Source organism: Taudactylus pleione, unplaced genomic scaffold (genome assembly GCF_031769625.1).
Source record: "Taudactylus pleione unplaced genomic scaffold, aTauple2 ptg000007l, whole genome shotgun sequence".
NCBI classification, from domain to species: domain Eukaryota; kingdom Metazoa; phylum Chordata; class Amphibia; order Anura; family Myobatrachidae; genus Taudactylus; species Taudactylus pleione.
Window position 1 is genome coordinate 19,669,191 of NW_028284410.1, and position 72,089 is coordinate 19,741,279.

Genomic DNA, 72,089 nt, shown 5'->3' on the forward strand with positions numbered 1-72,089 from the left:
ACAAAGCTACAGCATCGGTCACAGATCCCTTGATAGACTGACTTCTGTTCTGAGTAGCCCTTTGATTGCGCAGAATGGCAGCATGTATTGAGACACTGGAGCCATGTTATCTGCTTACTGGATCGCAGATACCGGCTATGAGAACAGTCAGACATGCTTGCGTTTTTATCACCACTCCCTCGTTACCTTCTCAAACTGTGCCCATTATCAATCACCCTGCATGAAAATAGTCACTGCAAGCAACTACGGTAATTGAATTTGACGCATGTGCTGTGGGGATGCAATCGGGAAGCCGGCTGACATTATACAGACAGCCGTCTTCCCGACTGTCATATCCCAGCGAGAGTGAAATGACCAGCGTCTAGATGTAGACACCGCTCATTTCACCGACGCCGGGAGACCGGCGCCTGGCATCCCGATCGAGGGGATGCTGGGCGCCGCGAGCGGACAGCCGCGGGGGGGAGGGTTAGGTTTAGGGCTCCCGGGGGGGACTTAGGGTTAGGCACCCCCCCCGGGAGGTTAGGGTTAGGCTAGGGGTAGGGAGGGTTAGGTACCCCCTGGGGCAGGTTAGGGTTAGGCTTAGGCAGCGGGGAAGGGGGGGGGTTAGGTTTAGGCACTTAGAGGGAGGATTTAGGGTTAGGCACTTGTGGGGGAGGTTAGGGTTAGGTACCTCTAAGGGAGGGTTAGGGGGGTAGGTTAGGTTAGTTTATACGTACCTGGGGAAGATCGGGATTTCTAGCGCTATCAGGCTGCTGCTGCCGGGATCTGTTCCACTGTCGGCCTGACGCTGCCGGGAATCGAACTGCCGGCCATGCGGCCGGCGGTATTTCATACCGATTCCGTGCTGTGTGACTCAAACACAGGCGCAGATTGCAGACTATCGGTCAACTGCGTAAACATCGTAATAGAACACATCTCTGAATCAGGCCCAAAGTACCTGTGTGGACAGTAACAGTAAAAGTGTGTGTGTAAGGGAGGTAACTGGTTGGTTATATCTTCTACTGTATATACTGGATAGTCAAATGGAAGGACAGCTAAAGCTAAAGAATGCATATTCTTATCTGTAATAGTGTAATCTTTTTCAGTTCTGTATACATTATTGGCCCAGTAAGTACATAACACAGAGAACTAGTAAAGCATACACTCATACTGCATAGAAAATGAAATGTTTGGGCCTCCGGTGGAACAACCATTTGTGAATCAGACAAAAGCTTACTTTGCATCCCCTTTCCCATGTCTCCTGCTCCAGGGTATCTTGTGCTTTGTGAGACATCAATTAATGAACAGATAGCATTTTGCAAAACATGACATTTCTTTTATTCTCTTTGAAACCCTACAATACTTCTTGAATGCATAGGCATTGCAGCAGTCATATTATGCTTCATACAGAAAAGTAAAGTCACAAGAGCTTTCCAGAGTCACTTTGTATGTAAACAAATAGGTTTTGATGTTTACGGTTGTATAATAGTCTTGTATACCAAAGATACAATACGTTTCTCCAAATTTGCTCTTAAAAATAATGTCCTTTTGTATATTGTCTGGTGTTGCCGGGTTTGAAATTAATTCAACAATTCCTGAGGTCTTGCTGTAGTCTTATTAATGTTTCTTCATAAGTGAGGACAATTGCAGGACAATCTGTGGAGCAAAAGTATACAGATAAATTTAGGCTTTAAATATATTGATTGCAAGTTCCTTCACTAATATATACAGTTTAAAACAAAACAACTTAATTTGTTTATTTTAGAAAGTCCCAAATGTTTCATCCAGTTTAGTAGGCTAATAACAGCAAATAAGAATGTACCATATCATTATATTTGTAGAGATATTTGAAGATGCAGTACAAACACATTGGGCCAAATATAGGTAATGATTTGTCAAGTGACAATTTTTGAGCGATTTTGCAGTAGGTTTAAAGCAGCAATTTTTTAAAAGGCAAGCCAACCTGTTTCCAACATAGGAAGCATAATTGCCGACCTTCCCCAAAGAAGCAGCCAGGTTGGCTGGGTCTGGGGCAGTGGTAGGCGGGTCTGGGGAAGTGGGCGGCCGCAGCTGGGTGGCCACAGCCCCCGGGAGTTTTGTCCACCTTTCTGGCCAGGAGCACCACCAGATTTTCAGGAGTCTCCCCCTAATTCCGGGAGGGTAGGCAAGCATGGTAGGCGGTGAAGAGGAAAGGTGTGTTAGCACAATGGCAAACATATGCAGTCCAGGGCACAGAAACATACATGCCTCAGAAAGCCATATTATTTGTGTGTGGTCATTAGTAGCTGCAGATAGCCTATAATGATAACGGTCCTCAGTATTGGAAAAACACTCATGATTGATTAATTGCAAATGTACTGCTGAAACTGATTGGTACTTTATTTCTGCTGAGTTATATAAAATATAATTGTTTAAAAACATTGGCACAAGTGGAATATAAGTATACAGCCATGGCCAAAAGTTTTGAGAATGACACGAGTATTGGTTTTCACAAATTTTTCTGCTACTGGCCGGGATGTACTAAATGGAAAATCCGGTAAAAACCCTGTTTTCAGGGTTTTACCGCATTTTCCATATGTATCATCGGCTGGCCACATGACTCCGATGCGGAGGGTAATGCCAGCTTTTGCTGGCATTACCCTATAGAAGCCGATGGGCTTCTACCGCAGCGTGCTGGTATGAGGGATCCGATCAGATCCCTCCCAGCATGCCCCGCAGCCACCACGTCACTCTGCTCATGCTCAGATGGACTCCCGGGTCATAAACCCGGAAGTCCACGGCGCAGCGCATATCGCAAAGGACAGTTCTTATGGGAAGAGCTGTCCTTTGTGTTACTTATCACATATGTTAGTACATATGCGATCAGTAGGGATGCAATGCATGGCGGGATGTACTCCGCAAGGTTAGTGTTTTTAGACCTTTTTGTCAGATGTTACTATGGTATACTGAAGTAAAATTGCAAGCATTTCATAAGTGTCAAAGGATTTTATTGACAATTACATTAGGTTTATGCAAAGAGTCAACATTTGCAGTGTTGACCCTTCTTTTTCAAGACCTCTGCAATTCTCCCTGGCATGCTGTCAATCAGCTTCTGGGCCACATACTGACTGATGGCCGCCCATCCTTGCCTAATCAATGCTTGGAGTTTGTCAGAATATGTGGGTTTTTTTGTTTGTCCACCCGCCTCTTGAGGATTGACCATAAGTTCTCAATGGGATTAAGGTCTGGGGAGTTTCCTGGTCATGGACAAAAAAAATTTCGATGGTTTGTTCCCCGAGCCACTTTTGCCTTATGGCAAGGTGCTCCATCATGCTGGAAAAGGCATTGTTCGTAACCAAACTGTTCTTGGATGGTTGGGAGAAGTTGCTCTTGGAGGATGTTTTGGTACCATTCATTATTCATGGATGTGTTATTAGGCAAAATTGTGAGTGAACCCAATCCCTTGGTTGAGAAGCAACCCCACACATGAATGGTCTCAGGATGTTTTACTGTTGGCATGACACAGGAATGATGGTAGCGCTCACCTTTCCTTCTCCAGACAAGCATTTTTCCAGATGCACCAAACAATCTGAAAGTGGATTCATCAGAGGAAATAACTTTACCCCAGTCCTCAGCAGTCCAATACCTGTACCTTTAGAAGAAAATCAGTCTGTACCTGATGTTTTTCCTGGAGAGAAATGGCTTCTTTGCTGCCCTTCTTGACACCAGGCCATGCTCCTAAAGTCTTCGTCCTAAAAACACTGAAGCAGCAAACTTTGTGAAAACCAATACTTGTGTCATTTTCAAAACTTTTGTCCATGGCTGTATGTAACGCACTCATGGAGTTAACCAGATGCATATGATAGAGTTGCTAACTGGGACGCATCTTCTGATAGTTGCCGCTTTACATACACTTGTGGCTTTTTTAATGAACACAAGTTGTGCCTGCAATTGGGGAACAATTAGGATCAACTCCATATTTTTCATACTTTCATGTTTCCCTTTCAAAACATGTCAATGTATTTATTTACTATACAAAATATTTTATGGAAACATTAACTATAAATATACACTTAGATGATTATTTATTGCTGTGGTATACAGATAATTCAATATGCATACCCCTATCTTAAATGTAGACAATATAAGAAACAAAAACAACAAACTCATCTGTCTGACCCAACCGTCAGATAGTGATAGCATAGTAGAGTCAGAGAAGGTTACTGACTACATCCTACTGCTCTGACTGTAAAGAGCTCTTACTCAGGAATATGGTATTAAAGCTGATTTCTACCTTGTACCTTGGGCTGGGTAGGGAGGAGGGAAGCAGGGCTGTACACGGAGGAAGTAAGCAGGGCAGGAAGGATAGAGGCGAACTGGGCAGTATCATGAAGCTAAGGTATACTCGCCTACTTTTGAAAAAGCATTTCAGGGAGATTGTGAAAACTGGGGGGGTGGAAAGAAAACTGGCAAATGGTGAAGGCACAAAATTGTAAAAGCAGAGTCACCAAGTAAATGTTAGAACAGGTTAATTTTTCTTAATATAATAAATTTATGTTAAAAAAAAACCCACTGTTAATGTACTTCCTGACCGACAACAGCTTGTCTTAGATAATGACTGACTGACTTCTGGCCCTGGAAGCACCCAGGCACCCACAGTTAGTGACTTCTCCACTTGTTACCATTCAATACAATGTCTTCTTGTGGGCTGGCTGATTGACTCTCACCTTAAAATGCAAGTGGGTCATAACATTGTTGAATAATACAGGATGGTCACCTACACGCAGGGACGTCTTTAGAGAGGAGGGAGCCCGTGTGCATCCCCTGTCACGGGCCCCCTCCTCTCACCCCAGCAACCGACTGACGCGGTTGGCCGGCCACCGGAGAATCAGTAGACTCTAAGCACTAGAGTGTGCCCAGAGTCTACTGCGCAGATCGCCAGGGAAAAGGCACGGCCGCCATTTTCTCAGGGATTTCCTCAGCGCATGCGCAAAATGCCAGAAGAATCTCCACGGCAGCCATTTTCCGGCATTTTGAGCAGCGCTGAGGGACCCGACGTGGGACCGCGGAGAGGTTAGTTTTAGGTGCAGGGTGTGCAGGCTGCACACCCTGCACCCATTATATATACAGCAAACCCCCCCCTACCCACGATACTGATTATACGCTAAGACACTAGGCTACGTGTCACAGCACAATCAGCATTTCAGTGACTGTAACATTGACCATTTGCTTACACTGTATAAGAATTAAGCTCATCACATAGGATCCACTGGTGTTCTATAAATACTACATTTATGTTGATGATGCAAATCGATATTACATTAAAGTCTTTCCAGCTAATAATAAGTCTCATATCAATGTCTGATTAACGCAGGTATAAAGACATCCAGCATCTCACACATTCGTTTCCTGTATAATGACAAAAACCAATCCACCAAGGGAAGAGCGCAGTCAGTAAACCTTATGGTTACTTTGTACCTACATTATAGATACGCCCCTGCCTACACGCTAAATCAAACATGTCTTGTTATAACAATAATTTAGTAGCTTGTTTTCCATGCACATATACCATTTTTAAACCCTAAATTCAGGCTTGGGCTATGTATTATGGCGGTCACTGATGGTCTTTTGTACTATATAGTGGACACAGATGCTCTCTGTATTATATGTTGATTACTGATGCTCCTTGTATTATGGGAAGTTCATTGATGTGCTCTGTATTATATGGCAGTCACTGATGCTATGTTTTATTGTATGGCTGCCACTGATGGTCTCTATATTATGTGGCAGTATGGTATGGCTCACTCGTGGTCTCTATATAATATGGCAGTCACTGATGCTCTCTTTATTGTATGGTGTTCACTGATGGTCTCTTTGGGGCAGATTCAATTCAGCACGCTGTTGATAGCGCCGGGAAGGAGTTCCACGAGCTATTCAATTCAGTGTGCTGTTAGGGCAACTAAAATATTTCTTTTTGCACCCTCCTGAGGGTGCGAGCAGAAATCTTGACTAAAGTGTAGGGCTCCGAGCAAAATTATGCGAATCTAGGCTCCGGTTGGGTATCAAAGGGTGCGAGATGCGTTGCCGGCGTTTAAACGCTGTTGCAACGACACATCACACCCTTCACACCTAATTGGATTGATCCCTTAGCACGGCGCTAACAGCCTCATGGCCAGCACTTTAGTCAGAGAATGCGACTAAACACCCAGGTTAAGTCTCCAGAACAGGCATTCTCTGACTTAACCTGTAATAGTCGGATTAAACCGTGAGGTAAATTGAATAGTTTCGGGACCAACTTCCCATCGTTATTCACCTTGCCTTGAATTGAATCGCCCCCTATTTTATACTGTATGACGGTCACTGATTCTATCTGCATTTGTTAAGTAGCGGGTTTGGTTTTTCACTGTTTTGACAATGCATGCGCAAGTCAAAACCTCCGCAATCCTACTGAGAATCTACAATTTAGAAAACAATTGAATATCAAAGCACCATCAATATTTTGCATGTGGGATAAATAGTGTTCACTCTAGGTTCGGTGGCAGGCAGGGCGCCTGACCTAGAGCAAGGGCACTTCTTTGCGCGTCCGAAAAGGGGTGGTCAATGAAAATCGGCATGTCTTTATGACGTATCCCCTTTTGGACACCATTGGGGGAGTGCCCGGCACTTATGGACATGCCGAGCAGCCCCCAAGCGCCGCAGTCACTGTGAATGGATGCCGGGCGGTGACCACTGCTATTTCAGCGGGGCGCCGCGCTGGATGGCAGGGTGCTTTCTGCCCTTCAGAAATAGGGCAGGGTGCGGCGCCCCACTGAACCAGCCTAGCGGGAACGCTAGGTAAATACTGGCTGCTGTTACATGTAGCCCGCAAATGCTGGACAGCTCTATTTTTACACTGCACTTTACATTTCAGTTATGACACTTCTCTATCAAATCTAAATCTCTCTGCACATTTTATATCTGCCCCACCTGCAGTCCAGCATGGTATTACCAAGATACATAGTAACTTGCTCTTTCTTACTCTATTCCCAAATCTGAATCAGACCCATAGAGTGGAGCCCCACAGTGTGGGTGTTCTCCCACTATCATTCCACTGACCCTAGGCCAGTTGGCACTGGGGCTGGGTACCGCATTTTTTCAGTAATTTTAAATAAAACTGCAGTTTTTTGGCTCCCCCAAAGCACCAACAATGGTCTGTCGGTTTTAAAAAGATGGCAAACTCGCCATTTAGCAAATTTACTTCTTAGGCCCATATTCAATTAGAGGCGAAAAGCCGCGATTGGCGAAAAGTTTTTGCCGATGCGCGATTTTCGCCTGTTTCTGAAGTGTCGCCCTATTCAATTCCAGGACGTTTTCGCATTTGACGAAAACTCCATAGGCAAAAGCAGGCGAAAAAGTTTCTCCACCCAAAGGCAGGAGAAAAGATGTGCAGAATCCCTATTTTTGAGTAAAAACATGGGTATTTGGTTCAGAACCCTTTGGGCACCCCCCTAATGACTAATTAAGTAAAAAAAAAAAATTATCTTACTACCCCATAAAAAGCGGTTTTCGCCTGTTTGGCAATTGAATAGTCGAAAAGCGGGAGGGCGCATTGTGAAAGTACGCGATAACGTCGCCTTAAAATGTACTGGTAATGGGTATAAGTTTGGTATGGGGAAGTAGTTGAAATGCCGGCTGTCAGGATTCCAGCGCTCAGAATGCTCTTGCCGGAATCCCTACACCAGTCACAAAACCGGCGCTGGCTTCCCGACTGCCAAAATCCTGACGGTAAGTAGTGGGGCTAGGGAGAGGGTAGAGTTAGGCATTGGGGGGGAGGGTTAGGCGCTAGGGGAGGAAGTTAAATTTAGGGTGCGGGGAGGGTTAGGTTTAGGGGTAGGGGATTGGTAAGGTACTTACTGGCCCTTGTAGGTATGCTGACCCTGTCAGGATGCCGGCTTCGGGATTCTGACCACCAGGATCCCGAGCGCCAGCATCCCGTACCCAACCCTGGATATGAAGTATCAACAGTCAAAATGTCAACCACACAATGGACCTCATTCAGAGGCGGTTGCACGGAGTGATTGGACATAGCGAGCAATGTTTTTTTCAACTGCGCATGCGTGTACCTCGCAGTGCGCGTGCGCAAGCCTGTCTTCCCGACCGCAATCCTCTTGCTCGCTAGTCACTACGAGGTCGTAGCTGTGATTGACATTTTGTGCTGTTTTGGGTGGTTACAGGGGAAGGTGCTTGTGAACGGGGGTGCGGTGGTGCGCACGCAGGTGTGGTTGACCTTAAAAAGGGCGTGCATATATTACTGAGCGAGTCATCACACACGTCATCTTGTTGCAATAACGACGCTACTGCTTGCAGAGCTAAGGGTAGCCCAGGGTCTACCTTAAGCATTGCGAGTGCTGGTGATGGTTACTGCCTCAACCAATGTTTGTAGGCAATTAACAATGTAACAGGTGTTAATCGTGCTGACGTAGGTTGCCGCCTGCGACCGACTCTGAATTAGGCCGTAGAGATAGGAGGTGTGCTTTCATTATTGTGGGTGTTTCCGCGCTTACGATGTGCTTTGCGACTAAGCGCTCGTTTTGCATATTCTCGGTCACTTTGGGTGCGACCGATCGCTCCCGAGCGACCGCCTCTGAATGAGGTCCAATATCTCCTTTAAAAGATAGTGCTGAGATAAAACTCTTGTTTTGTTGTAGATTATCATTTTCTGGTGACATTTATCTACTTGTTTCTGTTAATATTTAAGCTTCTGCAGATGTTTAAAATATCCGTCCTTGATGAGTGTAGAAGTTAGGCTGCTTCAACTTCAACAAACACTTAAAGATAAAAATATATATTCATTAGCCACAAACTAGGACTTTGCAACTTTTTTCTGCATAAAAAACCCACTATCATGACTTTTTGCTATTCAATTAGAAAATAGTGTTTAGATAATGTCGGTTTCAATGGGAGGAATTGCGGATTTTATTTAGCACCTCCACAGTTGGTAACTTTTTAAAAGTCCTTATTTTAAGGTAAAAATGTCAGGATAAAGTGCAGTACTCTGGTACACTCTTCCCAATGAATAGTAATGTATTTAGGTGTGCTTAAATAGTATAATATATCCAATAAAGACAATTCATTTTTCATGCAGTTTTCTCTGAAAAGTAGAGAAATGAGTTTAATGATGTGGGACATTAATTAGTATGTTGAGGTGTTGTTTTAATAGAAAAGGGTTATTTTTTAACTTGCAAATGGTAATTGCAAGTGTTTTTTTCAATATTTTACTACTTGTATATATACACTTATACATTTGCTGAAATACACATACTGGTTATGATTTTTTATTAATTAATAAAGTTGTGAAGTGCATCCCATACATCTTATAACAGCCTCCTATACTTTGCTTCAGGCCATTAACCGTCTCCTACACTGTCCTTATTTTACACCTAGTAGGGGTACAGAATTATTTTCCCATTCGTTCTTGCAGTTCACAAAGACTACTGTACATGCTGAAGAACTACAATGCCCGCAACTAGACATTTCTGATTGAATTGTGCAAACTGTTTCTATTTAATTGGCAGAAATATCACAATTATCGTGCAGATTCACAGTATATGTTGCAGCTAATTGAAGCTAACCCATGGAGAAGCAGTGTTGTCAGTTTCTATTGACACAATACAATACTTTGTGTCAATACAAATTTGGAAATGCTGCACATCCATTTAACGATGCGGAGAACGACGGCACGATTATGACGCCGTCATCTCCCGCGTGGTGAACTGCATACAGACGTTCAGTGTATGCAGATCAATCATCCCCGAACATGGCAACCTGATGGCGGTCGTCAGGTTGACCGTCATGTTCGGGTGATGATTGATGTTAAAAATGACCAGCGGGCGCGCACATCGCTGGTTGTTTTTAACCTTTTACTGCCCGATTTGCGGGCGATTACCAAGCAATGGAGCGATAATGACCGTCGTTATCGGTCCATCGCAAAGTATAATCACCTAGTGGATGGGCAGCATAATGCTGGCCATCCAGTAGCAGACTTGTCCCTGAAAGATGAAAGATCAAAAGTGCATGATCGATTTGTGAATGACGACCACAGACCATAGACCAACGATTTTCAAAGCAGTTGTTAATAAAAGTGGACTGAAATATTTATTTAAATCTATATATGTTTATATGTTGGTCGTTGCAGCGTTTAAAACGTGGACTGATGCATGAACGATTGCACGATAACGATGTCCAATAACGACTACCTGACGGGCAAAACAGGACGACGCAAATGACCGGCGGGATCGCGCATCGCTGGTCGTTTAGGACATTTTACTGCCCGATTTGCGGATGATTTCCAAGCAATTGAGCAATAACGGCCGTCGTTATTGCTCAATCGCTGGGTTTAATCGCCTCGTGGATGGGCAGCATAAGAGAACAGAAAGTATCCAAATTTAGTGAGTGCACGGATAGGTTGCCTGGAGATGGAATATGTAGAGTCTTTTAAATTGACAGTAAATTAACATCTTTCTTGTAATTCTTGCTAGGGTTCTAGTATGAAGGAAAACAGAAGTGGTTTTAAGTGTTGTATTATTAATATCTTTTATAGCTCTACAAGAACATAATTAAATGCGACTGCAGCTAGTCAAAATCAATATTTAGAGTTTGGACAAACATGTCCCCATCTCCTACCCTAAAAACACCCCTTCAATGTCACAGCAACTGCCACTGGTACAGTACTGAATGGGCATTCATTAGTGGGGCATACCACAAAACTGTTTTAAAATCAAAAGTTCCGATCAGTGGAGCAGTCTCTAAAATCAGGACTGTCACACCTAAATAGAGGTATGCGTATTGTCAAATAATTCTGCTATTGTGGCCTTAAAAAAATTAGCTACATCATTTGTTTTCAAAGTTAAAAGTTGCTGTACTATTATCTATTATATATTTATGTAAATATATTTTTGTTTAATGAAATTTCTTTTTTAGCGCTTTTGAAAAGGATGAGATGACAGAGAATTACTAGGTTACTATAGTGACATCACCAGGTAACATTGGGTTTTTTTTTATCAATGGGGACTTCAGTCTGACCGCTATGTACCAAACTCCGAAAGCAAAGCTTTTCAGAGTTTGGCCTCATAGGTTTATACCGTCAGATGGTGTAACCCACTTTAAGCCTATGGAGGCACCCAAATCTGAGACTGTGTGCATGCTCAGTATCAGATCCCATGGAGGAGTATTTCACAAATGTGAAATACTCCTCCAATATGCCAAGGATGTACCTCGCAGGTACAGAAGTTAGCGCTACCACTGTATCTGTGGGTTACAGTTAGTACATACATAGTTGGGGTACTTTCATTTAAAATTAAATTAACCATTGCGATACACTGTTAATAATCGTGGGAGTGCGGTGATTACTAATACATAGGCCCCTATGTTTGTTGTATTTTACAGCATCTGATGCAGAAATATAGAAACGGTTGAAACTGAGCTTCTACAGCATATGTTCGAGGTCCCCTCTAGTTTCTATGAGAATAGAAATACAGAAAAACATTCATTACGGTAAAACATACTTGTAATAGCTGCATTTAAAGAGATTAGATTACAGTATGTCATATCTTTGCCTATGACTTTCTCAGTGTAATGTGTAGGTAAAGTGACTAACTGTTAGATCTGTAGATCGGTGGGTACACGCCTGCTGCTGGCATTACTTGCCAGTGACATCCGTCGAGATGGAGAGAAGGTCACGGGTCCATCACACTCCTTATTTTGCTTGTCTTCTGGATTCTGTTCTCCTATAGTTTCTGGTGTGCCTGGTCGGCTGATTCCCTTTAGGTCCGACTTAGAGAGTGCCCATGATCTATTAGCACCAAAACTGTAGCGTGCTCTATTGCTGCATGTAGATTCCTGTATATATCCACCTCTCTCACCCACCCTAGAAGAGTGCCATGGAGCATTGACCCTCCTGGTTTTTCGTACTGCATTACTAGTTGCGGCACAAATAATATTTTGTACAGGGCAATCCTCCATGTCCTCCGAAGGTATTTCAGTCATTCTTTCCATATGTATACCATGCGCACTGTCAATACTGGAGTAAGTGTTGCGGATAAAACCACTTTTGCGCTGTGGGGGGTTTTGTCCAGTCTTACTCCCAGAAGCAAGTGTTTTATTTATCCTTTCATTATTGTTAGAGCTGGTGTTGTGAAAGTGACTTTCTATTGTGTTTGCAGAGTTGACCTCATTAGCGGATTTGGTTTCTTGCTCATCAAGAATGCATGTATTACTGTTATCTGTGGCCATATCTACAATAGGGTGGAATTCACAAGGAGGATTTAAAATTGGATATACAGCTGGGTCATTTTCCTTTTCCATCAGCAATGTGTAGTTACTGGGTGCTGAAGGAAGGGTCTTTTGGGGACTAGAAGATGTGCCAATGCATGTGTGAGTTACTGTGGAATGTGTCTTAGGTTTAATTACATAAAGATCATCAAATTCGTCTTTAAATTTATATCGCACTAAACATCCTTTTCTGACTTTTTTCACCCCAAGATGTCCAATTTCCAGAATGTTAAGAAATAGAGAGACAGCTGCTATACTCTGCATAAATAGCATGAATACTGTCTTCTCAGTAGGTCTGGAAACAAAGCAGTCAACCACGTTGGGACAAGGGTCTCTTTGACATTTGTAGAGCGGATTCAGCTGAACTCCATAAAGTAAATGCTGACCAACCATAAAGCCGACCTCGACGGCAGATCTGGTGAATATATGGATAACATAGGTACAGAGGAGAGAGCCTCGAAGGGGAGCCTTATTGAGTTTTCTTTGCTCCAGTTGTCTCAATTCACGTTCTAATCTCTTACGGTCCTCAGTGAACTCATACTCGACTCCTTCAAGCTCTCCTTTCAACTGAGCTTTCTTTCTGTGCCTTTCTTTCTCAAGAGCCCTCAGTCTGTAAATTGCATGTCCCATATAAACCAATGATGGTGAAGACACAAAGATGACCTGCAGCACCCAGTATCTAATCAGTGATATAGGAAATGCTTGGTCATAACAGACATTTTTGCATCCAGGCTGTTCTGTATTGCATACAAACTGTGACTGTTCATCATTCCATACTTCTTCAGCTGCCACACCCAACACCAGCATACGAAATATAAAGAGAATGGTAAGCCAGATCTTTCCAACTATGGTGGAGTGTATGTGGACTTCCTCCAGAATGACCCCAAGGAAATTCCAGTCTCCCATCTTTAGTCCACCATCTCAACACTACAGTGAAAAAATAAAAAAAGTTCCATGGTACGTTTTATTCAGGCAAGCAGATAGTAAAAGCATAGTACAGTACAACATATGAATCATAATCCTATTTCATTTTATTTTAGGAAGCAATCTATACAGACAAAGTTTATAAGGAACATTTCAAATTCCGTTTATACAGGTAACTATATAGAAAAGGTTGTATTGCATTCTGAGATCATGTGATTATAAGGGTAGGTAAGTTATCCATACAGGTAAGTTAATCATTCAGATAACTGTATTAGTTTACACTATTCTAACATTTTTAGACTGATCTAAGGTAATATCTGATTGGTTGCTATAGGTTACTGCACATGTATGCTATTTGAACTCCTTCAGAAATAATTACATTTCCATACATTTTAAATCATGCTACATAAGAAAACTATATTTTGTTGATGAAGTCCTGCAATATACTACATTGTTTTATACAAATGTTTTATTTGCCTTTTATCCATAACAGTGTTGGCCTTCCAATGGCTGGTGAACCTTAATTAACCATTTTTTAACTTATTAAGACTACATGGTGAATCATAAGACCAGAGTATTATGTGCTCTATGTCAGGAGTTTGTGTGTGTAAGCAAGCTTATTGGATCAAAAGAATCTGAAATATGCATAGTTTACCTTATGTCACCAGCCACTGCTATCATGCATGCTGTCAGCACATCTACAACAGAATTATCTATATTACTCTTAAATTACTTTATACAGAAAAATACTATTGTGTAATATATTTTCATATATAATTAAGTGTGAGACAGTAACAGCAATATATTTCTATCCATAAGATATATGTATAGAGAGAGAGAGAGTGAGCACTGGAAAATAATGAATAAAATGAGATGTCTCTGTACTTCTTTCATCAAAGGCACAGCTAAACTAAACTAAAATATAATGACAGGAGCTGATTATTTGGTACTTTATCTCCGTCCACTTTATCACTTTCCAAGGCTTAGTACATCTGCCCCTATATAATGTGAAATCCATTTTGAGAGATAAAATGTCTAGTCCATTATCACCTCTGTTCATCCAGCTAACATATAATATAGTCACAATGGCTGAGACACAGCATCCTGTAAGATCAAAGATTCTCTTACTGACCTTATAGTGCCTATGCTATAAGAAATTGCCAGGATATCTCCATCTTTTATAGCATACTTATTATTTCATCACTTCTGATCACAGTTCTTTGTCTGACTGTTCATTGTGTTCTATAATATTTACTTTCTTTACATTTGCAATTCTTTTTTACTACACAGCCAGATGACGGCAAGCATTTCATCTCTGCCACATTCAAAATGAAGTGAAAGATACATAAGTACAGACTAATATCTACAGTGCATATATATATATATATATATATATATATATGTGCCATGGTTTATATGCAAATAATGTGTTGCATAGTTTATGTGTGCAAGTTTACAAATATTTCAGGAGGATAGGCAGGTTGTTAATGTCATCTATAGCAAGGTGCATGCAGTTTACAGCATACCTTTTTGATTTACTCTGGCTCAGGAAGGACTCCATGGAGCATCTCTTGCTTGTCCTGTGAAGCTATCATTGTGATGAGGACAGGAAAAAAAGCTAGCGCTGTGTGTTCATCTTATATTCAGCATATAAAAATCAATGTATGTACAGTCTGACATCGCTCCCAGCTACATGTAAATGGTTTAGATAACCCACTCTATTCCAGAAGCTTGCTAAAATAGTGTTCCTGGGTAGTGGAGTGGCATGGAAACAAAGTCATTTGGTAATATTATTATTATTGGTACATAGCTATTTAATCGCTAGGTTCAAAAGGACAATGAAATCTGCCCCTTGTTATGGAAGAACAGGAATACATTGTGTTTACTTGTGCCTGACAATTCATATGTTGTTCTGTAAGTAAAGTTTGATTTTCACTCCATCGTTGGCTTTTCTGATCAGCTTTTTTTTATCATTAAATAAGGGAAACTACAGTAGTCAAGTATCTTCCTAAATCATGGTCCTAATATTGTAATATTTCATGAGCACATGTACGGGAAATGATAACCTGTGGATTAAATGTAATATTATATTTCTATAATGTACTAATGAAAACCTATTTTATTTTTTTTAAAGAAATCATTAGTGGAAATGTGTGTTAACAAGCCATAAAGGAAGTCTTTAGCATACTATTCACAATCTGGTGTGGTGACTTCAGAAGTGTTTACAATGATAGAATTAATGCTGTCGATCTTTGCTGGGGTCAATCGGATGGGAGAGCTGTCCGTATTCCTGCTGCCCCACAGGACAGCACATAACCAAAATATGCATGAGTGTTAGTTTTCTGTTTCTTTTTTTTTTTTTTATAAAGTCTTTTTATTTCACAGCAACAATACATTATGAATGTCAAACTAAAACAATATTACTATTCAACAGCTGTGTACATTGTTCATTTGTAATTCCTAATAACATTTCTAGAAAATGTAACACATTAAAAGGTGCAATTAAATGGGGAAAGGAATAAAGAAAATAACAATGAAATAAAAAAGAAAGCAAATAAATAAAAATAAAGTAAATAAAAAAGCCAAAAGGTTACAAAAAGTAAAGTATTTCCACATGAGTCACAATATTGACTGTGAGTGACAGAGTTAGGTCAACTCATAAGTGCAATACAACAGGACAGGGGAGGTTGTGAAGGTGCAAGGGGGGAAAATAGAGTGAGGTTGCAGCCTATGTAACCTATCTTAACATAAAACATTCCGTATTCTCAAATACTTTTCCATTCCCCTATAGTCTCATAAGATCAGGATAGCCAATGTTGTAAAATAATGTGTTTAACTATAGTAACCATAACTGTCAGTAGGGGTATATGTGAACCTAATGATATATCCATTTCCCAAGAGGAAAAGTCGGCAAAAAGAAGAGGTTGCACAGTTTTAGGAAGTTAAAAGCTGGCCACACAATAGACCAACTTTCATCCAACCATCCAACTAGTTGATTGGTTGGAATGAAAATCTGGTAAAGTATGGGAGTCAATGATGATCAGCAATTTGCTCCTAAATGCCAGAAAACAGATTAAAATGGTCGTTCAGACAAGTTTGTTAAATGTTTGATCTAAACAATTTGTTCATACAACAGTTTTGTCCATTTTCCAGCGTTTGGAAGCAAATTGCTGATTGTCATTTGCTTTCATACCTTACCAGAATTTCATTCCAACCAATCAACTAGTTGGATGGTTGGATGTAAGTTGGTCTAGTGTGTGGCCAGCTTAAGTCTGAGAGTGGTCCTCAGCTAAGCAGGAAGTGTATCCCAGAACATGTTCATCTTTCGACTGCGAAAAGTTGTGAGATATTGTATATTGGGGACGCTGGCATTTGAAGCAATCCCCGGACTCACAAAGTGTGATCTATGCGCAGGAGAGATATAAGTTCTATTCAAAACTCTCAAGTGAGTCTCCTGGAGGGAGGCCGATTTAAGAGCTGGCAAAATATTGGCAGTATAATTTAAAGATTCAAATCCACTAATTCCGATATTTCAGTATGCCATGCCTTGGAAATGTTGGACCATAACAGAATTAGAATGAATTAAATCTAGGTAGAGATATTGGATTTTAAATTGATTAAGACCCCTTCAGATGAGATATTTGGTGTTTGAGCAGTAGAGAAAGGGTCATCTAAGGAATTTATGTAATAACTGGATTGTAAAAACATGAAAAAGTGTGAGTGAGTGAGGTGAAATTTATCTCGGACTTGAGAAAAGGAAAGAAAATGGCCTCCTTGGTCAAGTACATCTTTTATACCCCTGGTGAGACCACATTTTATATGCCACATTATCTAAAAGGGGGGGAAATGTCAGATTTCCCCATAAGGGGAGGAATAAGGGTTATGTTTGATACTTAGCCAGGCCTTATACATATCCTGTAACAGGATATTGGTACGATAAGGTACAGGGATCTGTATCTTAGGGGTATGCAGGAGTGCTGCTGGGACATACGGATAGAAAATAACTTCCTTCAAAGCTTTATTAGTGAAATGTTACCTATGTAGAAACCAATCAGATACGTACTGAAATAATGCTGATTTGCAAAGGGTAAGATATGTGGCATGCTCAGACCTCCTTTCTTTTTTGGGAGATAAGTACACTATCAATTCATTTTGGATTTTGCCAAATAAATCTAGAGAATATTGGGCACATCGAAGTGCATCCGCTGTAGAAATTGTGATTAATATGTGAGTTTAGGGAAAATAATATTTTTAATGACTGTGACTCTGCCTAGCAGAGAGAGATTCAAATCCTGCCAAATGGTCAACTGAGAACGCATTCTATCTATGAGCAGGGAATAATTATATTTGGAAAGTTCAGAGAGACGTGTAAGGATAAAGATTCCTCGATATTTTAATTTGTGAGGGGTAATAATAACCGTAGTAGTTAAGTGAGAATCATGTTGCAAAGTGTGTGAAATTGTCAGGTTTATGGATATTAATGCAATAACCAGCAAAAGAGCCAAATCTATAGGTTTTAAGGGGTCAGAGATAAAGAGCAGCATATCATCGGCAAATACTGTAATGCCAGCTTACATTCCCAATCTCTGACTGCAATACCTTTTGAATGATGGATTTTGCCATAATGCAATTGCCAATGGTTCCAGAGCGGCAGCAAACAGTGAAAGAAACATTGAAAGAAATTTATTGGTTAAAATTTGCATGGTGAGAGAGGAATATAAAACACTAAGCAAACGAATGAACTGGATATGGAAGCCGAAACGTTGAAGTGTCTCCAACTGGTGATCCCAGGTGACCAATACAAACGCTTTTTCAGCATCTAAGGATAATAGGTACATAGGACCTACCGTGGCAGAAACCTCTAAAGACTGCAACACTGTAAGGACTTTACTAATATTAGTTACTGATTTACAGACCCAAACAAAACACATTTAGTTGAGGTTGTTTCTTTTTATTTCAAAAAAAGTTTTGCAATATATTCCTGTGTTCCACTTTAATATTTTTTTTCACTGTACCTTAAGCATTGTAAGATTTTTCACCATATTATGCATTTTAAAACTTTTCTGTAGTCTTAAAGCAGTCACATATTAGATAAGCTTAGTTATTCTACAAATCTTAATTTTTTTAAAATTTGTTTTTATTTTGATTTTCAAATACAGTCAGGTGCATAAATTTTGGGACATTGACAGAATTTTAATATTTTGGCCTCTATTCACCACCACAATGGCTTTGAATGAAACAAACAAGATGTGCTTTAACTGCAGACTTTCAGATTTAATTTGAGGGTAATTACATTCAAATCAGGTGAATGGTGTAGGAATTACAATGGTTTCTATATGTGCCTTCCACTTTTTAAGGGGCCAAAAGTAATGGGACAAACTAAACAATCCTAAATCAAACTTTCACTTTTTAATACTTTGTTGCAAATCCTTTGCAGGCAATTACAGCCTGAAGTCTGGAACGCATAGACATCACCAGACGCTGGGTTTCATCCCTGGTGATGCTCTGCCAGACCTCTACTGCAAATGTCTTCGGTTCCTGCTTGTTCTTGGGGCATTTTCCCTTCAGTTTTGTCTTCATCAAGTGAAATGCATGCTCAATCGGATTCAGGTCAGGGGATTGACTTGGCCATTGCATAACATCCCACTTTTTAGCCTTAAAAAACTCTTTGGTTGCTTTTGCAGTATGCTTCGGGTCATTGTCCATCTGCACTGTGAAGCGCCGTCCAATGAGTTCTGAAGCATTTGACTGAATATGAGCATATAATATTGCCCGAAACACTTCAGAATTCATTCTGCTGCTTTTGTCAGCAGTCACATCATCAATAAATACAAGGGAACCAGTTCCATTGGCAGCCATACATGCCCACGCCATGACACTACCACCACCATGCTTCTCTGATGAGGTGGTATGTTTTGGATCATGAGCAGTTCCTTTCCTTCTCCATGCTCTTCTCTTCCCATCACTCTGGTACAAGTTGATCTTTGTCTCATCTGTCCATGGGATGTTGTTCCAGAACTGTAATGGCTTTTTTAGATGTTGTTTGGCAAACTCTAATCTGGTCTTCCTGTTTTTGTGGCTCACCAATGGTTTACATCTTATGGTGAACCCTCTATATTCACTCTTGTGAAGTATTCTCTTGATTGTTGACTTTGACACATATACACCTACCTCCTGGAGAGTGTTCTTGATTTGGGAAACTGTTGTGAAGGGATTTTTCTTCACCAGGGAAATAATTCTTCTGTCATCCACCACAGTTGTTTTCTGTGGTCTTCCGGGTCTTTTGGTGTTGCTGAGCTCTCCGTGGCGTTCTTTCTTTTTAAGAATGTTCCAAACAGTTGATTTGGCCACACCTAATGTTTTTGCTATCTCTCTGATGGGTTTGATTTGATTTTTCAGCCTAATGATGGCTTGCTTCACTGATAGTGACAGCTCTTTGGATCTCATATTGAGAGTCGACAGCAACTGATTCCAAATGCAAATGTCACACCTAGAATCAACTCCAGACCTTTTACCTGCTTAATTGATAATGAAATAACGAGGGAATAGCCCACACCTGCCCATGAAATAGCTTTTGAGTTGATAGTCCCATTACTTTTGGCCCCTTAAAAAGTGGGAGGCACATATAGAAACCGTAGTAATTCCTACACCGTTCACCCGATTTGGATGTAATTACCCTCAAATTAAATCTGAAAGTCTGCAGTTAAAGCACATCTTGTTTGTTTCATTTCAAAACCATTGTGGTGGTGAATAGAGGCCAAAATATCAAAATTATGTCAATGTCCCAATATTTATGCACCTGACTGTATATTAATTACAAAATATGTAATAATAGCAATGATATCTACAATATTTGATATACAAACAAAGAGAAATTAGTGATATAAAACATGTTTTCTTTTTTTTCATAACAGATTACCATTGAATAATATCCTCTCAAAAGGAAGAATGAGAGGAAAGGGAAAGAAAAATGTGGGGGGGGAGATCACCTGTGGCCCAATACACTCCATCATCCAATACATTAACTAAGGTGAATAGGAGGGTCAGATTGAAATATTCTGGTTTCATACCATAATGTTGTACAAAAACAACTATGAATTTGTTGCCTAGTCGAAATATTTAAGATGTCAATAAAATATTCCCGAACTGCAAAAAAACTGCTCAATGCGTTGCTCTTTATGCAATGATGTCTGCATCCAATCCATTTTGAATACGTGAAAGAATGAATCTTTAAACTGATATAAAAGGAGGAGAAGGATGTATCCATTGCTGGAGTATACATTTCCTCACTACGGTAATTTATGAGAACCTGGTGACATTTTGGAGGTAGTTGTCACTATAAGAAAAATTGCCCATTCCGGGGTCAACGATATAAAATTACCCAACTCTGAGATTGCAAGTTGCTTAACTTGAATCCAGTTTTTTTTATGAGAGTACAATCCCACAATCAGTGGTAAAGAAAAGCATCGGGTCTAGCACATATCGGACAAGTTGAGGGAGCAAGCCCAGTTAAGTGACAGCGTAAGGGTGACAAGTATCCCCTATAAAATATTTTAAAAAACATATCCTGGTATGTGATAGCCGAGAGAACTCGAGTGAAATATAACAATGCTTTTAAAATCAAAGATTCACTAAGATCAGGGAAGTGTTTTTGCCAATGAGTGATACCAGTGTCATATTGTAATTCTACATTTAAGACAGATAATTCTTTGTTTACCAGCAATTCTGATAAAATACCAGCAATTTTGATAAAATGTTATATATCTTGACATACAGTAAGTCAGGTAGTAATTGAGAGTGTCATCTCTTGAAATAAATCTTGGTGGTGGCAGAAGGTAGTTAATAGTAAATATGCAATAGCATTTTCTAGAATTTTAGTCACCATTAGACATACCTGTGGTTTGCTTCTGATTAACCTCAAATACGTGTTCTGACAATATATAAATAGCAGCTAAGACTTTAATGAAGACTGAGTTCTAGGTTATACTTATAAACTGTAAGGAGAAATGGTGTCAGTTGAAGACAGCTCTCCTACTAGTGCTCAGACCAGGTTATTAGATTCTAAGGGGTATTCCAAGCCATCATTTTGCAAATGTCCAGAGTTGGTGCTCTTTGCTTCTCATACCATACTTTTTCTATTTTTATTCTCCATCTTGCACTTTGACTGAGTAACACATTTCCAGGTGCACTCCAAACAGTGTAATAACACCACTGCATAACAACGGAATCGGTATGTAATGCCGGCGGCTGTTTAGCCGCCAGTTCAAATCCCGCCACTGTGAGCCTGACAGATGGAAATCCTGACAGTGTGAGGTAAGTACCCTAACCCTCCCTCCCCCCCAACCCTCAGCGATGCCAGCCCTAACCTCCCCCTCTAGTGCCTAACTCTAATCTCCCCCCGTTAGCGCCTAAACCTGCTTCCTCTGTTATGGCTACCGACACTTGAGACTCCTGGAGGGAGGCAGGCCTACTAGGCACAATAAACTGGGGTGCTCTTAGGAATGACCTTTCCATAAACTCAGTAGCAAAGGATAAAAGTAAAGTAGATTTTATTCACAAAAAAATGATAGTCAGCAAGGTCTCAAATAAAGTCTCAAACAGCACAGAGGTTCACATATGCAATAATAAGTATAGGAGAGAATCCCCAAATATATATATGCAGTCTTTAAGATACAAGAACTAATGTGGTAGGGAACCCCGAGTCCAGATGACACTGAGGACCTTTGCCAGGGTAGAACCCTGTAGTAATGGAAATCCGGAGCAGAGTGGACCCTGCAGAATAATATAGTTCGGGACAGGGCCGAGCAATGTGGTGCAGTGAGAGATGAAGCAAACTTGAGCCTTGCGGCGTAGTGAAGTCAGAGCAGGGTTAAGCCCTGTAAGGCGATGAGATTCCAGGACAGGGTTGAGCCCAGCAGCGTGGCTAGAGTTCGGAGCGAGGTTGAGTCCCGTGATGCAGAGAGGATTGTAGCGGGGTTGAGCCCCGTGATGCGGAGAAGATTGTAGCGGGGTTGAGCCCTGTGATGCGGAGAAGATTGTAGCGGGGTTGAGCCCCGTGATGCGGAGAAGATTGTAGCGGGGTTGAGCCCCATGATGCGGAGAAGATTGTAGAGGGTTGAGCCTTTTGATGCGGAGAAGATTGTAGCGAGGTTGAGCCCCGTGATGTGGAGAAGATTGTAGCGTGGTTGAGCCCCGTGATGCGGAGAAGCTTGTAGCAGGGTTGGGCCCTGTGGTGTGGCTAGGATTCGGAGTGGGGTTGAGCCCCGTGATGGAAAGATGACAGTGTAACGGTGCAGTTGACAACTGTGACAAAGATGAGTTCAATATCCACAGGAACGGAAAAACAACAGGCAAAGGTAAATAGTGCAGCAAAATGGTGAAACTGCAGTGATGGAGCAATAAGCAATACTTAGGCAATAGGAATGCTGGGCCCTGTAGTGCAGCGGGTAACTGACATCAGAAGTTCATCTGGAATATAACAAAGTCCACAGCAATCCACAGGCACAGTGGGGATTTGGCAGGAGTCCCAAGAAAAGACCTGAAAGCAACTTTGCACAGACACTGAGACACAGTAACAGGCTTTATACTAGAGGTCTGTGATCCATAGGAAGTTTCAGAACATGTGACCCAAATGGAATCAGGTTTGAAATAATGAGCAATCTAGGAATCCCACAACCTGATGACACCTGAGAAACAGATGATCACTTTAACACTCTCCCCTGAATGAGAAGCATGCCAGCAAGCAGGATAGCTCCTCCAATGACCACAATGGAACTTTGGCAAAAGTAGTCTATCTTTATGTACTGAAATAGTTGCAGTCCTGACACCCTCCCAGGGGGGGTGCCTAACCCTACCGCCCCTAGTGGTGCCTAAGCCTAACCCCCCTTCACCTACCCTAACCCTCCCAGGGGGTGCCTACCTCTAAGTCCCCCCGGGGGTCGCTATATCTAAACCCCTCCCTGCAGCTGGACGCTAAGATACCTGGCATATCTTCGGTGTGTCAGGATTCTGTATGTGGGGCTAATGATAAGCGTCAGGATTTCAGCGCCTATCTTTAGTCCTAGGTCGGGATATAAGTGACGGGATATTGGCGGGTGAGATAGCGTCCGCCAGTATCTTGACTGCATCCCCAACAAACATTTTGGAAAAGAACATGTAATTAAAACAGTCCATAGAATGCATCACTCTCATACTTAACTAGATGTTGTCCACAGCTTTGCCCACAATTAAATCGCTTCTGTCAATAGTTTGTTTTATTTGAGTTGTTCTAGTTGTATTCTGTTTCACGTTACTAGCAGCACTATACAGACTGGTCTCAGCAGCGCCTTCACCCACCACTCACACCAATGTCACTGTGTGCCCTGTGCACAGACTGCTGTGTAGCCTATTAAAGTGAACACAGGCCCAAAGCACCTCTCCCCCCACCCGTTACCGGCCGCAAACATGTTGCCACATCTATCTCTTGCATTGATGATGTCAATCAATATTGTTTTTGTTATTGTTCAGCTTTAACTTAATGGATTGAGATGAAACAAAGTGCAGGTTATTTCTAGGAGTTTCCACTACAAAATGATGCCATTTTCATGATAATCAGTTCAGTAGTTTTTGTGCCAACTTGGAACAAACAGACACAACATTCTTATTATATTAGTATATATTAACAGAGCAGTATTTTAGAAGAAAAATATAAAAAAGTTAATTTTGTTTTGCCATAAGATGTGGAGCTTGTACTTTCTAGTTTGATATGTTACTTCTACTTCTGGGAAATTGGGAGTTATTTCCCCCTTCACCATGGTGAGCTGACATTGGGCCTGATTCAGTGATGGATGGAATTACAGAGCGATACACAAGAAACTGTGCAATTCCATCCATCGCAAATGCAGCAGGAGGTGTCTGTAGGAAACAGTCACCTGCTTGCTATATCTGCAATCCCAGCGCTACACCTGAAGTCGTATCCTGGGATCACGGTTGCAACCATCGAGACCGTAGCTGAAACTTACCAAAGCCTGTGTCCTGGCAGCTGCAAGGCCAGGAAATCTGCGTCCACCAACGCAGACCCTGGCGTCATCCCTCTCTGTGAATGGTGGCCAGCTCCACCCCCCCCAACTGCTGCATCATGTCAGTCATGCACAGACCCTAAGCATCAGGTTAGCGTACATCTCTGAATCTGGCCCATTGAGTTCCTCTGCCACTGGTGAATGCATCAATGCAAAGTTTTTATTTTTTATTCAGGGAAGGAAATGCACATCCCTAGCATTGTGTGACCTCTCCATAACTACAAAGTATTCAAGATGTTCTGATTACCTCAGGGACAATGTTAGGAACCAAGCAGGTTATTGCTAATAGATATTAAAAATCCACAATTTTAAAATATTATGCTTTCATAAAATCAGTTACTGTTGATTTGTAAAATTAATGTACAATGCGCAATGCCGTCGCACAGCCAGCATAGAGACACCCACTGCTGTAATACCTTGCAGTCCTGCATATACTGTACATCGAGTACCATCAGCCCCTCATGCACAAATACAACAGGATATACCTTACCCAAAAATTGCTAACCTCGTAGCATGCAATGAGTACTCAAGCTGCGTATGACTTTGCAGTGGCTAATTTTTGCACGTCTATGCAACAGCGTTCAAATGGACAGGCACGTCTGCGTTTCTCCAACAACTTCCCCATCGCCACTCCCAAACGCTGACTACTTGTCAACCACTCTGCGATGGCTTACCGTGATTGCAGTGTAGCCGTCGCGCACTGCGAATCGACTGCATGCGCCGTTGCAGTTGCGATCCGTAATGAATCAGGACCCATAATATCTAAAAAAAAAGGATTTATTTGTTTTACTCTTGTTTGAATACAATTATTTTGATTAAAACCTTATTACAACTATTTTGTCCTCAGTGAATATGTGGCACCACAGAACATATAATGGGTATCATTCAGTAACTGCAGTAAAATGACTTATTGAATCCTGCGCACTATCAGCAAAATCATGCACTAACCTATTGTAGCTACTTTATACTGTTAAAATGTTGGTTACACAATGCGTGCATTCTAATCTATATGTATTGATCTACATATATGAACATCCTGCCTACCCAAGTCATTGTGTCTGCTGTGTATCTCTATACCATATGTCTGGGTCTATAAATAGAACTAAATCATTCCTCCATCATTACAATAAATGAAGAATCCAAGCCATTGGCAGCTACTGCGACATATATATATATACAGTCAGGTGCATAAATATTGGGACATTGACAGAATTTTCATATTTTGGCCTCTATACCACCACAATGGCTTTGAAATGAAACAAACAAGATATGCTTTAACTGCAGACTTTCAGATTTAATTTGAGCTTAATTTCATCCAAATCAGGTGAACGGTGTAGGAATTACAACGGTTTCTATATGTGCCTCCCACTTTTTAATGGGCCAAACGTAATGGGACTATCAACTCAAAAGCTATTTCATGGACAGGTGTGGGCTATTCCCTCGTTATTTCATTATCAATTAAGCAGGTAAAAGGTCTGGAATTGATTCTAGGTGTGACATTTGCATTAGGAATCAGTTGCTGTCGACTCAATATGAGTTTCAAAGAGCTGTCACTATCAGTGAAGCAAGCCATCATTAGGCTGAAAAATCAAAACAAACCCATCAGAGAGATAGCAGAAACATTAGTTGTGGCCAAATCAACTGTTTGGAACATTCTTAAAACGAAAGAACGCACCGGAGAGCTCAGCAGCACCGGAAGACCACGGAAAACAACTGTGGTGGATGACAGAAGAATTATTTCCCTGGTGAGGAAAAACCCCTTCACAACATTTGGCCAAATCAAGAACACTCTCCAGGAGGTAGGTGTATATGTGTCAAAGTCAACAATCAAGAGAAGACTTCACAAGAGTGAATATAGAGGGTTCACCACAAGATGTAAACCATTGGTGAGCCTCAAAAACAGGAAGACCAGATTAGAGTTTGCCAAACAACATCTAAAAAAGCCATTACAGTTCTGGAACAACATCCTATGGACAGATGAGACAGATCAGCTTGTACCAGAGTGATGGGAAGAGAAGAGTATGGAGAAGGAAAGGAACTGCTCATGATCCAAAACATACCACCTCATCAGTGAAGCATGGTGGTGGTAGTGTCATGGCGTGGGCATGTATGGCTACCAATGGAACTGGTTCCCTTGTATTTATTGATGATGTGACTGCTGACAAAAGCAGCAGAATGAATTCTGAAATGTTTTGGGCAATATTATATGCTCATATTCAGTCAAATGCTTCAGAACTCATTGGATGGCGCTTCACAGTGCAGATGGACAATGACCTGAAGCATACTGCAAAAGCAACCAAAGAGTTTTTAAGGCTAAAAAGTGGGATGTTATGCAATGGCCAAGTCAATCCCCTGACCTGAATCCGATTGAGCATGCATTTCACTTGATGAAGACAAAACTGAAGGGAAAATGCCCCAAGAACAAGCAGGAACTGAAGACATTTGCAGTAGAGGCCTGGCAGAGCATCACCAGGGATGAAACCCAGCGTCTGGTGATGTCTATGCGTTTCAGACTTCAGGCTGTAATTGCTTGCAAAGGATTTGCAACAAAGTATTAAAAAGTGAAAGTTAGATTTAGGATTGTTTAGTTTGTCCCATTACTTTTGGCCCCTTAAAAAGTGGGAGGCACATATAGAAACCGTTGTAATTCCTACACCGTTAACCTGATTTGGATGTAATTACCCTCAAATTAAATCTGAAAGTCTGCAGTTAAAGCACATCTTGTTTGTTTCATTTCAAAGCCATTGTGGTGGTGAATAGAGGCCAAAATATGAAAATTCTGTCAATGTCCCAATATTTATACTCCTGACTGTATATATATATATATATATATAGTGACAGGAGAGTGGGTTGACCCAGATTTTTTTTCAGGTGCAGAGTGAGTTGGCACATAATGACCACCTGGTTACCTAGGTGTAGGATGTTTGGCAGGTCTGGTTCAGGTCTTGCAGCTTGCTGAGATCAACAGCCAGGTAATAGCACCTAAGAGCTTGGCTTAATGTTCTCCTGATTACAAGGTTCAGGGCTCCTGATGCTGAACAAGTCATCCAGGTGATAGGCTGGGTGGGAGTGTGGTTAGGATGTCGGAACCAGGAGGGTCCACTGATCTTGTGTACATCAGCTGTGACTAAAGGTCTAAACCCACTACTGTGACTGCTTTATTAAAAATATTGGTAACCTGTTGTTGTGGAAGACCTGACATTTGATGCTGGACGCGGCTCTTTCAAGTTGTCAGTATATATATATATATATATATATATACTGTATATATATATTCCATAGACAAAAAACCTTACGGTTTCACATGTCTCACTAAGGTTGCTTAGACTTGATCTGAAAATTCACAATAGCTATTGAATTTCTGCCACTCAAAACTCCAAAAAGCAATGAAATTATGATCATTAAGGCTGACGACTTAAAGGCGTCAGGAGATTGCCCTGCACCTTCCACCAGACCCACAAATGGATTCGGCCACTGGACAGGAGTCCAGAACAGGTTTAATTCATGGCATGGCTTCTCGCCTGGAAGGATTGGAAACCATGCAACAGCAATTAGCACAGTATGTACAGAAAATGGCACTCCGTCAGGATACCTTACAAGCTACACTAACTACTCCAAGTATCCTCAACCAGTGTGATGTACATTTTAATTTACTACCCTCCAATTTCCCTACTCCTAAAACCAAAATGGCCTCTATTGTGTCTTTATTGCCCGGCACAGCCTTAGATTGGGTTTCTCTGCTCTGGGAGCGATCAGATCCGCTACTGGATAATTACTCAGAATTTTCAACATCATTCAGGAGGATTTTTGATGAACCTGGAAGAACCACTTCTGCTTCTTCCAGTATTATGAATCTGAATTAGGTATCCGTCCTGTCAGTCAGTACATCATTCAGCTCCAGACATTGGCATCAGAGCTCAGATGGAATGAAGAACCCCTAACATCGGCCTTCTGGCAAGGACTATCGGATCATATAAAGGATGGCCAAGCCACTGGAGATTTACCCTCTAGTCTTAATGATTTAATTTCTCTCTGCAACAAACTTGATATACGCTTTAGAGAGCCCCAAGCTGAGAAGCACAGAGTTGATTGTTTTAGGCCTCATCCTCTACCTGCTCCTACCCATTCTCCTCCCTCCTTTACAGATGAAGTACCCATGTAGGTTAATCATACCGTCTTTCTAAAGAAGAATGACAGAGATGCATTCAAAAGAACCTTTGTTTATACTGTGGAGACACGGGACACCTGGAGGCTTCCTGAACCTGCAAGCCAGGAAACGCCCGTTCCTGACTAGTCCCGGGGACACTTAGGAGTATTTCTTCTGTCCCTAAAGTAGAATGATTCTGTCTTGTCCATAGTCTGGACATTAAGTCTAGTCCTGTATTCATATCTGCCCTCCTGGATTCTGGGGCAGCAGAAAATTTCATGTCCCTTTGGCAGATAAATTACAAATTCCTTGCGTCACCTTGGATCATGCTATCTCTTTGACCTCTATCCATGGTAGACCTATTTCAAGTGGGACTGTGTCTAAAAGAACTCAACCTGTCCTAGTTCGTATTGGAGCCCTTCATGTTGAACATATCAGCTTCTTAATCAAACCCAAGGCTTCCTATGAGATTATACTCGGACACCCCTGGCTGCGTAAGCACAATCCACGAATTGATTGGAGTAATATACAGGTTCGGTCATGGAGTGAGAAATGCCAGAGGTCTTGCCTCTCGAAGATCCGACCTGTGAGAGAAATTCAGGTGTTAGAGGTTTCATTTATACCTAAGGAATATCAATCTTTCAATGATGTTTTCTCTGAGAAACAAGCTAACATCTTACCGCCCTTTAGGGAATGGGATTGTCCCATCCACTTGTTACCTGGGAAGATGCCTCCCCATGGTCGGACCTATCCATTGTCCTTACCAGAGACCGACGCCATGTCGGTATACATCCAAGAGATTTTAAAAAAGGGATTTATCCGACCATCTACATCACTTGCTGGAGTGGGATTCTTCTTTGTTTCTAAAAAGGATGGAGGCTTGAGACCATGTATAGATTATAGAGGTCTGAATGATATCACGGTGAAGAACAGATATCCACTACAATTAGTCACCAAATTATTTGACAGGGTTAAGGGATCCACTATATTCTCTAAGTTAGATCTCCGAGGTGCATACAATCTCATCCATATCCGAGCCGGTGACAAGTGGAAAACAGCATTCAACAGAGGGACAGTCATTTTGAATACTTGGTCATGCCCTTCAGGCTCTTTAATGCACCTGCTGTTTTTCAAAGTTTTGTTAATGAGATCTTTAGGGATCTCTTTTATGTTTCCGTTGTCGTCTATTTAGATGGCATTTTGATTTTTTTCTTCCTCTCCTGAGGAACACCACAATCATGTCAATGAAGTCTTGTCTCGTCTGAGGAAGAACCAACTGTTTTGTAAGTTGGAGAAATGTGTGTTTGGTGTACGAAGTATTCCATTTCTTGGATTTATCATTTCCAGATCAGGGTTGGAAATGGACCACAAGAAAGTCTAAGCAATCTTGGATTGGTCCCGTCCCACGTCTTTGAACGCCATCCAGAGACTTCTCGGTTTCTTCAATTGTTATCAATGTTTTATTAAGGGATTCTTCTCCTTGGTGGCTCCCATCACGACCTTAACTTGTAAAAGTGCCAATCCTGCTCTATGGTCCCCTGAGGCAGAGACAGCCTTTCAACTTCTCAAGCAAGCCTTTATCACAGCTCCCGTTTTGAGACAACCGGATGTCAATAGGCCATTTTTATTGGAGGTGGATGCTTCGTCTGAAGCAGTCTGAGCTGTCCTGTCTCAGTGCATCGAGGATAACTGGATTAATCTGTGTGGTTTCTTTTCGAAGAAGTTCTCCCCTGCTGAAAGAAACTATGCCATAGGTGGGCAGGAGCTTTTAGCTGTAAAGTTGGCTTTAGAGGAATGGTGATACCTCCTAGAGTTCCCTTTCACCATTTTTACAGACCACAGGAATCTTCTTTTTCTAAAAAATATCCAATGTGCAAGTCCTCGTCTGGCTCGATGGGCAATATTTTTTGCTCGCTTTCATTTTACCCTGACATATCGTTCTGGGGCTCTCAACCTGAAGGCTGATGCCTTGTCACAGTACCTGTCCACGGAGAGTGGTCCAGAAACACTGCATAGTATTCCCGTGCTGGAGTCAAAGGTTTTGCCACTATACAACTACAACCACCTGTTGGGAAGACATTTGTGACCCCAGAGTTGAGAAAACAGTTGCTGACATGGGCTCACTCATCTCATTTTGCCAGTTACTCAGGCATTCGCAAGACCTTGGAGTTCCTGAAAAGATCCTATTGGTGGCCATCGATGAAAACCGAGGTAACCAAGTTCATCTCGTCCTGTACCCTGTGTGCTCAGCATAAATCTCCTCGACAGTCTCCAGCTGGTGAATTGATGCCCCTTCCTGTGCCATCTCGACCATGGACACATCTGTTCATGAATTTTGTGATGAACCTGCCAAATTCTAATGGATATAACACCATCTGGGTGGTAGTAGATCGTTTCTCTAAGATGGTCCACTACATTCTGTTAAAGAAGTTACCTTCGACACCTGATTTGGCTCACCTATTTGTTCACCATATAGTTCGTCTTCATGGACTTTTTTCAGAAATCGTCTCAGACCGGGGTGTCCAATTTGTGTCAAAATTCTGGAGAGCCCTCTGTTCTGTTCTACAAGTGAAACTTAACTTCTCCATGGCCTATCACCCTCAAAGTAATGGGTCCACCGAGAGGGTGAATCAGTATCTCGTGACCTTTATGAGAATTTTTATGTCTTCATCCCAGGATAACTGGTATGAGTCCCTTCCCTGGGCCAAATTTGCGCACAACGCATCTTTACATTCGTCTACTAACCAAACTCCTTTCTACATTGTGTATGGACCTCATCCAAGGGTCCCTGAGTTCCGTAGTTTGAATACCTTCGATGTGCCAGCTGTGGATGCCACTGTACGGAACTTTGCTTCACTTTGGTCTCAAGTGCGGGCTGCTCTTGTTAAAACTTCCCTGAGGTACAAAGATCAGGCAGATAGAAAGCAAAGAAAAGTTCCTCAGATGCGGGTCGGCGATCAAGTATGGCTTTCTACCCGCAATCTTCGCCTCAGGGTACCGTCCATGAAGTTTGCTCCCCGGTTATTGGACCATACTCCATTACAGAGGTAATCAATTCAGTCTCTTATCGTCTTCAGCTCCATTCTTATTTAAAGATTCCCAATTCCTTTCATATATTTTTGCTCAAACCACTACTTCTCAATAAATTCCTCAGTGTTCTCCCTGTTCCACCCAAAGTCCAAACTGAAAAGGGAGTGGAATTTGAGGTGTCTCAAATTCTAGATTCTCATATCTGACATGGTCATTTGCAATACCTGCTTGATTGGAGAGGCTATGGTCCGGAGGAGCTTTGTTGGACTAGAGCTGAGGACGTCCACGCTCCCAAGTTCATCAACAAATTCCATTTGGATCATCCCAAAAGGCCTAGAAAGTGTCCTGAGGCCACCCGTAAGGAGGGGGTACTGTCATGACCCAGGTTTCGCGGCGTGGAGGTTTGCGGTCCTTACTGGTGAGGGCAATGTGGCGCAGCCCTTTTGGCAGGGGAGCAGGCGTGTGGAGATTGGCATTGCATGTGTGCAGAGGTCTGCCAGTGTTGGGCCATCCTGACAGGGGTAAGACTAGTAGTGTCCCTGCATCACTGCTGTCTGGGCGCCACCATGTTGTCTTTGGCCATGTGACATAGCAGGCAAATCGCTTGTGGGTCACCTGCTTTCTCTGGCCTATCACGTTCTGTTGCTGGGTACTTAAGGGTGTTTGGAGCGCCCTGTAGTTTCCAGTGCAATGTGTTTCATAGCATCAGCTGTGAGAGAGAGTTCCTGTGCTCCTGAACCTGAGACCTGTGCTTCGGTGCTTGCCCTAGCTCCTTGTCTGCCTTTGGCTCCCTGCAGCCTGCACCGTTCTGCCTTGTATTGCACTCAGCTGGAGATCGCCCCGCACCTTCCACCAGACCCACTCCTGCCTGAACCTATCTCCGCAGTTAACCCATTCCTGCACAGCCATCACAGCATTACTGGATTCTCCTTTCAGTCATCATCACAGCATTACTGGATTCTCCTTTCAGTCATCATCACAGCATTACCGGATTCTCCTTTCAGTCATCATCACGCTGGTCTCCAGCCAAGGGGATCTTACCAATCAACATCCTGGAACTCCAAGCCATTTACAAGGCCCTCACTCTGGCTCAGGATATTCTTCAGGGCAAGACAATATAAGTACAGTCCAACAACGCTACAGCAATCACCAAGGAAACACTTGAAGTCAGTCAGCAATGACAGAAGTGTCCCACATTCTCACCTGGGCCGAACGCCATCTCCCAGCCATCTCTGCAGTGTTCATCCCGGGGATTCTCAATTGGGAGGCGGATTTCCTCAGCCGTCACGATGTGCATGCAGGGGAGTGGTCTCTCAATCCAGAAGTCTTTCAGCTGCTGGTGGACAAATTGGGCCTACTGGACATGCACCTCATGGCCTCACAACACAACCACAAACTTCCAGTGTACAGGGCCAGGACGAGGGACCCTGATGCAGCCTTCGTGGATGCATTATCTGTGAAGTGGACCTTCGATGTGGCATACCTGTTTCCTCCAGTCTCCCTTCTGCCTAGAGTTCTTCGGAAGTTCAAGCAAGAAGGGGGCATTGTCCTGTTGGTAGCTCTGGCTTGGCCCAGATGCCATTGGTACTCCAATCTTCAAAGTCTCTCCGTAGACATTCCTCTCCAACTTCCTGTTATCTCAGGGTCCCTGTCTGCATCCGGAACTGGCCCGTCTGTCTTTAACGGCTTGGCTCTTGAGATATCCCTCCTAAGATCTAAAGGGTTTTCTAGCTCTGTGGTCCAGACCATGCTCAGAGCGTGTAAACTGGCCTCTGCCAGGATTTATCACCAGTGTGGCATACATATTTCCAGTGGTGTGCTACTAGAAACTATAACCCTCAGGATTTAGGATCTCTAGAATCCTTGCCTTTCTTCAAGCTGGATTGGATCTCGGACTCCGCCTAGCCTCTCTGAAAGTGCACGTCTCTGCTCTGTCCATATGGTTCCAGCGAATGGTTCTTCTGGCTATAACATCTGCCCGTAGGGTATCAGATTTAGGGGCGATTTCCTGATGCTCCCCATTTCTAATCTTTCATCTGGGCAGGGCTGTTCTTCGAACGCGCCCTGGCTTCCTTCCTCTCTCATTTCCACCTCAATGAAGAAATTTTGGTTCTGGTCTTTCAATCACCAGACCTCTCGGCAGGTGAGACCTCTTTGGATGTGGTCCATGCTCTGAGGATCTACGTGGACCGTACTAGTGCCATCGGGAAATTGGACTACCTCTTTGTCGTATATGGATTCCACAAGAAGGGATGGCCAGCTAACAAACAGACTCTGGCCAGATGGCTTTGCATGCCTATCTCACAGGCTTACATTCAGACTGGCCTTCCTGTGCTGGCTAAAGTATCTGCTCATTTTACTAGCTCTGTGGGTCCCTCGTGGGCAGCCCGCCAAACAACTGTGCAAGGTGGCCACTTGGTCTTCTGTCCACACCTTTCTTAGATTCTATGCCTAAGAAAGGTGTGGACAGATGCTGTCCACTCAGGATGCTTCCTTCGGGCGCCGGGTTCTCCTCTCAGCTCAGGACCATCCTGCCCTTGAACAACTGCTTTGGAACATCCCCATTGTCTCCCTGTGGACCCTGAAGAAGTAAAGGAGAGTTATGGTAAAACTTACCCTTGTTAACTTTCTTTCTTCCAAGTCCATAGGGACCACAGGGCATCCACCCTGACGCATCTGGCTTCTATGGGTTTCTTCTCTTGGGACCTGATTCAGCATGGATCGCTATTCTACTTATACGCACGCATCGCAGTTGCTAATGTCAGCAGTGCTATTTAAATGTTTGCATTCACATTGCATTCGCATCCTGACATAAGGACGCCCACTTCACCTTACTCAAATCCGTATACTAGGGGAACATAGCGAAACCATTGGTAGCATCGAGTAACATCAGACCCTTATGCACACTTCCACAAGCCCTGACCTTACTCAGAAATTGTTCACATCCACGCATGCTATCAGTGCTTTGGCTGCTTATAGCCAGGCAGTGGATAACTTATGCACGCCCCTGCAACGGCGTTGAAACACACTGGCACGCCTGCGTTCGCCCGACCACCCTGCGCCCCTGTCACCACCTGCAAATGGCACTTCCTGTCAATCACTCTGCTCTGGGTCTGCGTAGCCTCTGCAAATGCAGTTCCCATCACAATTGCTAGTTCGCGCACTGCGATGCATATGCATGCGCAGTACACAACAATCGATCCTTCTCTGTGTGGGAGTGATTCTTCAGTGTACCAGTCTTCCTTCTCTCCTGTCTGGCTCCTGCCGTGGGCTTGTTAACAAAACTGAGTTGCTTTCAGGCTGTGGGTGGGGTATAGGGGGAAGGACCGCAGCATCCTGGGATTGAAAAAAGCTTTGCTGTTGTTGTCTGGTCCTCCAAGTACAACCAACACCCCATTGTCTCCCTGTGGACCCTATAGACTTCAAAGAAAGAGAGTTAACAAGGGTAAGTTTTACCATAACTCTCCTTATATACACAAATATATAATATATATATATTACACATACACACATTTTTATTTGTTTATTTTTGGCAGTTCACTGAACCCAAGTCTCCCACAATCTACCATGCTTAAAATCATAAGTATACCTAATTTCTGTGCCAGTGCACTGGTGCGTAACAAATGCATTGTACTGATAAGTCATTATAATGATGCCTGATTTTGTGACAGACATTCTTTACAAACAAAAACTGATAAATAGCAGACACTAAATCTCATAATTTATTATGGCCCTCACAATTACCAATCTACAGTACGTTGTGAGAAATGGCTGTAACGAGGGAGCCTAAAATATACATACACATATATATATATATATACAGATACACAGTATATAAGTATATAGAGAGCTATAGATAAAAACATCCAATATTACTCATATACACACACACACAATATATATATTTATATATATATATATACAGTCAGGTGCATAAATATTGGGACATTGACAGAATTTTCATATTTTGGCCTCTATTCACCACCACAATGGCTTTGAAATTAAACAAACAAGATGTGCTTTAACTGCAGACTTTCAGATTTAATTTGAGGGTAATTACATCCAAATCAGGTGAACGGTGTAGGAATTACAACAGTTTCTATATGTGCCTCCCACTTTTTAAGGGGCCAAAAGTAATGGGACTATCAATTAAAAAGCTATTTCATGGACAGGTGTGGGCTATTCCCTCGTTATTTCATTATCAATTAAGCAGGTAAAAGGTCTGGAGTTGATTCTAGGTGTGACATTTGCATTTGGAATCAGTTGCTGTCGACCCTCAATATGAGATCCAAAGAGCTGTCACTATCAGTGAAACAAGCCATCATTAGGCTGAAAAATCAAAACAAACCCATCAGAGAGATAACAAAAACATTAGGTGTGGCCCAAGCAACTGTTTGGAACATTCTTAAAAAGAAAGAACGCATCGGAGAGCTCAGCAACACCAAAAGACCCGGAAGACAGAATAATTATTTCCCTGGTGAAGAAAAACCCCTTCACAACAGTTGGCCAAATCAAGAACACTCTCCAGGAGGTAGGTGTATATGTGTCAAAGTCAACAATCAAGAGAAGACTTCACAAGAGTGAATATAGAGGGTTCACCACAAGATGTAAACCATTGGTGAGCCTCAAAAACAGGAAGACCAGATTAGAGTTTGCCAAACAACATCTAAAAAAGCCATTACAGTTCTGGTACAACATCCTATTGACAGATGAGACAAAGATCAACTTGTACCAGAGTGATGGGAAGAGAAGAGTATGGAGAAGGAAAAGAACTGCTCACGATCCAAAACATACCACCTCATCAGTGAAGCATGGTGGTGGTAGTGTCATGGTGTGGGCATGTATGGCTGCCAATGGAACTGATTCCCTTGTGTTTATTGATGATGTGACTGCTGACAAAAGCAGCAGAATGAATTCTGAAGTGTTTCGGGTAGTATATGCTCATATTCAGTCAAATGCTTCAGAACCCATTGGACGGCGCTTCACAATGCAGATGGACAATGACCCGAAGCATACTGCAAAAGCAACCAAAGAGTTTTTTAATGCTAAAAAGTGGAATGTTATGCAATGGCCAAGTCAATTCCCTGACCTGAATCCGATTGAGCATGCATTTCACTTGATGTAGACAAAACTGAAGGGAAAATGCCCCAAGAACAAGCAGGAACTGAAGACATTTGCAGTAGAGGCCTGGCAGAGCATCACCAGGGATGAAACCCAGCGTCTGGTGATGTCTATGCATTCCAGACTTCAGGTTGTAATTGCCTGCAAAGGATTTGCAACAAAGTATTAAAAAGTGAAAGTTAGATTTAGGATTGTTTAGCTTGTCCCATTACTTTTGGCCCCTTAAAAAGTGGGAGGCACATATAGAAACCGTTGTAATTCCTACACCGTTCACCTGATTTGGATGTAATTACCCTCAAATTAAATCTGAAAGTCTGCAGTTAAAGCACATCTTGTTTGTTTCATTTCAAAGCCATTGTGGTGGTGAATAGAGGCCAAAATATGAAAATGCTGTCAATGTCCCAATATTTATGCACCTGACTGTATGTATATACACACACACATCCAAGTTCCGGCACTCACCGGGTACTGCAAATACTGTCCCGGGTGCCCTCCAACACCAAACTTGAATAACCAAGCCACTGTAATAACAATATCCAAAGGCGGCACTCCAGAGAAAAAAATCACTCAATAGTCCAAAGCTGTGAAGAGCAACGTTTCAGTGCGTTTATTTGTGCTTTTGCCAAGCCAAATACAAACATTGTGAAAACAAAACTGAGCTTCATAGCAAGACTCCCTCTCATTAGGTGTCCGCTCCTCCTCACGTGTGGTGCCCGCAGGCCGTCACACCGGACAGGAGAGGGCGACAGAATGAGAGGCAGAGGAAGACCACCCATGGGGCGCAGGATTTAGTCTTTAATTTGTCAGATAGGACTTTGTCTAGTGCTGAACTATCCATTTTAGGCAAAGGCCTGTCCTTTGTTCCCACTGTTCCTTTTGACAACACTCAGTGGAAAATAGAATCGTACATGTTGAACAGGAGTTTGAAGATCAAGGAACATTTTGAATGATGAGCGAATAGCCCTCAAACAATTAGCTGCATATGAGGATGTGGTGTTTTGCCAAGCGGACAAGGGGGTGTCATTGTCCTAAATTTACAAGACTATAAGGATGAAGCTATTAAACAACTAAGTGGCAACTCAACATATTGGAAATTGACACAGGATCCTACATTATTGTATAAGAAAGAACTTGATTGTTTATTAGATATGGCATGTTCTCAAGGTCTCATTACATCTGAGATCAAAAAAGCTTTAGAAGTGAGGTTTCCGATTAAACCTCTACTACATTTGATTCCTAAGATCCACAAGGATCCGATGAAACCATCCGGGCGGCCCATCATAGCCGCTCGTGGCTCATTATACTGTCGAAGCTGGATAATTGGCTGAGACAAGATCAGCTTAAAATAAGAATCTGCACGACGCCATTTTGCGAAAGGCCGCCCAGTGCCATTTTAAGTTACAATTCACGAGCTCAGTACATATGGCAATGTTTTAATAATCCTTTCAGAAACCATACCCTGATGTATCTTAGGACAACCTTGCATAAAAAAATACCATAACAAGCACAGTATTCACGCAGAGTCTAGAAAAGCAGCTTCCTGAGAAGAGTATTTAGAAAAGACAATACACCAGGAACTGTGGGTGTTTTTGCATGTAAAGGGAGAGACCCCACATGTGGACAGGTGTAGCTGTGGCAATTGTAATATGGCCCAGACACTTGAATTTGACTGAATGAACAATGGTAAGAAATCTGCTTGAAAAGAACTGACACAGATATCCTCATTAGGCAGAAGAAAGCTTTTAAACTCTCAGACAGAATGGCACCAGCAATCGGCAGGGGGTCTCCACCCTGTTTGAGAGTGAAGCTCACTGCCCATAACACATTGCACTGCAGTTTAAAAATGTTAGTAAGGAGTATATATGTATATATATATATTAAATCCATCATAAATAGAATCACATGCATAAACCGCACATTATGCACAGTTGCGCTGTTAACATGTCGAACATTAGCAAATGCATAATACCCCGCATGCTAACGCTGTTTATTAGCTTCGTGCGTACGCATCTGCCCCAAGTTAACTAGCATCTTTTCCCAAACCCTTAATACTTACACACTGCACATTCACGTAAAAGGTTCCATAGCTTCAAAGTATAAGATTCAAGTTTTATCCATTTATTACTAATGCTATGAAATAAAAGATTATTTGGCATCTAAGGTTTTGTACATGATAAGCAAACAGTGTTTGGTGTTGTACTGATAGACTCTTTCTCAACAGCTTTCCGGTATCATCGGTGAGAAGATCGCAACCTGCATTCTCAACTTATGAACAGTAGAGAGTTAAAACACTAAAATGTACTTTGTAAAATTAACAGCTTAGATTTGCATGCAGGGGCAATAGAGGAGACAATAGGCTGTCGGAGGCTGATCTGTGTCCATTTGAATCGACCTTTTAAATGTCCTGTAACAGAAGCACCGTGATGGAGAACCAATGGGATCACAACAAACCTCTCTATTGTATAGTCTATTTCTGTAAGGGTATATATATATATATATGTGTGTTCTGACCCCAGTCTTCATGCTGATGCTGTTGATGGAGGTTTCTTGTTGATGCCGGAATCTGGTCCCAGAGCGCTTGCGTATGTATAACTGTACCTTGGGTCTGTATAATTTATTTGCGCTAAATTGTACTTAGATCACAGGGTGTAACTATCTGTACTTTGCTTGAATAATACTTTGTGCTTTGGAAAAAATGTTCAAGGTCTGAAGTCTTTATTTTACTGTATGACTGCGTATGCAAATAGCGTCAATTTTAGAAGGTATAGGCAGGTTTTTAGAAGGTATAGGCAGGAGCGTATAGAGGTTTAAATTCAGTATCCTTAGATGGGGGCTCGCAGAGTGAGGTCACTTACCAATTCACACGATAAACATACGGTTATCCATCTCTTACCAAAGGGTGGAGTGGCCACACGCAGGGTTAACTTGCTATCACTTGATGCTGAGAGATCGCTATCCATTATAGTGTGAGTCAAGGTACGCTGACTAGAATCCAGGGACAAGAAAGGAAAAAGTTTGTTTTCCTTTGTTGATAGAATTGCATGCGAAAAAGGGTGCAGCAGTATTGCGCATGCGGCTGAGTCGCATTTTTGCATGCGCAGCAGAGACGCACTTTTGCATACGCAGCTAAGGGTAAGTCATACGGTTGTGTAGTAGTCGCATTATTGCGTATGCGACTAGTCGCACAATAGCGTATACATATTTCCAGTTGTGCTGCCACGTGTTTAAACAAAGCAGTTGAGTTTACTTTATTAATTGTTGCCAATAACTGGGTTAACATGTATTTTTCTGTGCAGGAAAAAAGTGTGGAATTGTGAGTATTTGTTAGGGTCTAAAACAGGACCTAAATGTTAAGGGTATCGTAGGACCCTTAAGTACTAGGCGCAGGAGTTGGCCTAGTAACTTGGTAGCAGCTAACCGTTTACTTTACACAAGGCAGGTGTATGGGTTGTTATTTTTGTTAGGGTTCAGCTCCCAGTGTGATTATAGTATTCAGTAATCAATGTGTGTGATCTGTTAGGCTTATTTGAGCACTATAATTGAACGGCATAGTTTTGGGATAAACTATGATTGTGAACTGGTGAGAGTGTGGACGAAATCAACTGGCCCCTTGCAGTTGGAAAGTACTCAAAAAGGGATTACTACGTGGAAGCGGCCTTTCTTCCATAGGTGAGTGGAGGCATCTAGAGGTCTTCCATAGGGTTCGTGGATACACCCTTTTTCCAAGGCGTCCGCAGGTAAGTGATAGTATTTTGATTGTCTTTCACCAGTTTAAATTTTTATTGAAAAACGTAGGAGTTGTCCCAAGATGGGAGCCACACAAACAATAGAAATGTTAGACAATGATGTGCTGCTAATGGAAGCGCCGCTTGGATCGGCCCATCGTATTATGCATACTAAGTACGGTGCTTATGCAATAAGGTATTGTGACGTATAGTTTAAGATAATGATGAAGGGTGTTAGACCGTTTCCCAGAATTGGTAGTTTTGATAAGGATGTATTGAATAATGTCCGGGATCACATCAGTCTGGTGCGTTCCCGAGGGAAAAAGGTAAAATATTATGAATGTTTAAAATTGTGGCAGCATGAAGGGGATGCGTGGCTTAAAAATGTGCAAGCGATGCAAACTAGCGTTGCGAACGCATTGCCAGAAAGTACACCCGTGACACTGAATTGCAATGCGTATGAGCCGCAAAACAATGCACACGTGCAGCAAGGTCGCGTTGCGGAAGGTATTGTCAGTAGTTCACGCGCACCACCACCACCTTATGTGGATGGGGGTGCAGGTACAGTTATTGAAAAAACCCATAAAAACGTAACAAGCAATTTTTACCCTCTCTTAAGTAACCATAAGGAAAATGTTTATGATGTGGATAATGAGCCTATTGTCATGTCTGCCATTTCCCATCCTGTGCTCATGTTAGATGCTGCACCATGACAAGCACAAGTGGTGCCACCATCTCCATCAGTAACAGCACGGGAAGTGTTATCCTCTGCACCCATAGAGGAAGTTGTTAATACTATACATTGCAGCAACAGACTAAACCTCCAGCCAGGTAATAAGGTCAAAGGTAGCAGTGCGGCCGGTCTGCATCCCATCCGGACAATAACTGTTCCGAATGGGAATGTGGATGCGAATGGAGTAGTGCCCACAAGGGAAGTAGTAATGCACTGTCCTTGGACAAGAGTGGAGCTAAATTCCAAAATGAATGATTTCCCCGATCCCAAAAAGGAATTAGCCAAATGTCAAAGATTTTTGAGAAATTTGGGTAGTTCCCACGAGCCAACTAAGATTAGCGAGTAGTGTTAAGGGCTTGTCTTCCATGCAATATCGACGTGACAAAATTTATCACGGATTGTGTATTGGATGGAGACCTTCCCTTAACAGACCAAATTAATCAAGATAACATTTCCCGCATTGTAACTCAATTTTGTATATATTTTCCAGTAGTAATTAACTGGAACAAAATCTTCACCGTAAAACAAAAAGTGAGTGAATCTGCAGAAGATTATTGCGACCGGGCTCTGCAGGCTATCACCCAGTACACTGGGTTAGAAGATATTAAAGATAGCACTCACCACAGGGGAATGATTGTCACTGTACTCATAGATGGTCTTAAAGAGAACCTAAAGACCCGGGTTCAGACCTCACAGCCTGGCTGTAGGGGAGTCACAATAGATACCCTCATAGAATCTGCCATAGAACACGACAAAAACATCTTTAAAAGAGAGAGACCCAGAGTGAGAAACTAATGGCTGTCAGTATTCAAGCTCTAGAAAGAATGACTATAACATCACAGCCAGCAGACACACCTGCATCCACACCTGCACCTGAACAGTTACACGTCCTCACTAATCCTACACCACCACAAACACAGCACTACCCCACTTATCACACACAACCACAATTCCCATACTATCCTCTCCATCAATATCCTTACCCATACCCACCACCTTTCCCTCCTGCTCAACCCCCACAACAATCCTTTCATCCACCCCGCTCACAAAAATGTTTTAACTGCAACCAAGTGGGACACCTAAGTAAGTACTGCAAAGTGAAGAATATAGGACTCCCAAACCAGACAGTACCTGTATAAGCTCATAAGGGATATACACAGAATACAGGAAACCTCCAACAGGCACCAGCTCCAATTGTGGCCGTTAATGCTTTATTGGAGAGTGGGAGCCAACGCTAGGAGTCGGGTCATACCTGTGGTCTACAGATAGACAGGTTGACGGGAAGTACTAGGGAAAAACCGGTAATGGTAATTGACGTAACTGATACCCAATCTCTGTTCTGCTTTCTTCCCTGTGTCCTAACACCCTGACTGTCAGTATCTTTTTGCTTTCACATAGGGGGAGGTGTACACTACACATGGACATGGGTGTCCCATGGGTTCATAGACAACCCCAGTATTTTCTCCCAGGCCTTATACGACTGTTTGCAATCTTTCCAACCTGCCAATAGATCTGTGCTCTGATACAATATGTGGACAGTTTATTGTTATGCCCTGTTTCATTTATACCATGTTTAAATGATACTAAACTGTTGTGCTTCATCTCTCACACACAGGACACAAGGTTGCTAAGGACAAATTGCAGCCATGGCAGGCTAAGGTCAAGTACTTGGGAAACTGTCCAAACCCAGGGGCTGAGACACTACCTAGAGCAGTAGCTATTAATAACAGGGTTTAGTTGAACAGAAGGTTGTATGATACGGTATCCCTAGAGTATAGGGATACTCATTTCACACGTGTGGTCATCCAGAAGCATGTGTAAGTTGATGAGTAATAGTAGCACCAGGATCACCCCCAGGCCCCCTCTAAATCTGTCCCCCTTTGAAATACTGTTTGGTAGACAACCTCATTTGATTATAAGTCCGCAGGAAGATTCGAAAGGTAACAACGAGGTAACTGTAAAGTATCTTATATCAATGAGTAAGCAGTTATAACAGCAGCAGCAGAAGCTGAAATTGTTGTCACCTGATATGCCAGAAGCAAATTGTCAGGATGTTACACCTGGAGAAATTGTTATGATCCAAAATTTCTTTCGCTCAGGTTGTCCGGTAGATTGGTGGGAAGGTCCGTATCAGGTTTTGCTGAAGGTGGCCGAGAGAGATACATGGGTCCATTCCACTCACTGTAAAAAGGTCAACCAACCGGTGGAGATACGGGGCGGAGTCGAGGCAGATAACATGAACCTGTCGATTGCGAGCCTGTTCCCGGGAGGGTTAAAAGGTGCGGTGAGATACCTGAGCTAAAGAAATGTGTAGATCAGTGCTTCTAGCAATGGAGTGGTCTGCTGTGGTCATCCTAGTTCTTTCTTCCAGAGTTTCTGTCGTGATGATCTGTTTGGGGATATCCAGTCTCTGTGATGGAGGACAGAGGATGGAGAGGGGAGTTGATAGTGATATCAATGAAGTGGAGTCCAGAGGAGGAGTACTATGCCAAATCAGGGGAGTGTCTGACCAATCTTAGTACCGTAATTGTTATGTTATTTGGGAAGAATACTGAATATTCTTGGTATTCATAAAAACATAAATATGATACCTGGTGATGTGCATAAAGCCACTCAGTTAATTAGTGATACAACTGGCTTTCAAGTTTTAGTAGCACTGGATCCCACCAGGATCACTCGGGGAACATTAAATTTTAGATATATTCAGGACCTTGCTAAATTGATAGATAATATCACCGAAATGTATGATGACACCTTCAGGTATACAGGTAGGGAATTGCAAGCGTACAAGAAAGAACTGGTGCAACACAGGCTAGTGTTAAATTACTTAACCGCTGTCACTGGAGGGTACTGCATAACTTTGGCCACCCAATTTGGAGTGAAGTGTTGCACCTATGTCACCAATGATACCAGTGATCCCAAGGAGGTGATAGACCGAAAGATGGGTGAAATTCTGCAGCTAAAATGGGAATTTCGGATGAACCATAATGCTTCAGTGGCTGAAGTGGAGGAGAAGGTAGAGGAGTGGGTTTCATGTTTGAACCCAGCGATATGGTTAGGGAAATGGGTCCAGGAAATGATCGCAAGCATAGGTAAACTCCTGATCCTCATACTGGTTGTCATCATAGTAATTGGCATATGTGTCCGGTGTGTTCCTACTGTGGTGAAGTGTGTAAAATGTAAAGATAAGGTAAAACGAAAGAACGAAATTATGATGGTGGTCAGCAATGACAATATGAATACTGGGGCGAATATAGAACTGCATTACAACCCTGAACTAGGAAATACCATCATATAATGTATTATATTCAGACGTGCATAAAATGTATTATTTCAATGATATTTTAAAAACACCTCAAATAATGTAAGTCCCTATTCCCCCTCAAGATTGCCTTTATAGGATTGATGCATCCCCACATCATTCCCATGCTCTTCCAAGATCCGCGGTGTGCATATAATGGTAGTCTTATGTCCCCTCCCAGAGACACATTATTGATGGATTAAGAACCACCTTGTGCCATCCCATAATAACATTAAATAATATATCAAAATGTAAGCCTAAATATTTTTAAAACCAGAATGTGATAGCATGTTGTTCGCTATCAAAGGGTCGACTGTCGAAGCTGCATAATTAGCTGGGACAAGATCAGCTTAAAATAAGAATCTGCACGACGCCATTTTGCGAATGGCCGCCCAGCGCCATTTTAAGTTACAATTCACGAGCTCAGTACATATGGCAATGTTTTAATAATCCTTTCAGAAACCATACCCTGATATATCTTAGGACAACCTTGCATAAAAAAATACCATAACAAACACAATATTCACGCAGAGTCTAGAAAAACAGCTTCCTGAGAAAAGTAATTAGAAAAGACAATACACCAGGAACTGTGGGTGTTTTTGCATGTAAAGGGAGAGACCCCACATGTGGACAGGTGTAGCTGTGGCAATTGTAATATGGCCCAGACACTTGAATTTGACTGAATGAACAATGGTAAGAAATCTGCTTGAAAAGAACTGACACAGATATCCTCATTAGGCAGAAGAAAGCTTTTAAACTCACTCTCAGACAGGATGGCACCAGCAATCGGCAGGGGGTCTCCACCCTGTTTGAGAGTGAAGCTCACTGCCCATAACACATTGCATTGCATTTTTAAAATATTAGTAAAGAGTGTATATATATATATGTGTGTGTATATATATATATATATAGATATATAAAATACATCGTAAATAGAATCACATGCATAAACCACACATTATGCACAGTTGCGCTGTTAACATGTTGCACATTAGCGAATGCATAATACCCCGCATGCGAACGCTGTTTATTAGCTTCGTGCATACGCATCTGCCCCAAGTTAACTAGCATCTTTTCCCAAACCCCTAATACTTACACACTGCACATTCACGTAAAAGGTTCCATAGCTTCAAAGTATAAGATTCAAGTTTTATCCATTTATTACTAATGCTGTGAAATAAAAGATTATTTGGTATCTAAGGTTTAGTACATGATAAGCAAACAGTGTTTGGTGTTGTACTGATCGACTCTTTCTCAACAGTGATCGGTATGATCGGTGAGAAGATCGCAACCCGCATTCTCAACTTATGAACAGTAGAGAGTTAAAACACTAAAATGTACTTTGTAAAATTAACAGCTTAGATTTGCATGCAGGGGGAATAGAGGAGACAATAGGCTGTCGGAGGCTGGTCTGTGTCCATTTGAATCGACCTGTTAAATGTCCTGTAACAGAAGCACCGTGATGGAGAACCAGTGGGATCGCAACAAACCTCTCTATTGTATAGTCTATTTCTGTAAGGGTATATATATATATGTGTGTTCTGACCCCAGTCTTCATGCTGATGCTGTTGATGGAGGTTTCTTGTTGATGCCGGAATCTGGTCCCAGAGCGCTTGCGTATGTATAACTGTACCTTGGGTCTGTATAATTTATTTGCGCTAAATTGTACTTAGATCACAGAGTGTAACTATCTGTACTTTGCTTGAATAATACTTTGTGCTTTGGAAAAAATGTTCAAGGTCTGAAGTCTTTATTTTACTGTATGACTGCGTATGCAAATAGCGTCAATTTTAGAAGGTATAGGCAGGTTTTTAGAAGGTGTAGGCAGGAGCGTATAGAGGTTTAAATTCAGTATCCTTAATACCAACCAATTTCCACGTATTTGGACGCTCTTTTGCAGCCACGTGTCCAAGCTAGATCTACATATTTGAAGGACACCAACAGTTTATTGGTGTCCTTGGCTAATTTGCCAGATGTACCTCCAGATTGTGTATTGTGTTCTGGTGACGTGAGCAGTCTTTACACATGCATCCCCCATGTGGAAGGTATGCAGGCAGTAAGGTTGCACCTGTTGGGCAACCCTTTGTATAAGAGACCTGATGTCCATTTGTTTCTGGAATTATTACATCTTGTTTTGACCCGTAATTACTGCATGTTCGATGGGAGTTATTATCTGCAACTATCTGGTTGTGCGATGGGGTCCAATGTGTCCCCATCGTACATAAATTCTTTTATGTTTACTGTTGAGCATGAAGTATTTTTTGCTAATCCTGAGATTGCTAACAAGGTGATTGTGTTTTATTGCTATATTGATGACTTGTTCATAGTATGGGATGACAGTGCAAAGTAATTTATAGAAATCATTGACAATTACAACAAGTTAAATAGACCTGTTAAATTTAACTACACCACAGATTCCAGCAAAGTCAACATCTTAGATGTGACAATTATTAAGAAAAATGGTAGATTATTGCCTTCACTTTATATGAAGCCTACTGATAGGAACAACATCTTACTGGCCAGTAGTGCCCACCCAGTGCCCTTCCATACTCACAATTTCTACGTGCCTTGCAAATCGTGAAAGATCATGAAGAGGGCATTAGACAATTAGATGCTATGTTGGTGAAGTTCATAGAGAGAGGATACAAAATTTCAGATTTGGTACGGGTAAAAATTAAGGCATTGGCCATTTCTCCTGATCAATTACTGTCTAATAATAACAATAAATCTAAGAATGTCAATACAATGGATCTAGATACCTCCACTGCGCAAACCTCTAACAACAGCACCCTTCAACAGGTCCCTGGGTGTCACCCAACACCCCAAAACACAAGGATTATAACTTAAAAATGGAACCCAGAGGGGTGCGCTGCTGAATATGACACGGATGAACACTGGGACCAAAAAATCGGACAATAATTATATATACCACTTATGTCCTCAGATTGGACATTCGATCTTGAGGTCCTGGCTCCCTCTGCTAATTTGTCAAATTCACTCCGTGGTGGTAAACATAAAAGAGAAAATAAACAAAAAAATCCCAATGGGTATATCTGTATGTACAATGGAATGGATGAAAAAGATCTACATATCCTTCACTATAAGTTCATAATGAGGTAAACGAAAGTTCTTCAAATTAATGGACACATGTGAAAATATATCTCTCTCTCTTCAAATCTCCCACCAACGATAACAGTAAGTTTTAGGGGACGTACCCCACTCACTTGGCAATAGGGATGTAAAGATGTATCTAGGTATCTTTGATCTTCATGCGTACCGTACTCACGTGTTTTTCAAGTGTTGTCCTCTTATCTGGGTATCTTTAGTGGAAGCCACCTTGTCCTCTGTACTTTATTTCGAGTAAAAATGGATATCCACCCAGATGAATGGTTAAAAAAATCCGAAAGCATTTATTTGCCCAAAGGGCAGGCTATTAGCCCAGAAGAAAGCAGATATACAGATGTTACATGTGTATAGTCAACTCTCCGGATGAGTGATACAATATGTACCTGCTTCAGCTGGAAAACAGCTTGCCCACAAAAACATAAAATATACAATGGCAGCACACACCGACGCGTTTCGACCCTATAGGTCTTTTTCAAGGTAGGTGTAGTGTGCTGCTACATGCTCCTTTATATACCCCTTCAACAATTGACAGAATAAAAGGGGTGGAGTTTCTCCAATTAAACCCATATACCTGTATACATACACCATGAGGACACCACCTGCACCCCTGCGCTGCCGACACTGTCAGCACACATGCCCCGAGGACAACGCTGGCACCCCCGCTCTGCCGACACCGCCGGTACCCTGCATTGAGAACACCCCTGCACTGCCGACACAGTCAGCAAATCTGCACTTAGGACGCCGCTGGCACCCTTGCTCTGCCGACACAGCCAGCAAACCTGCACTAAAGACACCACTGGCACCCCCGCACTGCCGACACAGCCAGCAAATCTGCACCAAAGACACCGCTGGCACCCCCGCACTGCTAACATCACCGGTACCCTTCACTGAGGACACTGCCAGCACCGCAGCACTGCCATTCCATATGCTGAGGACACCATCAGCAACCCCGCTCTGCCGACACTGCTGTCAGTGTACCCAACCCACACTGTATAACACACTGTATCCATGTTGGAAATTAGAAGCTGAACTGCCACATGTTAGTGCCGCCCACTGTGTCACTTAGCTTAGTCAGCCAGCTAGCTGGATGCAACCTTTTGGCCTTAACTAAATGAAGCAAATAATATTGTGAGGTGGTCAAAATTGATTGGAAATTACTGGAAATAAATGTTATTGAGGTTGATTATACTGTAGGAACAAAAACAGGCCCATTTTACGTGATTTTAGCTGTTTTTATGGTTTTCTCAGCAAAAAATCCAGATCCAAAACCAAAACACGAAAACAAAACACGGAGGTGAGGTTTTGGCAAAACCAATCTAGATCCAAAACCAGGGGGATCCAGATCCAAAACACGATTATCGGCGCAAATCTCTACTATATAAACATTACATTAGTTTCAGCGCTATGTTAGTAACATGCACATACATTTTCATATTGATTGATTCATTTTTTAACTAAGAGGATGCACACAACGGTGCACATCACCATGGTAACACGGGGCATATGGTGACGCAACTTCCGGTGCAACGGCCTGCGGGCGCCACACACGAGGAGGAGCGGACACCTAATGAGAGGGAGTCTTGCTATAAAGGTCAGTTATGTTTTCACAATGTTTGTATTTGGCTTGACAAAAGCGCAAATAAATGCGCTGAAATGTTGCTGTCCACAGCTTTGGGCTATTGAGTGATTTTTTCTCCGGAGTGTCGCCTTTGGATATTGTTTTATATATATATATATATATTTTTTTATATATATATATAAATATATTTATATATATAAGAACACATAGAGGCGGCACTCAGAGACTTTCAAATGGAATGTGCAAAAGCGATACTTTAATCCATCAACGTTTCGGGACCTCCCGTCCCTTCCTCAGGATGTACAGTACAGAATGACAAACATACAAACACACAACAGCTATAAATAGCTTACCTGTCTGGACGCGTGGTGCACATCCCGCTCGTCGCGCCGGGGACCCGGGGTCCTTTGCCAACGCCTATATGGGCGAGGTAGAGAACAACTTGCTTTTTTCTGATCTGATGATATCGGAACGTATATTTTTATACTACCGATACATCGACGATTTGTTGATTTTTTGGCGGGGTGACATCACGGTGTTGTTACACATTATAGAGAGTCACAACCGGTCTTTCAGTCCAGTCAAAATGACAGTCCAATATAGTCACAATGAGATCCATTTTCTTGATATATCCATTAAAGTTGAAGGTGCCAAAATCATTACCTCATTATATGTTAAACCCACAGATAGAAACAATCTTTTGCGGTATGACAGTTTCCATCCCCGCAATACTATCTGTGGGTTACCATATTCTCAATATTTGAGAGTTTGCAGAATCACGAGTGACGCAATTGAGACTCGTAAGCAATTAGACATTATGACTGACAAATTTTTGGATAGGGGTTATCCATTAAAAGTACTCATGCGGGCAAGGGCCAAGGCCCTTTCTCGTAACAGGAATGAATTACTACAACCTATTCACAAGAAAAGTTTTTCACATAAGATACCTTGGATTAATGAATTCAATGTAAAGAGTAAAGTCTTAGCACCAAGGGCCAAACAGTTGTGGCCGATGGTGGCTTTAGACCCAGACATATCTTTACTTCGCGACACTTCCCTGATGCCAAGCTATACACGTAGTGCTAACATCAGGGACATTGTCGTTAAGTCTGACATCTCAACTTTTAAGTCATCAGCTTTACACTTTCTTAGCAAAAAAAAAGGGTTGTTATAAATGTTTGGGCTGCACCACCTGCAGTTATATGCAGGTGGGCCCTTACATTCTACACCCTTACTCAGGCAAAAAATTCAGTATTAATTGGTCGTTGTCATGCACCTCCCGTTTCGTGGTGTATATTCTGTCTTGCCCATGTGGGTTACACTACGTGGGCAAGACGGAGCGCCAATTTAAAGAACGGATGGCGCAGCATCGTGCAGCCATCAGAGCAGCTTTAATTTCTGGCCATAGCGAACAGCCAGTGGCGAGGCATTTTGCCTTATTGAAACACAGCATAGCCACGGTTCGATACAAGGCCATTGATCATGTACCAACATCATTGAGGGGTGGCAATCGATCTAAAAAACTTCTGCAGCTGGAGTCAGCATGGATATATAGGTTGGACACCCTGTCACCGCGAGGGCTCAACGAATCCCTGGGGCTTAATTGTTTCCTTTAATCCCAGTCCTTATCTGAATTCATAGTGTTTGATCCATTTGGCTTCTACTATAGACTAGTAAGCTGTTTATGTGTAACACACGGTTTTATAACTTTAGTGTAATGTCAGCGCATTGCCAATGCTAGTTATATCGTTACAATATGGGGTTCAGCAGATGCATAGTTAGGTTTTCATCTGTATTCATGTTAGCATGGACGGTTTGTCCTTACAGGGTTCAGCCGATGTGTTTATAGGTTTTTATATGTATGTATGTTATTTTATACAGTCTATTTGTCACATTTATGGCGGCATGAGCACCAGTCACATCACCATACACATTGTTCATTTCAAAGATTATACCATTTCCACTTTTTTATACAAGGGATTTACTTACCACGTTTTTGCATTGTTTTTCTTACACTAGTTGTCACTTTATAACACACATTTTTCACTCATTTTTTCGTTTTTTGGACTTTGTTTGTAGATACCTTCAATATAATTTTTTTCACCGTATCACTTTATGAATAATATTGCTTGCATTTCACCTCATGCCGACATATATGACTGTTTTCTGTCAGTGCCACTTTAATCATTTTTTATTATTTTTCATTTTTTTATTTTTATTTTTTTATTTTTCACTATTTCTTTATTCATTACTTGTTCTTAAACTAAAATTTTTTGCCCACCAGTAGTTGCAATTTGTGCCACTAATAATCTTTCGCAACTTGCTGTTTTTTAATAGTTAAGATTACCATTATGCATATTGGTTTTGCACGATTGCATGTAAAATCACGTCTGTGTATTGCTATGTCTCTTCAGTGGGTACCATTGGGCTGCGGGTTGCCTCCATCAGCTGTTGTGTTAGGGGAGACCACATGGGCACATGACTCACGGAATACTTCCGGTGCGTGACACGCACAGAACTTCCGGCTGACTTGTTGCCTGTGTTCCGGTCGGGTCCCCGGCGCGACGAGCGGGATGTGCACCACGCGTCCAGACAGGTAAGCTATTTATAGCTGTTGTGTGTTTGTATGTTTGTCATTCTGTACTGTACATCCTGAGGAAGGGACGGGAGGTCCCGAAACGTTGATGGATTAAAGTATCGCTTTTGCACATTCCATTTGAAAGTCTCTGAGTGCCGCCTCTATGTGTTCTTATATCTCGGGGGCTCTGACCCTTGCAAGGAGGGCACCGTGAGCAGGTATAACTTATTGCTTCAACCAGGAGTGCCGGATCAGCTGTGTTTCTCTATTTATATATATATATATAAAGAAAAAAAATCGGCACTCACCAGGTAAGAGGCATAAAGTTTGAAAGGTGCATATAGTCGACGTTTTGACCCCATTTAAGGATCTTCCTCAAGACATAGCAGCAGTTCTGAGTGGCTAGACAGCCAACTTTACACTTGCCTGTCTAGCCACTCAGAACTGCTGGTATGTCTTGAGGAAGGTCCTTAAATGGGATCGAAACATCGACTATATGTACCTTGCTGTTTTAATGGTTATTAAACCTTTCAAAATGTATGCCTCTTACCTGGTGAGTGCCGATTATTGTACTGTGGATATTTTTTGTCTATAAATTGAGCACCCCGTCTTTATATTTCTATGCATTGGAGTGTGGACACTTTGGATTCTATATATAATATATATATATATATATTTAATTATTCAGTGGCAATGCACTCACAGAGGGAGCGGTGCATACCTTTGGTCAGAGGCACTGCATTGAGGCTCAGGTTCCAGGATACGGACACCATGTTTCCAATAAGCAGAAGCAGCATATCCCCGACTATCATCAGCAGCTGGATTATGATCACCTGGCCGCATTCTCGGAGCAGAGCTTAGTTCAGATGCTGTTCGGCGTGACGGTGTGGCTGCACTTTTGTGACATCACGCTGCATGATGTAACATGGCGCAGAGGGGGAGAAGGAGTTAAAACTGTGTGCACTGTGCAGTGCATGGAGGGCTTATGAAGCCTCCCACTGCACCGCCAGTATGCCCGGATGTACTTGGGGTGGGCAGGTCTGGGGTTGCTCTTTCAGCAGGCGGGTATTAGGCGGCCGGTGTCAGCCAGGCTGTAACAGGAAAATACTTTTTCCTGTCTCCAGCAGTCCTTCAGATTTTGGGAGTCTATTCCAATTGGGGGCCTGGAGCTGCAGCTCCACCATCCCCATTGTCAATCCAGCCCTGCAGACAGGAGCAGACGCAGGATATGGAACACAGGCAGACATAGGATAGTGAACACAGACAGGAAAGGCAGTCACAGGATATAGAACACAGGACAGTAGGCATAGGATATGGAACACAGACAGGATAGGCAGACAATATATGAAACAGATAGGACAGGCAGATGCAGGATATGGAACACAGACAGGACTGGCAGACATAGGATATGAAACACAGGCAGACACAGGATATAGAACACAGGACAGTAGGCATAGGATATGGAACACAGACAGGATAGGCAGACAATATATGAAACACAGATAGGACTTTCAGACATAGGATATGAAACACAGGCAGAAACAGGATATAGAACACAGGACAGAAGGATGCAGGATATAGAACATAGATAGGACAGGCTGATGCAGGATATAGAATGCAGACAGGAGAAGCAGACATTAAAGATATGGAACACAGACAGGACTGGCAGATGCAGGATATAGAACATAGATAGGACAGGCAGACATAAGATAGTGAACACAGGCCCTCATTCAGACCCACTCGCAAGCGGGCGCACGTACGTTAGGCGTACGTACAAAAATATTTAAATTCAATGGCTCGCTCGTATTTTCGTTCGCATCTAAAATTCCTCCCTAAACTCAGGCGACCCCTCCTCTAACTAACGAGCGTACGAAATAGCGAGTGTACATCCCCGAAATGGCTTGAAAGGAACGCACGCACAAGTATAAACAGGAAGTGGCCTTGTCAGATGTCGATTACCTGCTCCTTTATTCTGCCTACCTCCATCAATCGTATCATGCCAATCAATGTATCAATTAGCTTAATTGTTTGTTTTTTTCAATACAATGCAAGAAACTTTACTCTTGTCCGTGTTTGTGTTTTCCCGCAGAATACGTACGGCTTAAACATTCGCTTTTATTGCTCAAAAAACATGTTACCCACAATTAAACAATTGTTCTATTGCTTTGGATCCCCGCATATTTCCCGGGGTTCATTTCTTTATTTAAATTTGCTTACGCATGTCACTGCATCAAGCCTATCATAACTCTCAAGAGATTTCTGGCCCTGTCGAACACATGACTCATACACTAACCAATAGAATTGCTCCTGTTAATTTCCCAAATACATTAGCCAATCAGTAATTTTTTGGCCACTTTATCAAAAATGATTTTTAGGAAAAACACCATTGCCATCATGAGAGCATCCGCATTCACCAAGCGCGAGCTGCTGGTGCTAACGGAGGTGATAGATAGACGTATCACCAGCCAGCCTCCACCCATCACCAACCGGCAGAAGCGTTCCGCATATGCGGAGGCACGGGCCCGCCTGCGCTCCTTCGGCTCACGCCGCAACATCGGCCAGCTGGAGCGCAGGTGGTCGGACCTGCAACGGCGAACGCCCCGCTTGCTGGCATGCTTTCGCATGCAGATTTCAGAAAGTAAGTTTTATGTATTTTGTTTTTCATGTTTGTCTTTGTGGCCCAAACTGCGTGTGCATGTTTTCATGTCTGTCCTATTTATTCATTCTCATATTTGCCTGGCCATGTTTTCCCTCTATTTCATAATTATTCATTCTCCTCATATTTGCATGGCCATGTTTTCCCTCTATTTCATAATTATTCATTCTCCTCATATTTGCATGTTTTTTGTTGGTGGGGGGTGATTTTAAATTGTTTTTTGGCCAGGATTTGTGCTGAAACCTACCACAATTTGTTTGACATCTTTTAGGGGGACAGCCAAGACTACGCCGTCACCGTCCGGCCAGACGGCGGTCACGCCCACTCTCCCCAACCCCCAGCCAACACTCCACCCCCAATAATTCCCCTATTCCCCACTCCTCCCCAGCCTTCCAAGACCCTCTCCCGGAAATGTCGGGCCTCCTTCCCCTCTGTCCCACTTCCCCCTCTCCTCCAACCACCCCTCTTCCAATTACCCCCTCCCCGGAGTCCGTAATAACCCCGCCCCGATCTTTGGGGAATGGAGGGTCCTCCGAGGAGGACGATGGTGGGACTTCCGGAGCTGCCGTTTTGTCAACCGGTATGTTTTTCTTTAGCTTTTTTTTTTTAAGCACAAACTGTTTGTATGTAATCATGTGTCGTTCCTTTATTCTGGGTTTTTGGGTCGACTTTTGGTGATTTAGCAGATTGCCTTTACCTGTTCCTGCTGATTTCAACATACACATATCACACCTGGGGGAATTTGTACATAGGCCTTGTATTTTTTGCAGCCCCCATTTTTTTTTTTTTTTGGAGTGATTTCGTTGTTTTTTTTAATTTTTAATGTGGTTTCCCTATTGTTGTATTAATCCACACACTTTTCTCACCCACAGAGGAACAGAGGCGTCGTCAAGAAGTACAAGACTGTGTGGCCCAGATGCGCCAACATATAATTGGGGTGCTCGTGGCCCTTGACCGTCTGTCTGGCATCCTTCGCCAATAGTTTTATTTTTGGTTTTTCTTTTTCAAAATAAATTGTATTTTTCAAACATACGTTCCGGCTAATTCGTTTTTTCAAACCCAAAGATTGTTTACCCTGACATAAGTAGACTGTTCCTGCAAGGATTTCCATTTTTTTAAAGTAAGATTGTGTTTTGTATTTGTATGTAAAACAGCCACAAGAAACACATAACAGTCACAATGTCATTTCCCTTTTTGGGTGTAGTGTCAATTAGATATTTCTACATTTTACAGGTTCCTAGTTGGTGTGCAAGCTGCTTAGGCCAATCTTACAAAGCCAAATGATTGTACAGGCTTCCTTTTGGTGTGGGTTTTGAACCTGAAAACATATTTCATTTTAGCTCAACTGGCGACAGTACTGGATTACCCCTTAGTCAAATGTACCGTGTGTGAACCTGGTTACACTTGCTGGTAACGTCCAAAAAAAGGAAGAACATTTCACTCTACAAACATTTATTCACAACATAACTGATAAATCAAAGTGGTCACTCTCAAAAAAAACACACAGTGATAATCTCAAATACAACACATACCAAACAAAAACAAACCAAAAACAACAAATCAAGAACTGGTTGACGAAGGACCATGCCAACATGATTCCACAAACATGGCGTTGTGATATGGGTTCCATAATATATTCCCAAAATGTCCAGATCCAGGTTTGGTAAGGGTAGCAGGAAGTAGTGAGCGTTGGAGTGCCAAAGATTATGTGAACAAACAGAAGATGGTGAAAAAAACAACAAAAAATTAGAGGTTCGCAAACAAACCCAAACACATTAGGTATAAACACTGTTGTTTTGTAAAAACTTACCTAAAAAATCTGGCCACCACATCATCGCGTATGGCCCCCCCACATACTGACCTCCGACCAACCTCGGGGGGGCCATCCTCAGGTAAGGCATCCTCTGGCTGCTTTGGGACACCACTCCTTATGTTGTGAAATATCCCACACAGGAGAACAATTTTCGATACCATATCCGGCAAATACATGAGCTCGCCACCAGAGCGGTGGAGGCATCTGAATCGGCCTTTTAAAAGGCCGATACAGCGCTCCACCACTTGCCTGGTGGCTGTAAGTGCGGAATTATACGCACTTTGTGGCCCTGGTGTGGGAGCCAAATAAGGAGTGAGCAGCCAGGACATGCAAGGGTATCCACTGTCTCCTGTGAACAAAAATAGACCACATCAGGAACACTGTGTATCAAGCTTAACATTGTTATGTACTAAAGGTCTCCACTTACCCAGAAGCCACGCATCACCAGCTTGTAGGTTGGTTAATTTCTGCCATATCCCTGATTGCCGGATGACGAAGGAGTCATGAGCACTTCCGGGTAATTTAGCATTCAGGGACAGGATCTGGAGGGAGGCATCACATACCACCATTACATTCAGGGAGTGATAGTGTTTCCTGTTTCTAAATATTGCCTCCAGCCGTGCTGGAGGCTGAAGTGGTATGTGAGTACCATCCACAACCCCTATGATGTGTGGGAAGCCAGCTATTTGGTAAAAATTGGCCTTGGCCACACTAAGGGCACCCATATCCAAAGGCATTTTAATAAAATGATGGAGGTGCTTGAAAAGTGCCTCCATCACTGCCCTCAGGATCCGGGAAAAGGAGGATTGGGAGATGCCCGCCACTATTCCCACCGTTGTTTGAAACGATCCTGAGGCACAGAAATGTAACACCGCCATAAATTGCGTCAGTGGTGGTATTGCTGTTGGACTGTCAATTTGCCGCTCAAGATCACTTTCTATTAATGAGAGAGTGTCTATGATGATTTTGGGAGGTAGACGGTAGCGTCTTAAAACCTCATCATCGGGCATTCCAAAAAGGGTGACACGTGTTCGAAATATCTGGGGCCTTGCATGCCTACGATGCCTACGCCTGGGACGAGTTTGAGGTTGGTCGTCTTCAGGGAGCAGGGCCAGAACAATGCGCCCCAGATCTACCTGAAATTCAAAGTTTACAATGTAAGGCTTTTGAGCCACCCCAAAAGTAACAAAAAACAACTTAGCTTTCTGATACCATCCATAGCTGCTTACATGCCGGGGTATTGTCATGATACGTATAAACTGTAAAAAAGCCAAAAATGAGACATCAAAAATTTAGAGGGTGAATTTTTGTTGTTCAAATTGTTGCAAGCCAACACATAAAATAGGCGAAACACACATTTGGCCATCGAGGAAAACGACATTGCACACCGTACGTCAAATAGGGTTCAAATGGCCCCCAAAAATGGAAAAGGGAAAAGCAAAACTGGTTTACATGATGAATAAGCCGCCAAAAATGCGTTAATTAGTTTGCAAATGCAAGTCACTACACCAACAGTCAAAAATGCGTTAATTAGTTCGCAAATGCAAGTCACTACACCAACAGTCAAAAATGCGTTAATTAGATCGCAAATGCAAGTCACTACACCAACAGTCAAAAATGCGTTAATTAGTTCGCAAATGCAAGTCACTACACCAACAATCAAAAATGCGGTAATTAATTCGCAAATGCAAGAAAAAAAATGGACTTACCCAACTCGAATATATAAGATTTCCAAAAAAAAGGTCTTTGGGTCCGAAAGCCAAAACAAACTAAAAAAGATGAAATTAGTGTTAAAAAAAAATAGCTAACCAAAAAACAGAAGTAGACACCAATTGGCCACAAATTAGACTGCACAAAACTTACCAAATCAGGAAAGGATGTGGAAAAAAGCAAAAAAATGCGAACGGAAAACCAAAACAACTGTAGCAAAACCAAACAAAAAACCAACTCTGCCAAATCCTCCAACCGCAAACAACCAAATCCAAACAACTTAACCGCCAACAATCCAACAACCCAACCTCGACTCCACACACACAAAGCCATAAATAGTGTTTATTTTCCCGCACAAATTAAGGATGAATCATAGGGACGCACAATCAATGATGCGGCCGCAAACCAAGGACGCATGTATAAATACGTCACGAAATCACATTGAATTTCTGGTTGATTTCATTCTGGAAGCAGAGACATGGCTTCAGACCAGGGAAACAATGGCCAAAAATCCGGCGGTAAGGCCTTCATGCATTTTGTCTCAATGATTATTTTAAACCAAATATATTGGTCAAGTTGTGAAGTGGCTAAATCTGCATATTTACCCAAATAGGTGAGGAGGATGAGATGGAAGAGACTGCTGGCCCCAGTCAACCCGCCAAAGCTGCCAAAAAAAAAAGGCAGCCACATTTCACAAGCAAGGAGATGGAGGTTTTGATCCAGAAGTGCATTGACATCCTGCCCCAGGCAGCCAGGAATATGAGCCAAAGCCAGAAGTGGAGAATGTGGGAGGAGGTCGCCGTTGCTGTCAATAGGGTGGGTGATTATGTCCGTCTAGCCCGGGATGTCAAACGGCGGTAAGTAAACACTTTCCCATCCTATAAACAAACCCCATTGTAAAAAAAAGGATAATGGGTCCAATTTCATTCCACAGATGGGCAGACTTCAAATATCGTCTCAAGCAAAAACTTGCCGACAGGGCTAGGCATGCAAGGGGGACAGGTGGGGGTCCCACCCCTGTGTCATTGGAGTTGACAGACTTAGAAGAGCTGGCACAGGGGTGTGTGCAGGCTGTGGAGGTGTTTGGCGTGTCCAACATGGATACGGACATGCCAGACTTTGCGGCTCCTCATGTTGGCCAAGGTAAGTCTTGTGATGTCACCAACTCTGAAATGCTATTGTGCCAATATGTAGATTCTAATGTGAGTCTTTTCGCAATTTTCCTAACAGAGACAGAGGCGGATGAGTCTGCTCCAGAGGGGAGCCTTGGCCGCAGAATTTCTGCTGGCTCTGCAGGGGAGGAACCAGTACATCCGGCTGAGGACCCTGCAGAAGCCAGTCCAGGGCGTGCCCCCTCGCAGGCAGTGGGCCTCCTCACAGAACTCAATTTTAAATCGGATTGCCATACGGAGATTCTGCAGAGGATGGACGCCAGTCTGATACGGGTGGCTGAGGCCCTGGAGCAAAATGCTGCGGCCAACGTGACCATTGGTCAGGCCCTGGTGGAAAATACCAGGGCCAACATCCGCATCGCCGATGCCCTGGAGCAGCTCGTTCGCCAGCACATGGTGGAGCCGACCTCCCTTCCTGCCGGAACATCCGGATCCTCCACCTCTGGCACAACATCAGCCAATCCTCCAAATGTGCCTAGCCCTGTGCCTAGTCCAGAGGCCACAACATCTGCCTCGGGACAGGCCAGCCCGATGGCATCCCGGACCCGGTCTGGCGCCCACCCTCACCCAGCCAAACGGGCGAGAAAACGGTGACAGCAATGGCGACTTTTCCCACACTCCTTCTGTGCTTGGCTCATATTCCTTTCTGGTCAAAACTTCCCTCTCCTTTCTTGTGAAATGTTTTTAAATTTTGTATTTACGCTTATGTTAGCAGTTATGGTTTTTTTTTTTTTATTAACAAATATCTTTGCCACAAAAAAAGGCAACAAAATATTAGGCCAATTTGTTTGTGTTTAAACAATAAATTTAAAACAAAAAACTGAGATTGTATTCTGACATTATTGTACAAATGGGTTACATTTAATCCTGGCCCTAAAGGCAAAAACTGACCCTCTTAAAAAAAAAAGGCCTCTTTAAGGAACGTTTAAAAAATCACATAGCGATGCAAATTCCACAGTAAACCAAAAAAAAGGGGAGCTAATTAAAACATGATGACATTATTGTTACAATAGGCCATAACCAACAAATTGTGGCCAAAATAAAAAAAAAAAAAAATGTACGCTAATTGATTGTGTAATCATGACATTAGCAGCTCTGATTTCCACCTGCGTACGCTTTTGTGCTATCCCAATAAACTGCTTTCCAAACACATACCAAGCCGGGTTTCAATCCAACACTAATTACTTTACTGACCAGCCACGATTAATCGCAACACCATCGTTGAGTCCCGGGACGGAGGAGAAGGCCATCGCCAATGTGGTCGAGTAATCCAGACCCTAAGCTGTGCGAGCATTTTGAAGGGAAAGCGGATGTTCCAGTGACGTATGAGACGGTCCAAACACATTTGACGTTCGCATCTGCTAATGTATGTACGCCCCAAAAACGCCTCGCCACGCCTGCGTTTTTTCATCTCCACCCCCGTCAATACCCAAAAACGCCCTGTTCTGGCAATCACATTTGACATGTCACTTCCTGTACGCTATTTTAGGAACGAGAGAAAAAAAGCTCGCAATCTGCCGTACGCACATGCGCAGTGTAACACCGACGCATGCGCGGTTAGTCAACGAGCGTACTGTTGTTAACGTGCGGCTCTGAATGAGGGCCACAGACAGCAAAGGCAGGCACAGCATATAGAACATAGACAGGTCAGGCAGACGCAGGATACGGAACACAGACAGGACAGGCAGACATAGGATATGGAACACAGACAGGACAGGCAGACACTAGATATGGAACACAGGACATGCAGACACGAGATATGGAACACAAAGGACAAGCAGATATAGGATATGGAACACAGACAGAACAGGCAGACACTAAGGATATGGAACACAGACACTAAGGATATGTTAGCATCTGTGCATGTGTCCACTGCTAACAGAAGGACGCATGCACAGATTGAGACACTGCTAAGCTTTATAGGTCCATACATGAAAACAAACACACACTGTGAAAGTGTGATGTACCTCCCTAGTTGATCCATTAATATGATTGTTTGGCTTTATCGGGTCAATTTGAGAACACCACCTCATTGATAGACAGAGATAGACCTTCAACATTTACTATATATTTGAACTAGGGATGTGCGCCGGACCATTTTTGCTGGATTTGGATTTGGTTCTAATTCGTCGTCCGGCTTTGGATTTGGATTTGCCAAACTGAGGTGACTGGCTTTGGATTTGGATTTTTTTACAAAAATTAACAAAAAAAAGCTAAAATCACATAAGTTGGGCTTTTTTTTCTTCCTAGAGTATTATTAACCTCAATAACCTTAATTTCCAGTCATTTACAGTCAATTTAGACCACCTCACAGTTTTCACCATTATTGGCCAAAGGTTGCAGTGAGCTGACTGGTTACCAAGCGACAAAGCAGTGTCACAGACACCACAGTTTAAAGCACATCAATGACACATTGCCACACAGCAGTGGCAGAAATTAAAAGTAGTGCACCCACCCAGTGGGGTACGGCCAGCAGAATCACAGTACTTGTTTACAAAGTGGGCTACCGCCCTAGGAGTCACAGTGCACAATCTTATTCACATTACACTGCACATAGTGTCCCTGATTCACATTACACCATAAAGTAGTGTCTCTTATTTATGTTACGACACACAGTAGTGCCCCTTTTACACAATGCCCACAGTAGTGACCCTTTTACACAATGCCCACAGTAGTGACCCTTATACACAAAGCCCACAGTAGTAGTGCCCCTTATACAATGCCCACAGTAGTAGTGCCACTTATACAATGCCCCCCGCAGTGGTGTCCCTTGCACAATGCCCCCAGTAGTGGTGCCCTCTATGCAGTCCCCTTAGTAGTAGGGCCCCCTTGCAGTGCCCCCAGTAGTAGTATGCCCCCCATAGCAGGCCCCCAGTAGTAGTGCCCCCATTAGCATGCTCCCAAGTAGCAGTGCCCCCATTAGTATGCCTCCCAGTAGCAGTGCCCCCCAGTAGCAGTGCCCCCATTAGTATGCCCCCCAGTAGCAGTGTCCCCAGTAGTATGCCTCCCAGTAGCAGTGCCCCCATTAGCATGCGCCCAGTAGTATGCCCCCCAGTAGTAGTGCCCCAATTAGCATGCCCCCCATTAGCATGTGCCCTAGTAGTATGCCCCCCAGTAGCAATGCCCCCATTAGCATGTGCCCAGTAGTATGCCCCCCAGTAGTAGTGCCCCCTTTAGCATGCCCCCCTGTAGCAGTGCCCTCATTAGCATGCCCCCCAGTAGTATGCCCCCCAGTAGCAGTGCCCCCATTAGCATGCGCCCAGTAGTATGCCCCCCAGTAGTATGGCCTCCAGTAGTAGTGCCCCCATTAGCATGCCCCCCAGTAGCAGTGCCCCCAGTAGCATGCCCCCTTAAAAACACGCACATTAAAAAAAAATAAACCTTACCCGAATCCCCACTCCTGCCGCCGTCCCGCTCTGCCTCTCTATTACGCGCGGAGCTCATGAGTGAGCTCCAACCGGCTCCATCCGTGCAGCAGCCAATGACAGTCTGTGTGACTCTCATTGGCTGCTATTACAAACACGCAGCTGCCGCTGGCGGCTGTGTGTTTGATCTGTGTAGGGCAGAGCGCTATAACAGCATTCTGCCCTACACTAGAGGAACCCTGACATCGGATTCTCTCACGAGAATCCGACATCAGGAGGCCGCCGTTTGGCCCTGAACGGGGATCCGAGTCAGGCAGGGAACACCTGAACAGGGTTCGGGTGGACTAGGATCCCCTGTGTTCAGAGCGGTTCAGATTCCTCAGAATCCGAACCGCTCATCTCTAATTTGAACCATATTGATATGTACCCCTGAAGAAGTCCCGTATGAGGACGAAACATGTAGGGTGAATGGTGTAACAGATTGTCTCCATCTTGTGAGAAACCCGCCTATGAGCTCGCACCCATAAGGGTGTAGGTAGGATTTAATGCTTTCTCTCCTGTTATGGTCCATCTTACTGAAACACTGTGTTTGAATGTTTATGTGAACCAATTTTATTGTATTTAAAACAATTGCTAATGTTTGTATGCCAAGAATAAAATATTCAGGTATCTGAAAACTTACTATCAAGAGGTTTAATTATTGGTTGATATATTATATTGTGATTTATTGTAAATTTAAAACAGCGCACCTGAGGTATTTTTTATTGTCATTTCTATTGTTAGGTCTTCACTAGTAGAGAGCTACCTGTAGGGTGCAGCATAACGTACTTACCAGCGCGAGATAAAGGTTTTTTTTAATAATATATATATATATATAAAATATACAGTCGCAATGTGATCCGGCACTCTCACAAATCCTTAGTCTTAGCCCGGTGCCCGCACAGGCAAAGCAGCCAAATATACATGCAAGGGTGCAGCATTCAGGGCAATCAAAAATCTATAAGATTGAAATGTTGATCTGCAACTAGTTTGTGTTGTGTTTTTCTTTGAAAATTGCCCTGAGTGCTGCACCCTTGGATGTATATATATATATATATATATATATATATATAAAACAAATGTCTTAACTGACTGACTCAGTGACTCGTCAATGCCCAACCCAAGCCACAGGACCTAGAAACATTAAGTTTGAGGAGTATATGCCCTCCATAACGTAGGCACCTACTAAGCAGGGAATTCTCAAAAAGTGACTCCTAAGGGGGTGAAAAGGGCTAAAATGTTTCCTCCCCCTGTGCAATGTCCTGACTGACTGACTCATCAAAGTCCCGCTCAAACCCCTTGAAGTATATTCCTTCCATGACATAATCATCCACTAAGCAGGTATTTTTTTAAATTCAATCACTTAAGGGAGTGAAAAGTGGTAAACTGTTTCCTCTTGACCATGGTGATTGCATTACAAAGCAACATGTCAAAAATGCTGTGGGACTGTAAGCTCATTGTCTGGGTCAAGTGGAGGCTTCAGAGGTGGGGCTGCAGTGCAGTTCAATATACAAATAGGGGAGCCACACCAACCGCCAGTGTGTTACTATTACCAGTGACCACTCCATGTAAGCCATCTAGAACTTCAGGCCTTCCACCACTATCAACTGCCCGCTGTTCCCTTAGAGATAGTTCGCTCAACGGTACTTAGGCGGTTGCCTAGACTTACTGCTCAGAGTAGTAGCAGCTTACAGAAGTGTCAACTGGAATCCTGAGGTGGTTAGAAAGAGTCTTGTACAAGGAGAGAAGATTATACAGTTGGAGAGGTGCAGCTTGGGAGCCGATGGTGTGCTGTGCCAATGGTGCGGCTACTGTGCCGATGGTATGGCAAAGGTGCCGATGGTGCGGCTTGTGGGACGATGGTGCGGCAATAGCCGTTGGTAGAAAGCCAATAGTTATGCTGTGGCTTTGGAAGCCGATGGTATGGCAAGTGTGCTGATGATGCAGCAAATGTGCCGATAGTGCGGCTTTTGTGCCGATGGTGCTGCAATAGCTGTTAATAGATAGTCAAATGGTAAAGCTGTGGCCTTGAGAGCTGATGGTGCGTCAAATGTGCTGATGGTGCGGCAATAGCTGTTAATAGATAGTCAAATGGTAAAGCTGTGGCCTTGAGAGCTGATGGTGCGTCAAATGTGCCGATGGTGCGGCAATAGTGATTAGTTGACAGCTAAATGGTAATGCTGTGGCTTTGAGAGCTGATGGTGCGGCTTTAGTTGACAGTTAAATAGTAATGCTGTGTCTTTGAGGGCCGATGGTGTGGCTTGTGTGCTGATGGTGCGGCAATAACCGTTGGTAGGCAGTTCAAAGTAAACGCTGCGGCTTGGAGACCCGATGGAAGCACGGACGTGTAGGTGCAGCGTGGAAGCCGTAGAAGAAGATGGAGAGCTGGGAACAGCATGGAAGCTGTTGGTGCGGTAAATGTGCCGAAGGTGCGGCAAGAGCTGATGGTAGGAGAGTAAGTAGTCGGTGCTGCGGCTTGGAGAGCCGATGGCAGCATGGTGGTGGAGATGCGGCTTTGGAAGCCGTAGGGAAGCTGAAGAGCCGGGGGTGGCATTGAAGCCACTTCGGGAATGTCAAAATCTGCACCACGAGGAGGAACAGAACGTTGACCATGCAGCCAAGGCGACAGAACTCACAGATACGCTATAGTAACGAGGCAGCAAAAGTCCAGTGTGTACAAATAGGAGGAAGCACCAGTCACGCTGCATTGTGGATGACACGTCACTTCCTGAGGAGAGACGATTGCCTAATGCCAGTAGAAACTGGAGTAACCCCATCCTGACTGGGTGAGTTTTGTGATTGTTAAAGGGGATATGGTGGCTCACACCATTGTCCCCATCACAGGAGATGGTGCCTGCCTGTTCCGGTCCCTCTCCTATCTCATGTATGATACTCAACTAATGGCTAGGGAGATACGTAAACTAATTGTGAGGCACGTTGTGGATAACTGGGAGGAGTTCTCCATCATGTCACATGACAGTAAGGCCACATTGTTTTTTTTTAAGGCTGTTTGTTTTTATATGCTTATGACGCTGCTAGTTCTAAATAACTTACAAACCTTACTTGTAATGGAGAGCACTGAAATTATTCCACACAAACACAGATTTTAAAATGAATGACAATGCTTTTACTTAAAGACAGATTAATCAGCGGGTAAAATAAGTATTGAACACATCAACATTTTTTTCAGTAAGTATATTTGTAATGGGGCTATTGTAATGAAATTTTCACCAAATGTCAGCAACAACCCATGCAATCCACACATGCAAAGAAATCAAACCATAGATGACCATAAATTAAGTTATATGTAATAATGTGAAAGGACAAAGGGAAAAAGTATTGAACATGCTTACTGAAATTTATTTAATACTTTGTACAAAAGCCTTTGTTGGTAATGATAGTTTCAGACGCCTCCTGTATGGAGAAACTAGTCGCATGCATTGCTCAGGTGTGATTTTGGCCCATTATTCCACACAAACAGTTCAAATCTTGAACGTTCCCTGGGCCTCTTCTATGAACTCTGATCTTTAATTCTTTCCATAGATTTTCAATTGGATTCAAGTCAGGTGAATGGCTTGGCCATTCTAGCAGCTTTATTTTCTTTCTCTGAAACCAATTGAGAGTGTTCTTGGCTGTGTGTTTGGGATCATTGTCTTGCTAAAATGTCCACCCTCGTTTCATCTTCAGCATCCTGGTAGCTTCAACATGCTTTTTCTTCAGCAGTGGAGTCTTGCGTGGTGAGCATGCATACAGGCCATGGCGGTTGAGTGCATTACTTATTGTTTTCTTTGAAACAATTGTACCTGCTAATTATAGGTCTTTCTGAAGCTCTCAACAAGTGGTCCTTGGCTCTTGGACAACTCTTCTGATAATTCTTTTCACTCCTCTGTCAAAAATCTTGCATGGAGCACCTGGTCGTGCCGGTTTATGTTGAAATGATGTTCTTTCCATTTCCGGATTATGGCACCATCAGTGCTCACTGGAACATTCAGAAGTTTAGAAATCCTTATGTAACCAATGCCATCAGTATGTTTTGCAACAATAAGGTTGCGAAGGTCTTGAGAGAGCTCTTTGCTTTTATCCATCATGAGATGTTTCTTATGTGATACCTTGGTAATGAGACACCTTTTTATAGGCCATCAGCTGGGACTGAACCAGCTTATATTAATTTGCCCTATGGTTTGATTTCTTTGCATGTGTGGATTGCATGGGTTGTTGCTGACATTTGGTGAACATTTCATTACAATATGTTTACTGAGAAAAATGTTGATGTGTTCAATACTTATTTTACCCGCTGTATATACTTTATATAATACAGTCCCTTAGCGCCTTAAAACAGACACATCAACACTCATAGGGTTTTAAAGTGCACAAAAGTTCCTTTATAATTGCCACAAAATGCATGGTATTTCAAAGCATCGTTAATACATATGTAAATACACCGTCCCATCCAAGGTCAATCTATAATGGGACTCAGGTACTCTTTCCTCAGAACCAAAGGGTTACGATAGCATTCTGACTTTAGGCCTGATTCAGATTTGTGCACAAATGCAGATGTTTACACAGATTGAGCGACTGTTATCCATTGCACATGCGTGTAAGCCACAGTAGTTGTTTTGTTATTAATCTCGCTTATAGGATTCACTCACAAAGTAAGTGACAGGTAGTCAGCATTTGGGGGAGGTGATGGGGGTGGCTAGAAAAACACAGGTGTGTCAGGACCATTTAAACACTGTTTTCAGGGTGTGCATAAAACAGCCACTGTGTCTTTGCTTGCAGCAGGAGAGCCCTCTGCGTGTCTGGAGACCCGCTGTGTCTGTGGCAGCTTAGACTTAAAAAGAGAATGGGGAGTATCCCCTAGATTTCCCCCAGCACACTAAATTGTACCTGCAACAATACATGAAAACTATATGGTAATAGAATTTCAGAGATATTTGTTGCATACATTTATAAGTACATGGTAAGCTGCCAGGCCACTTCATGGCTTCTCTGATACTGGCAGTCCCTACTCTGCATGATAATAGTGCCCACTCTAGGACATGTAATTATCTGTTGTAAGGCCTCATGATAAAGGCACATACAGAAGTACATCCAAATTGAGAGCCAGCTTACCAAACATCAAGCTGAAGTCACTATCCTCCACGGCATTATTCCATCTATACTTCCCGCTATCCGAGTCCCACCTCCTTGCTTACTCAGCTATAAACATAATATTGTTTCAAAAAATCTTTTTTGCTACATTAAATTGTAACAAGTTTTTTATGTGTTTTTCAGCATTGCACACACATGTTACAATCACTCCTAACACACCCTTTGTTGGGGAAATCTTGAAGAATGAATTGTACAGTAGTATATATTGAAATGTCTTTAAATGTTTTACATAAAAAGCACTATAAATTAATTAATAGTACAGGGTATATTTACTAAAGTGAAAGTTTTTAGAATTGGAGATGTTGCCCATAGCAACCAATCAGATTCTAGCTATTATCTTCTAGAAAGTTTTAGTCAAATGTTAAGTACAATCTGATTTGTTGCTATGGGCAACATCTCCACTTCTAAAAACTCTCAATGTAGTAAATATACCCCCTACATGTACAATGCATGCTTATTCTCACTTCAGAGAGTTCTGCCTGATAGGGGCAGTTCAAGGGATGGGGAACCAGGTGCAAGTGTGGGCAGTGGTGTAATTGGGACTGGTGACACAGAGTGCACCAAATTGTTACCCAGATATGAGGCGTGGCCTTGCATAGAGGGGGTGTGGTTTATCGACACACCCTAGCTTCATCATACTAGGGACATGCTGAGCACTCCCGGAGATGCTGGACTATAACATCCCAGTAGAGCGCCCGGCTCCAGGTCAATGAGGAGCCGGCATTCTGGTGTTACCCCCTTGCTGGGGTGTATTAATGTGCAGAGGATCCCTTCATCTGAGCAGCGGGGCCTCCCAACCAGAGATTTTACCTCGATCCGATAAGCGGGCCCCTCCTTCCCTGTGGCACCATCTTCCCAGTGATATTTGGGAAGATGTGAGGGGGCACCCTTGTGAACCGCACACCCAGCTCCCATTATAAATACACCTATGCCCCCTTTGAGGTTGACACACAGTGTGGTCCACAGTACACGTGTGCCCCTTCTCTCTAGTTAGCGCATGTACTCAATAGACTCTGGCTTTGTGCCACAGTCTACTGCGCATGTAGCAGGCGCCATTTTCCAGTGTTTACTGTTGTGCGCAATCTCCATAAACATATTACCCATGTCATGTTCTCATTATATCTGCACAACTGGCAGAGAGGTAAGTATTGTAAATGGGTGCAGGGTGTTTAGTGTGGACCCAGGGGCCCATGTGCACTGCACATCCTGCACCCGTTGTAGATTCTGCCCATGCTTCCAGACTCATGATGTCTCTCCCATAGTGCTGAGTGCGAGGAGCTGTTGGACGGCGGTGGGCACAGGAGCAGGTCTTCAGGTAAGTACAGAGGGTAGATGCTAGAACCAAGTGGGCTAAAGGACATCTGATGATGTCACAACCATGTGACTCGGTCAGGATTAGGCTGCGGGGGGTGGATGACTAGTGTTAGGCTGCGGGAGGGGAGGGGGATTGGCTAGGGGAGGGGTAGGGGGGACAGCAAGGTTCTTTGTATGTAAATAACACGCACCCCTATTGTGGCCATTAAGTGGCACTACTACCGTGGGCATTATGTGTATAAGGGGCACTACTACTGTGGGCATTATGTGTATAAGGGGCACTGCTGTGTGGCATAACATGAATAAAGGACATTACTTTATGGTGTAATATGAATCAGGGCCACTACATGCAGTATAATGTGAATAAGATTGCACTACTGTGTGGCATAATTAGAATTGGGGATACTATTGTGTGACCACGCTCCTTCCTTGTGATACGACTCCCTTTTTGCATCCCACACCTTCGGCATGCATAGCCTTTATAAAGAAATGGGAGGGACAGTGCAAATGTATAGTTTGCAGGGGTGCGTCGAACACCCTAGCACTGGCCCAGGGTAGGTTGGCTAGTTTAAAACATTATAGACCTTGTTGAGCTATCTTATTTTTTCCAACAAATAGTAAGCGTTTAAATAGAGAAATCGAACTTAGAAAAAAAATACATTTTAATTTCAAGTGCAAAACCAACATGTAGAATCCTGCTTACTGCTATTTGGAAAGGTGGATTAATGCTGAAATAAGAACCACATAGTACATATGCCCCATTGTGTGTATACACTGGGCATTCTTGGGTGGTGATTGGGAGGTGGCTATTCAGACACACGAAAATTGTCCATCTTATGGGTGTGGGCAGGACCTGCAACAGGGTGGTACAAAGGGTACACCCATCCCGGGCCCTGAGGTTCAGAGGAGCATAATACAAGGCCATGGCACTAAATCGTGAGTTATAAACTGAATGTGACATCCGTCTGGCGCGGCGCAAGTGAGCATAAAAATAGCAAAAATATAAAGTTATGGGGAAGCCTATTCAATAAGGCTTGTGAAAGATAAAAGTACAATCTTTTATTGTCACCATTTAAAGACAGAGCCAAACTGGCCATCTGGCAAATGTCAGATGGGCTAGCCCACCTGTTCCATCCATGATATGTTCACCTTGTCAATAATAACTTTTATTTAAAACCCCCTGTATTTAAAATATACGTACTCACAACATCGTACCACAGTCAGAAACTTAACACATGAGCTGTTTGCTACTGTGTAGCAAGACTAGTAATTTTAACTATACGTACCGGTATGCTAGTTGTAATTAATTGTTTAGACCACTAAAGACAGGCAGATCTATATAGTGTCTGGTTACAGGTTAGTAGGGGGCAGGAGGAAATGTCTCAGTACTTGCTACTAGCCTGAAGCTGCACACTACATAGATTTGCTTAGCCACAATGGTCTAAGAATTACAACTAGTTTCACATAGTTGGAATTACTAAACTTAGTACATGGGAGCAAAAAGCTCATGTGTTTTGAGACTGACTGCGGAACATAAGGTTGTGAATTTGAGTCCCCTTCATAGCATGCTGCACATTGTGTATTTTTTATTTACAGGGAGATTTAAATTAAAGTTATTATTGACAAGGTGCACATACAGTCAGGTCCATAAATATTGGGACAGTGACAGAATTTTCAGATTTTGGCCTCTATTCACCACCACAATGGTTTTGAAATGAAGCAAACAAGATGTGCTTTAACTGCAGACTTTCAGATTTAATTTGAGGGTAATTACATCCAAATCGGGTGAACGGTGTAGGAATTACAACAGTTTCAATATGTGCCTCCCACTTTTTAAGGGGCCAAAAGTAATGGGACTATCAACTCAAAAGCTATTTCATGGACAGGTGTGGGCTATTCCCTCGTTATTTCATTATAAATTAAGCAGGTAAAAGGTCTGGAGTTGATTCTAGGCGTGACATTTGCATTTGGAATCAGTTGCTGTCAACTCTCAATATGAGATCCAAAGAGCTGTCACTATCAGTGAAGCAAGCCATCATTTGGCTGAAAAATCAAAACAAACCCATCAGAGAGATAGCAAAAACATTAGGTGTGGCCAAATCAACTGTTTGGAACATTCTTAAAAAGAAAGAACGCACCGGGGAGCTCAGCAACACCAAAAGACCTGGAAGACCACGGAAAACAACTGTGGTGGATGACAAAAGAATTATTTCCCTGGTGAAGAAAAACCCCTTCACAACAGTTGGCCAAATCAAGAACACTCTCCAGGAGGTAGATGTATAGGTGTCAAAGTCAACAATCAAGAGAAGACTTCACAAGAGTGAATATAGAGGGTTCACCACAAGATGCAAACCATTGGTGAGCCGCAAAAACAGGAAGACCATATTAGAGTTTGCCAAACAACATCTAAAAAAGCCATTACAGTTCTGGAACAACATCCTATTGACAGATGAGACAAAGATCAACTTGTACCAGAGTGATGGGAAGAGAAGCAAAGGAACTGCTCATGATCCAAAACATACCACCTCATCAGTGAAGCATGGTGGTGGTAGTGTCATGGCGTGGGCATGTATGGCTGCCAATGGAACTGGTTCCCTTGTATTTATTGATGATGTGACTGCTGACAAAAGCAGCAGAATGAATTCTGAAGTGTTTCGGGCAATATTATATGCTCATATTCAGTCAAATGCTTCAGAACTTATTGGACAGCACTTCACAGTGCAGATGGACAATGAGCCAAAGCATACTGCAAAAACAACCAAAGAGTTTTTTAAGGCTAAAAAGTGGAATGTTATGCAATGGCCAAGTCAATCCCCTGACCTGATTCTGATTGAGCATGCATTTCACTTGATGAAGACAAAACTGAAGGGAAAATGCCCCAAGAACAAGCAGGAACTGATGACATTTGCAGTAGAGGCCTGGCAGAGCATCATCAGGGATGAAACCCAGCGTCTGGTGATATCTATGCGTTCCAGACTTCAGGCTGTAATTGCCTGCAAAGGATTTGCAACAAAGTATTAAAAAGGGAAAGTTAGATTTAGGATTGTTTAGTTTGTCCCATTACTTTTGGCCCCTTAAAAAGTGGGAGGCACATATAGAAACCGTTGTAATTCCTACACCGTTCACCTGATTTGGATGTAATTACCCTCAAATTAAATCTGAAAGTCTACAGTTAAAGCACATCTTGTTTGTTTCATTTCAAAGCCATTGTGGTGGTGAATAGAAGACAAAATATGAAAATTCTGTCAATGTCCCAATATTTATGGACCTGACTGTATATT

At 42.7% G+C, this 72,089-nt stretch overlaps 1 protein-coding gene across 1 annotated transcript; it reads right to left on the reverse strand.

Moving 5' to 3' along the window:
• Positions 1-1,385: 1,385 nt before the first annotated feature.
• Positions 1,386-14,779, reverse strand: GJA9 (gap junction protein alpha 9). The gene is made up of 3 exons (XM_088460564.1): positions 14,718-14,779; positions 11,594-13,194; positions 1,386-1,635 (listed from the first exon to the last, which is right to left on the reverse strand). Exon 2 carries the CDS (start codon positions 13,171-13,173, stop codon positions 11,596-11,598), a length of 1,578 nt encoding a protein of 525 aa, XP_088316690.1. The 5' UTR covers positions 13,174-13,194; positions 14,718-14,779; the 3' UTR covers positions 1,386-1,635; positions 11,594-11,595.
• Positions 14,780-72,089: the final 57,310 nt, after the last annotated feature.

Bases quoted from the DNA above. Each gene is read 5' to 3' on its own strand.
- GJA9 (XM_088460564.1), bottom strand. From the start codon at position 13,173: ATGGGAGACTGGAATTTCCTTGGGGTCATTCTGGAGGAAGTCCACATA.